Below are 63339 nucleotides of genomic sequence, written 5' to 3'. Positions count from 1 at the left end.
CCCAGAACTCAGGCCTTCAGGCTCGCAGCCAAGATCTGTGGGGTGGTAGAGGAGACATTCTGGCCACCTGGAGAGGGTGCTCACTTTGGTCACAGGGCTCTGCCCTGACTTCTTGCCGCTGCAGGAGAGCCACATCTATGGGGAGCCAGCTCCTGGTCCCAGCTCACAGGGCATCAGTGAGTGGTGTTGAGTGGGGCGGGGGTTGGGAAAGGCAAGGGAGAGCAGGGATGGCTCACTAGGCCTTTCTCCCATTAGCACTGGGCTACCTGGGTGTGCTGGGCACAGTGGCTGAGTCAGGCCTTCCTCATCTGACCTTTCCTGACCTGCCCCAGGTGGCCACCCAGGCCCTGCGACTGGGCTCAGGTTATTGCCACCACTGCTGACACAGTCATAGGTCCAGCGAGGAGCAAGGTTGAAGTCCTGTGGCAAGCTGAGCTGAGAGAGCTCCTGAGGCTAGGCCAGGTCTCACTCCCAGAATGGGTTGGTCACCTGATGGCCCACTGGGGAGCAGCAGTGGACACAGGAAGTGACTCAGCAAGGAGGGAGTGGCCCCAAGGGCTCTCTCCTGTGAGTGGACGCAGGCCCTCTAAGGAGATTGCACAGGCCTGAGGGTTGTGACTCGGCTGTCTGGAGCTTCCGAATGGAACCCACTGTTGGCGTGAGGGGAAACTTTATTTTTAAATGAAAGTGAACCCAGCTCTGCCACCAAGAAGGCTCAGGAGCAGTGACAGCCCACCAGCAATAAGCACATCCAGCCCCCAGATATTGGTTTCTAAATATCATTCTCTAATACTCCTCTCAGAGGAACCAGGGCTCCTTAGAAAAATGACTGACTTAGGGCTGAGGCAGAGAAAATCCCAGTTGAGGCTGGAGTACCTTGTCAGGCTAGAGGGTGAAAATAAACAGACAGTCATGTTAAACAGACACCAGAGCCAGCCCAAATGGGATCCCATTGGCTAAATGTAGAGCAGGTTGAGCGACAGAACATGTAACACATAATCAGATTATAACCCAGAGTATAAAATAAATAAACATGAGTCCATATTGATATCAATATGATTGAAGAGATAAAGAAGTTGGGGAGATGAGACAGATCTTCCTTATAGAAGAATTGCTGAAGGGCTCCCCTGCTCCAGTAAGTGGCATTTCATCCCCACCATTTTGAAACTGGACCGGACCTCCAGATACCCTTTCAAAGAAAAGTCTAGAAAGGGTTAAAAAAAAAAAAGAAGAAGAAAGAAATTTGACAGGAGAGATAAACCTGGCAAACTCTATTGTAACCAAGTTAACATCATCAGTGAAAAAACAAACACTCAGAGTTGCAGGAATAGGTTGCTTGGATTTAAGATCAGGTATCAGCAAACACATGAGGTGCTGGTGCCTCCGCTGCTAAGTGCTTGGCCTGTGTTTACTCGTTTCGGTCCAACAAGCCCCCAGGTGGGTGCCCTGGTTATCCTGTTTTACAGATTTGAACACTGAGCCACAGGGAGGTTAAGCAACTTCATGGATGACTAGGGCCGGGGTCCAGAGTCCAAACTCCCTTGGCCCAGAGCCAGTAAGATGGTTTCCACCTGCTGCCCTCAAATGCCAAGACGGGACATTCTTCCCTCTCTGCTGTGAGGGACACCTCACCAGATAAGGTTCCAGGGAAACTGGGGCCCATAACCTGCCCTCAATCCCCAGATGCCACAGTGCTGCCCTCCTTAGCACCTAGACGGGGCCCAGGGAGGGTGCAGCAGGTTTGCTGCCTTACTCCATCCCTCGGGGGACACCCCTGCCCCGTGCCAGGCTGGTCACTGGGACCACAGGCATGGAAACCTGGGACCCATCCTCACTGGGCTCTCAGTGGGGTGGGGGCAGGGGCAATACAGCAGGACCCAGGTTAAGAGGAGGAGGAACCCGGTGCTTCACGGGCCAGAGGAGCGCCTGGCCCAGCTGGAGTTCAGGCAGGCTTTCTGGAGGAGGAGGGTCCATCCAAGCTGCGATCAAGGTCAAGTGGGAGTCTACCAGGTGAGGGGGAGAAGAGGACCCAGAAGAGCCTCCCCTGCCCCCTGTATTCAGGCCTCTGTGGGTGTGCCAGAGTCCCCCCTGGGACCTGGAACCCCACTGGACCGGACAAGCCCCGCTCCAGCTCTGACACTCCTTGGCCCCTGGCTGTCCAACCATGAGCAACCCTGTGCCAGCCCCGCTCTCAACCCCCCGCAAGAGGAACCCTCTCTTCCATCTTAGTCGTCTCAGCCTGGGAGTGGGCCTGAGCTGCCCTGCTCCCTGGCGCTGAGCTGCAGGGCCTTGGAAGTCCTTTGATGCACCCAAAGCAGCCCTGAAGGAGGCAGAGGCAGCAATTACGGGGGGGGGCTGGGCTGCTCCCAGTCTGGATAGCAAGTCAAAACAGTATCACCAGGCACTCACCTTGGATTTCCTAATTAATTAGCAAATCCTAGAGCCACAGGCAATCCCTGCCCCTCCTCCCCACCCCACCTGCTCACCTCCAGCTGTGGCCCAGGGCCTAGGACATGGCCTGGCGCCCAAGATGCTGCTAGAACAGGGGTTGAAGGAACGTGTCCGTGAAGTCCTTGCTCTCAGCTGGGTCCTCGTGCCTTCACCCAGACTGTACTGGCTTCATCGCCCCCTTCCCGGAATAGTACCTGGCACCACCCAGTAGGTCCTCAATAAATGTTTGCTCAATAACTAATGAAGGGGAGAGGGGCCAGGCTCAGGGGAACGTGAGGGAGGCCTCATACGGAGCCAGGTTGTTCAGCACCCCAAGGCTTGGGTGGTGCCTCAGTGACGACTCCCCACCCTCTCTGGCTGACCAGGGCCACACAGGCCAGAAAGGAGAAGGGAGGGAGTGTTCTTGAGCCCCTGCTTTGTGCCAGTCAGCGTGCCAAGCCCGAGACCACCTGTTCTATTGAGGGATCGCAGTCACCAGGCAATGTGTAGATTCACCTCCATTTTAGAGATGGGGACACTGAGACTCAATTGGGTTATTATAATCAGACCAAGACCCCACAGCTAGGAAGCAACAGAGCAAAATACAAGACAAGGACCATCTCCTCCCACCATCTGCTGCTGGGGACTCCAGGAAGCCCGTTGGTAGGAAGAAAAGGATTGGGGTTCCACTGGGCACCCCCGCGGGCTTTGCTGTGGGCCCCTGACCTGGCCGTGGTGTCCCCGGGTCTCAGTGTGCCCAGTGACATGGAGAGACGGAGGACGCCCGTCCCGGCTGGGATAGAGGCTCCTGCCCGCGGAGACTTGCCCACACCCCACTCCTGGCCCTCTCTCCTCCGGGCAGCAGGCGTCTGTCCAGCCCCCGGGACTGCCTCTCCAATCCAAACCTTGCCAGCCTTTCTGCTGACAGAACAGACCCTGGGTTCTGGGAAGCTGTGGCTGCATCCCCCCTGCCGGGGGTGGGGGCCCCTTGGCTCCCTCTGGGCCTCAGCCCCATTTCAGCAGCCTCATCACATTCCCCAGCGGCCTCGGCAGCCTGGTGGACGGATGCAGTCTCCGCATTGGTCTGGCAGAGCCAGGCAGCTGCGTGGCCGGGTCCTCTCTGGGCACAGGGGCCTTTCCCCCAGGGCCAGGCAGATCAGTCCCAGCATCTGGGCTCAGGCAGCTGCACACACATCGGCCATGCCTGCTTCCCCCAAACTCTACACCCTCTCGGATGCCCCAAACCTGGTCTCAATTCTCTATCTGAGCCATCCCCTCCCCAAACCCGTGCCCCTTATTTCTGCCTGTGCTGAGTGTGCTTACCCAGCCAGACCCACCTCAAATTCCCATCCTGCAAGAGATCTCAGAAGCACCCCTGCTCCCTAATTGGGAGACCCATCCCCACTCTGCTGAGTCTCCACTTCTGTGTGTGGATGGCAGTGGGGATCACTGTGTCCCAACCCCCGGGTCCCTCGGAACCCACAGTCCCATCCTTCTTATTACTTTCTTCCAGAATGCCAGGAGCTGCAACTAGTCCCTGCCCCAGGGGTGGCTGCCCTGCCTACCCATTTGCCCAGAGCCTGGTTCTGGTCTGTTGTGTTGTGTTAGTCATGGCATGCCCCTTCTCCCAAGCTCACGCTCTGGCCTGTTTGGAAGACCATTTTCTGGTCACCCCACTGAAAAACCAAAGTCTGCTCCCACAGCTAGCCAGTGGCAGAATTAGGATTTGAACCCAGCAGCTTGGCCCTAGGCCCATTCTATACCTATTGCTTGTGGAGTGAATGAGCTGAGGCATCTCGCAGGCCTGCTCTGTGCCGCCCACGGCCTGGAGCTCTTCTCCACAACTTGGCACCACCCACTGCTTCCTCTCACCTGCACTCATGCACCTCAGTGTCAGCGGGGGGGGGGGGGGGGGGGGCCTTTTCAAGGTTCCCCAACCCCCTGCTGTGTTCCCATCCTGCACTTTGACTCTGCAGCTCCAGGTCACATGGTGCGAGGCTTACTGGCCACAGACTCCCACATCCCCCTGCAATCAGCTCCACAAGGGTAAGAAGACACCTGCTCTGTGGCTCCTGGGTCCCCAGACTTGACATGTGGGGATGCCCCCACATACATGATGAAGGAATCCATGAGTGGTGCCCGGTGGTAAGTGGGAGAATCTGCCCTGGGAGAGCGACCAATCGAAACATCAGGAATAACCAAGCGATAAGTGCTTTGGTGTGATGAGCCCAGGGGCTGTGGGATCCAGAGAAAGAACAATTTACTCTGTCTGGGGTGGATCAGGGAAGGCTTCCTGGAGGAGGTGGTGCAGACTCTGAGATTTTAAGGATGAGGCAGTAGGGGAAGCGTGAAGCTGAACCCAGCACGACCACAGTGGTGAGGGCAGCAAAGAGAGTCAAGGCTGCAGGGGTGGGCAGTGGTCTGAACCCAGAAGCTACTGTTGCCCCACTAAAGATGATGCTTTACCCGAAGGGCAGGCACCAGGGAGCAGCTCAGTGTTCTTAACCGGAGGACTCGGAGGAGGGGTGGAGAAAATCTCAACTTTCTCCCTCCCCCCCCCAATCATGCTGTTTCCTTATATAAAAAGGGAGGAATTGATTTATTGCCTGTCCCTTCTGGGACCACAGCCACTGCCCGCTCAGGAGTGAGGCACAGAGGACTCGCAGGTGTCCTGGCCTCAGTGCCCCTGACGCCCCATCCCAGCCTCTGTCTGGGAAGGTCCATTGTGGTGGCCTCTGACATCACGGCAGGGGGCAGCGTGATGTCACAGGGTCCCATTGTGGCCAAGGAGGGGGAGGTGTCCCCCACCAGAGGCCTGCTCCCCACCCCCACCCAATCCTATTAAGTACCGGCTGGGGACAAAGGAAGGCGCTTTGTCTAACCCTGTCTGAAGTGAGTCACAAGGCTGCGGAGGGAGGGGACAGCGAGAGGGTGTGCATTCCAGAGCCCGCTGCCTCTCCCCCCCCCCCACCAGGCCTCCAGCCCCAGCCGCTGTCCCCACCACCCGGCCTCCTCGCTGGGCTCCAGAGAACAGGAGACTGAGAGAAGGAGACTCTCACATCTGGGGCCAGAGCCTGTGATGAGGCAGCTGCAGGCAGAACCCTCCCTGGAACTCCAGACATTCAGCCCCTGAGATGAGGAAGGGAGCCCTGGGGGCCCAGGGTGCTGGAGGGGCAGCTCCGGCCTGGGAGAAAGAGAGTCAGCTTGAGTCAGAGACGGCCACAGTCATGGAGGATGGCCTGGGGGAGGCAGCTCAGGCACAGACAGGGACTGAGGCCTCCAAGCAGGCCGACTGGTCACCTGGTAGCATCCATGAGCACTTATTAAGCCCCTACTGAGAGCCACGCCATGGGTCACCTGATCCTTGAAACTCTGGATGGTGGTGGCCGCTGCCAACGTGCTCTGGACAGGCACTCGAAGAGGTAGAACTGCTTGGGGATAGTGAGTGTCCCCCACCTTCTCCCAGGTGTCCTCCGGTAAAAGGGGACAGGGCTCCCCAAGACTCAAGCTCCGGAGGTTGGAGGACCTGCTCGTAGCTCCTCTCGGCCCCAGCATGCCTGCCTCCCCTCGTGGGGCTCCCTGTCCCCTCTATAAAAGGGACTCATACCCTTCCCACAGGATTGTCTGGGTCAGTGAGGGAGAGTGATCCCAGAACGCTGCTCACCCCACGTCCACCTGCTGGTCACCTCATCCTGGCCCTACCACCCCAACCTCTCTCCTCCTAGGCTTCCAGTCCCCAGCCACGCCCCCCACCCCCCAAAGCTGGTATCTGCACCCTTTGAAGGTCCTGCCTGGCCCTCGGCTGGGAGGAGGATGTAGTTGACTGGGGACACTCAGGTGGGGGGGCAGCGTCTTCAGGAGAGGCCTTGGCATACCCCACCGCCCACCAAGTGGGTTTCTCTGTCCTTGGCAGAGTGCCCGGGCATGCAAAGAGGCCTGGGGCGGCTCAGTTTCGGGCAACAAAGCCCCCTTTCTCCCCAGCGTGAGGAATGCCTGGCACCCCCTCCCACCCTGCCCGATGCATATCTGTTACCCAACCCCAGAGCCCAGAGTTCACTCCATGGGGCCCAGTCTGGGCACCAGCTCTGCCCTCAGCCTGCAAGCCAGCCCTGGCCCTTTCTGGGGTGGGAGTGCCACCTCCTCCCTTGGCACTCCCTCCACCTTCACACACACACACACACTCACACACACACACACACACACACTCGCACGCGTGGTTGGAAGTAGAGAAAGGCCCACTGGCCAGGCAGCCCCTGTCTCCTTGCTCCTTGGCTGTTCCCGAGTCTTTGTGCTTGATGATATTTTATAAAATCTCCTAAGTGGGCAAAGCCAAAAGTCGCCACCCCACCCACATCAGCCCCTGTGTTTTGAATGGGTTCTGGCACATGAAACACCAGGGCCGGAGCCCTGACTGTGCAAGCTCCTCATTTTTACCAGGGAGCTGCAGAGGCCCAGAGAGGGCAGAGGTCTGCAGGCCGCAGAGCCTGGCAGGCCGGGACCAGAGGGGTGTCAGGACTGGCCAAGGCCCCGCGCCTGTCCAGTGGGATCATCTGCGGCCTGGCCAGGGCTGGAGGGGAACTGGCCTCCTAGGCGGTGGCCCCACTCTTTGGACGGTGAGAACACGGGACTTCTTGGCGAGCAGTGGCCCCGGGCTACCCAGCAAGGAGCAGGGTGAGGATTTGAGCTCTGGCCTGAGCCCCCACCATGGTGAGAGAGGCTGAGCCCCCAGGTTCCCACCCCAGGGGCCACTGCAGACCCCAGCGCAGAGCCAGGCCTCAGCTAGGGCAGGCCCAAGTGCCAAGCAGTGCTCAGCCCGGCTGCTGCCCTGGTCTTGACCTCAGGGCGGAATCTGCCCTCCAGTCACAGCCCTGACCAGACTGGCTGCCTCAGGAATGTGGGGGGAGAGGGGGAGAGAGGGGACACACAGATGGGGCCTGGGGTCCAGGGGTGGACAGAACAAAGAAGCCACGTGGGTGGACTCCTCCCACACCCCCTGACTGGACCACAGTTGACAGAGGGGGTCCCCAAGGGTGGCCCAGGCACGTGCCCCCCTCGTGCTGGGTGACCCTTGGGATGTAGCTGGCCATCTCTGGTTTCCTGGACTTCAGGCTGGACGGCAGGAGCCGGGGGCTTAAGGCAGAAGATTCTGAAGCTGGGACTTCTGGCAGAGGGGTAGAGAGAAGTGGGGGGCCAGCCCTGCGGTGGGCCCCTCTCCCTGCCTCCCCCCGCAGCCTCAGGAATCGCCTTAATTACAGCGTCAGCCTCTCGCAGCGCTTCCTGCCATAAACCCAGGAATCTAAATTAGAAGGCAGGAGGCTGGCTCCCCCTTCCCTCTGACCCCCCAAGTCTGCCGGGAAGTTTTCCTGGAGACAGGCGGCCAGTGGGGGTCTACTACTAACTGCAGAGGTGCCCAGGGCCCAGGCTGGGGGTGCCTGAGAGGCTTGGGCAGATGGGATGACCTGCAGAATCCCCATGCCTGTCACTGCCAGCTGCCAGCCGTTCGATCCTTCAGCTACCCTGTGAGCCAGAAGTCAGACTCCTTCACAAAGGAGGAAGCAGACACAAGGCCAAGGTTACCCAGGGTGTTGGTGACCAAGCCAGCAGGACCCTGGTGTCCAGCTCCAGGCCAGAGCTGGCAGCCTTGCAGCAGGCACTGGGGAGGGTGGGGCACAGTAGAGATGGCTGCTTCCTGGGGTTGTTGGGGTTCAAGGGCTGCTGTGGGGTTCAAGGGCTGCTGTGCAGAGACCAGCCAGGGGCCTTACCTTCTGCAAGTCTACCTGGGGCTGTCTCCTCCCCTGGAGCTTGGTCAGGGAGACCAAGTTGGGGCCGGGACCCTCCGATACAGAGTGAAACCCTGCCAGAAATCAGTGTGTGTGTGTGTGTGTGTGTGTGTGTATTTGTGGTGCGGTGGGAAGTGAGGTCATCTGGGCAGAAGGGAGCTGAGCTCGTCCAAACCACTGGAGCCACTGGGGGAGAGACAGACTGGGGAGGGAGAGGCGGGAGGCGGGGGGGGGGGTGTGGACGGAGAAGGGGAAAGAGACCACGCGAAGAGGATGACAGCAGAGGCCAGAGACAAAGAGTCAGGGACCAGGCGGGTAGGTACAGGCAGACGGACCGACAGACAGACAGGAAGATGGAGGTGACTGGCATGGTGGAGGGGAGACAAGACCCAAGAGAGGCCAAGAGGGAGGAGGAACTTGAGAAGTAGGGCGCAAGAGAGCAGAGATCGGGCAGCCCTGAAGGGAATGGAGCCTCAGCCTGAAAGGCTTCCCACTCACTCATGCCTCCCCCGAGCAGGGGACCCTGCCTGGTCTCTGCGCAGCAGCCCCTGAATCCCATTCCCATCAACATAAGGGAGGACCCTTATGTCTGTTTCTCATTCTGTGGGTCTGAGATGACCCAACCTTAAGGCAAATTTGGGGGCCCTGTAATGTGTGCCCCCAGGCGTGAGTCTCTGAAGGAGCCAAAGTGAGAGCCCAGGGGGTGACCCAGAGTGTCCAAGAGCCAGAGGTCAAGGAGGCGAGGCCGGGACAGACAGGAGGGCACTTCCAGTGGGGTAGCAGCTTGGAAGCTGAGGTCCTGGGGAGGCCTGTCAGGCCCACACCCTGGCAGGGTAAGGGGCCAAGGCCCACTTTCGCCAGCCAGGGCCCAGTCCTGCTTGGCATATCACCACCTCCCCTGAGTGGCTTTCAAGGACCCATAGGCCCTGCAGCCTGGCTGCCTCTCCCCCGGCCATGTTCTCCCGAACACCGGGTCTCCACTGTGGAGATATTGTCCCCCACAGGACATCTGGCAAAGTCTGGAGCTATTTTGGGTTGTCACACTAGAGGGGTGTGCTTCTGGATAGAGGCCGGGAATGCTGCTGAGCATCCTCAAAGGCACAGGCCAGCTCCCACAACAAAGAATCACCCAGCACCACCTTCCTTCTCTCCCCAGAGCATGCCAAGTCCATTCCTGCCTCAGGGCCTTTGCGCTTGCTGGTCGCCCAGCCTAGAATATACTTCCCCCAGATCATCTCACAGCCTCTACTTTCTCATCCTTCCAGAATCTGCTCAATATCCCCTCCTTAAGAGTAATTTTCCCTGAAACCCCACCCCTTCCCACACTCTCTATCGTAAACCTTTGATTATTTCCCTTCTAGCACTTATGCCCAAATCGGGATGATCTTGTTTATTATTCAAATCCTTATTATAGTTTGTCTCGGCTCCACTTGGCTGTGAGCTCAATGCAGGCTGGGGACTTTGGCTCTTGGCAGCACCCATGCTGAGCACTGGATGATAAGGCTGAGAGTTAACTTAGAAAACTTTGTTGTTTTTTGTTTTTAAATTTTTTTAAATAGGAATTATTCCTTTATTGGATTTTTTTTTTTTTTTTTGCATATAAGAACTGGGGTCTAGGCCAGAGGTACAGGGATGAGAGGATTCACCAGAGACAGGGTGGGGAGCAGAACAGGCAGATCTACGGAAATACACTGCTGAGGGGAGCGGCGGGCAAGACAGGAGAGGTCTGTCGCACCATGTGGGTTATGTCCCTGATCAGCGACCAAACTCAGGCTATAGGGGTGAGACTTAACCGCTAGGCCACCAGGGAGGCCCAATTTAGAATACTTGGTATATATTTCCTCATCTCAATCCTATGCAGTAGGAGCTGTTGTTATGCCCATTTCACAGGTAGGGAAACTGAGGCTCAGGGACCTCCAGTGACACAGCTACTCAGTGGAAGAGCTGGGATTTGAATCCAGTGGGCTGACCCTTAACTGTGTTTCCCTGCAGCTTCTCTGTAAAGGGGAACTGAGCACAGGTATGACTGTGACCCATAACCTGGCCCCAGCTCTCTCTCCCTGAGAAAGACTAGCACCACTGTACTTGGGGCTTCTGGCCACCGGCCACCCAGGTCCTGGGAGCTACTGTCAGGAGAGCTGTAAAGGGGAAGGTTAGGGCCTCCTCATCACACATCTCTGTTCAGCTCTGCAGAGAGACTGGCTCTTCTTGGGGACCCAGACATGGGAGTGGGGGGGACTCCTCAGTTGTCCCACCATAGTCCTTGCATAGGACCAGCATTCCACCCTGAGGCACTGCCGATCTTCCCTGGCACTCGTGGGTGCTGGGGAGGAGCCACGTGAGCCCCCTAGTAGGGTGGGGTGGGCTGAGCACCAGGGTGTGTGTCCAGGGCTGCGCTGAGCCCCCACGGAGCCCTCCCTTCCCCAGGCGCTGATCAAGAACCACAGCCAAGGAGGGGGCTGTCCAGTAGGGGCAGCAGGAAGTGCTCACCAGGAAGCTGAGGTGCCTGTCTCTGTTAGGAATGGGGAGAGGCACCTGGAAATCTGCCGAGAGCTGTTTGCAACACAGATTTTTGACTAGGAGGCCCCGTCCTATCCCAGTCTCCCCAAAACTTCTCTCCTGGTCCCTCTCTCTACATGTGATGAATCAACCATGTGTACCTGGACCTGAGATCTGCCAGGGAACTCTTTAATTTTCTCTCATTCATTCATTCATTCATTCACAGTGTGGTGGTTAGAGCTTGGGCTTGACCCCTGGTGGCCTAGGGATTAAGTCTCACTCCTCTTCATCACTTTTTTAATTTAATTTAATTTATTTTTATTTTATTTATTTATTTTTTTTATAGAGGCATGTTTTATTTATTTGTTTGCTTGTTTGTTTGTTTTGTTTATACATGCACTGGGTACAGTCAGAAGCGCGGGAGGGTGAGAGAATTCACCAGAGCCAGAGCGGGGAGCAGAGCAGGCAGAAGGACCGAAGCACACTGCTGAGGGGAGCAGCGAGCGGCAGGAGAGGTCTGCGCGCCATGTGGGACCCTCCTCGGGTGGCCGGGGAGCAGCCGGGGATGGAACCGGCGCCGCAGAGGCCGCGGGCAGCTTTGCAACCCAGCGCTCAACCGCTGCGCCACCAGGGAGGCCCATCCTCTTCATCACTTTTTATCTCTCTGATCCAGGGCAAGTCCTATCAGTGCTCTGAGCTCCCAGTTTTGCACAAGTAGAAAGGAGGAAGGTGAATAAGGGCTTGGGACAAGGTGGAGTGCTGATCAGAACACCCAGCTTGTATGACATGTTCAATCCTTGCAAATGTTTTTTTTTTACTTGACATGAAAACTTTCCTGAGGCCTCTAGGGACAATAGTAGCCCCCAGGCCACAAACGACCCAATTCTAAAGGCATCTGGAGGGAAATTTGTCAGGAAGCCAAGAGCCTCCACTCTCCTCTGTGCTGTGTGATGTGAGTAAGTTGCTGCCCCTTTCTGGTTTAATTGATCTCAGGGAATCGGGCCTGTGAAGACCACCTGGGTTTGAACCCTGACTCTGCCATTTACTGTGCCCTCAGGGAGGCTATCTCTCTCTGCCTCAGTTTCCACCTGTAACATGGAGCAATAGTATCTACCTACAGGGAAGCTGAGAGGAAAAGTGAACAGACACATAAAGCGCTTAGAGCACACAGTCAGTGCTCCACAGATGTTAGTCATTATCAGCTAACATCGCCAGGGTCTTTTTTTTCCAATTGTGATATAATTTATGTACCATAAAATCACCTTTTTATAACATGCACTTCAGCCTTTCTTTGTATATTCCCAAGGTTGTGCTGCTGGTGATCAACAGTCTAATTCCAGAGCATTTCATCACCCCCAAATGAAACCCTGGACCTATCAGTCCCTCTCCATTCCCCACTCCCACCCCACCCCTGGAAACCACTAATCTACCTTCTGTCTATATGGTTTTGCCTATACTGGACATTTCATATAAATGGAATATATAGTATTGTGTCACTAGCATAATGTTTGCAAGCTTCATTTGCAAGGTGCGTCAGGATATTATTCCTTTTATGGCTGAATAATATTCCTTTGTATGCACAACAGTGTTTGTTCATTGGTGTTTGGGTTGCTTCCACTTTGGAGCTATTATGAATAATGTCATGAAGGTTCAAGAATGTGTTTGTGTAAGCATGTGTTTTTCATTCTCTTAGGCACCTTCCTCAGTGAAATTGCTGGATCATGTGTTTATGATTTAACTTGTTTGTGTTAATTTTTAGTTTTATATGGAAACATCTTCTCATATATTTATGAGCCACTCGTGTCTCTTCTTTGGAGAAATGTCTATTCCAATTCCTTGCTTTTAAATTTGGTTGTCATTCTATTGTTGAACTGTAAGAGCTCATTATATAGTCTGGATACTAAGCCCTTATCAGAAAGTAGAATTACAAATATTTTTCCCATTCTGTGTGTTGTCTTCTCAAAGTGTCTTCTTCAAAGTGTCCTTTGAAGTCAAGTTTTTAACTATTTTTGTGTATGTGTGTAGAAGAACTGGGGTATAGGCCAGAGGTGTGGTGGTGAGAGGATTTCCCAGAGACAGAATAGAGAGTAAAACAGGTGGATCTACTGAAATACACTGCTGAGGGGAGCAGCGGGCAAGATAGGAGAAGTCTGCTGCACCATGTGGGTCAGCTCCTTGGCCGGGGATCGAACTCGGGCCATTGAAGTGATAACAGGAGATTACAGTCACATAATTTTTATTATAGTATGTTATTAGAATTGTTCCATTTTGTTATTGGTCATTATTGTTAACCTCTTACTGTATATCCAATTTATAAGTTGGGCCATTATAGATATGTATGTTATGAGAAGATATAACTTCTATAGGGTTCAGTACTTCAGGCATCCATTAGGGAGCTGGAAAGTAATCCTTGCATATAAGCGGCAACTACTTTATGGTGTGACGTAGAGGTATGACTTCATCCTTCTGCCTGTGAAAGTCCAGCTGTCCCCTCATTATTAGTTAAAAAGACTTTCCCCATTGAATGTTCTTGACATTTGATCAAAAATCAATTGAATGCAGTGTTTGGGGTTCTTTTCTGTACTCTCAATTCTAGTGCATTGATCTACATTTGCCTTTATGCTAATATCACACTCAAGATTATTTCTGTAGCTTTGAGATTACGAAGTATGAGTCCTCCAAATTTGATCTTTTTCAAGATTATTTTGGATATTCTGGTTTCCTTGCATTCCATATGAATGTTGGGATGAGTTTGTTCATGAGGGTCCTTGAATCTGTGATTCTAAGGCCAAAATTTTGGTAATTCCAGTATCTGAAGTCATTTCAGTCTATTTCTGTTGTCTTTTATTGTTGTTGAAATGTAATTGGCATTAAATATTGTGCAAGTGTAAGGTGTATAGCATACTGATTTGATACATTTACCTGTTGCAATATGATTACCACAATAGCTAGCTCAACTGTCTATCACATTATACATAATTATTATTTCTTTGTCTTTTCTTTTGTGCTGATCCTCACTCATGGTGTCTTGTTTCCTTGTGTATCTGGTTATCTTCGACTATGTTCTGCTCATTACATTTGAAAATAATTTGTGAAAATAATACGAGACCTAAGCTGATGACACCTCCTTGCAGTTAAGTTTGTTTGTTTTTACCAAACATCTGGAGACACAAGGTCATTTTAGTTCAAGTTCAAGACTTGAGGGCCTCCCTGGTGGGGCAAGGGGTTAAGCATCACACTATGAAGCAATCTGCAGCCTCTGCAGCATGAGTTCAATCCCCAGCCGGCCAGGGAGCAACTCACATGGCGCAGCAGACCTCTCCTGACTCGCCTGCTGTTCCCCTCAGCAGTGTACTTCAGTCAATCTGCCTGTTCTGTTCCCCACTCTGTCTCTGGTGAATCCTCTCACCCCACCCCCACCCCGCATCTCTGGTCTGTACCCCAGTTCTTGTATGCATAAATCTTTAAAAAAAAAACACAAGTTCAAGACTTGAGTTTCTCAAGTTACCAGATGTCTAGACTCAAGGCTTGATTTTCTTCTGGTTCACTCTTATTCTGAGGATGTCAGAATGTGGGGTATCAGGTTCTCCATCTTCTACAAAAGACTGGGCTTACCTGTTATACTTCCTTCTCTCCAGCGCCCCACAAAGCCATCAAAACCACAGTTAAGTTTCAAAGTTCCTTCTTCCAGATTAACAAATGCCCTTGGGACAACTGTGGCCTTCCACAGTAGGCTTCCTCTCTGGATTTATTTTTTCAAATAAGTTTTCATTGAAGTAATGTTGATTTATGATACCAATTTTTGTAGTTGTGTACAAATACAAAAGGTGTACACCATTATACTTTCACACCATACAATTTTTCACACATACTTCGACCACCATACAATTGACCCTCCTTACCTGTTTTACCCACCCAACCCCCTTCCTCTCTGGGAACCACCATTCTGTTCTCTGAATCTAAGAGATTCCATTTTGCTTTGTTTGTTCATTTGCTTTTGTTTCTTTATATTCCATATGAGTGACATCACATGGTATTTATCTTTCTCCATTTGATTTATTTCACTTAGCATGATATCCTCAAGTCCATCCATCTTGTAAATGGTAAGATTTCATTTTTCTTTTTAAGTGTTCCACTGTCTCTCTCTACACACACATACACACACACACACACACACACACACACACACCTTTATCCATTCATTCATCAACGGGAACCTAGGTGGTTTCCAAATCTTGACTATAAAAAAAATACTCCAGTGAACATAGAGGTGCCTATATCTTTTTTATTTAGTGGCTTTTTTTCCTTTGGATAAACACCCAAAATTGGAATTGTTGGGTAATATCCTCCCTGGATTCTTGCCTGGGAACACATCACCACATTGTTAATTGTTTGATGGCCTTAAGAAGATGATCTTTTTGAGTAAGATCTAGGGACTTAGATTGTCTTCAGCAGGAGGGTTGGTCCAAATGACCTATCCCTCTATTACTGGAGGTGGAAGGCCTTGCAAAATCGTAATTTCCCATAGGCATTTCCTTACTTCGGCTCTATCTGTGCCCAGGCCAGGATCTCTACTCATGTCAAGCATTCTTAATCACTAAGCCTGGCACAGAACTTTGGAACCAGAAGTTCTTCCAACTCAAGACTCCTTGGTCCCTAGAGGCATATCTCCATGGCCGCCTGTCCACACCATCAGACGTGTATGTGGCAGTCCATGGCAAGCATTGGGGCTTTGGCTGTGAACAACAGAGAGGTTGTCTCTCATCCTGGAGAGGGTGATAGACTGTTGGTTACAACCCAGTGAAATCAAGGTTGGGAGCGGGCACAGAGAGAAGCAGATCCAAACCTGGGGAGGCTTCCAAGAGGAAGTAATATTTAAGCTGAGGCTTGAAGGACATGTAGCAATTACCTGGCAAACAGGGACAGGGGAGGGAAGGGCGTTCCAGGCAGAGCAAAGCTTGCCTGTGAAGGGGCAGAGCTGAGCGGGTGGATGAGAATGGCGTGCTAGGGAGGAGGGAGCAAAGGGTGAGGCAGGGCGGCGGGTCTCATGCAGTTTCCCAAAGATGGGGCTGAGGGAGAGCAAATTCCCTTGACCTTCCATGCTAAACAATTCCTTGTAGGAAAAGAGGCTGTCCTTGGCTGACCTTGATCCCTCAGCTCAGCCTTCTTCCTCTCCTCCCGCCTGGGGCAGAATGGGCAATAGCCACATCCCCTTGTCGGAGAAGCAGGATTTAGAGCTGAATGAAGCTACAGAGACTGTCTTCCTCAACTGCCCCAACCCAGTTGTGGCCCCGAGGCCCTTCCTGCAGCACCTCTGGCTTGGACTCACCATCCTGTTTGGCTTGGATGGCCCCTGATCTAAGGAACCAGGAGGGACGGGGTGATGGGGTTTGGTGGCCTCGACTCTTGAAGCCTCAGGATCCCACATGACAGAACTCCCTTTGCAGCCAAGATTCTAGTGCTTAGGGATATACAGGACTCCCAGCCCCTCACCTGCTCCCCAGGTCACCCCAACATCATGGAAGGGGAAAGTGGGGTTAACCCTCAAGGAACCATTTGTTGAGACTAGAAGGGAATCTGTCTTGACCACTGAAGCATTTACAGCAAGGAGCTGGGTAGGGGCCTCCCTGGTGGCGCAAGGGGTTAAGTCTCAGCACTATGAAGCTATCCGCAGCCTCTGCAGCATGAGTTCGATCTCTGGCCAGGGAGCTGACCCACATGGCGCAGCAGACCTCCCCTGTCTCATGTGCTGCTCCCCTCAGCAGTGTGTTTCAGTCACCCCCACACCTCTGACCTGTACTCCAGTTCTCATACGCATAAATAAATCCTAAAAAAAAAAAAAAAAAAAGGCTATAAGTGATGTAAAAGAGCAGGGCTGCCTCATGGCTGTGCTCTGCTTGGCTCTGCCCACCTTTTGTCCAGCTGGGTAAACTAAGGCTCAGGTCCCATGGAAAATGAGTGGCAGAGGCAAGACTGAACCCAGTTCACCTGACTCCAGCCTTCCCCATGCAGGTGCCTGATGCCCAGCCACAGCCCAGGTGGCATGGAGACTCGCATTTGGGCTGGGCTGCAAGGGGGGCAGGTGCTTTGCGTTAACCAAGGAATGAGCCGGTCTCCAGCCCAAGAGCCTGAAACCTGGCCTCCTGGGAACAGGTGGAGATCAGGGCTGCTTCTCTCACCGTCATGCTCCATCAGAGGCTGACATTTTCCTGGCCTGTGGCTCTGCACCATCAACAGAATGGGCTGAACAAAACACATCTTGTTCAGCGGTTGTAAGCCGCAGCCAGAGACCACCAGGACACTCCGGAGCTGCTGCTGGGACTCGGAGAGCACACACCAGGGAGACGGTGGGGTAGCTCGGGGCGGGAGTCAGGAAGGACTTACGGGGTGTGGGCCAGGGGAGGTGCCTTTGGTGAGGGCTCCAGCGCATGGACCTGCCCTTGGGATTGGATGCCCACTTGTAACGGGGGGGGGGGGGGGGGGCGATGCTATGGCCGGGCAGCTTAGTCATCTTGATCTTGAAAGCAAGAAGGGCGGGGTGGGGGGGGTCGGGGGGAAGCTAATGCTGTGATTGGCAGGGAAGCAGCCGTCACTCATTTAGCCGGGGAGAGACATGTGGTCATTTTTGTGGCTTGGACAACGTTCAGTTTTCGTCTGTGTTCAGACACGATTCCCCAGGGTCCTGTTTTAGGCCTTGCTCTGTCACGGTTGTGCAGCGGCCCCGTCTGACTCTGGTGCCCTGTGAGAGGGCTCACGGTGAGCAGGACACCGCGTTCGCAGGGAGACCAGGCCAGCTCCCGTGTTTGGTGGTGGTGGTGATGGTGAGGGAACTGCTTTTCTCTTCCTCCATTTGAAAGGAAATAGCGCGGAGCCCTGGATAACTGACCCCATGCCATAGGTGCCGGAGAGGCAGGTGTCAGCACGCCCAGTCCGTGGGTCTCAAGGGTGCAAGAGGCTTCACGGTCAGCCCCGAGTTCACATCCTGACTCATGCTCCAGGACAAGCCACCCCCTTCTCAACTTCATCCTCTCCAGAAATACTTAGTAAGCACCTACTGCATACCAGTGCTTTAACTCTCCAGGACTCAGTTTACCCTCTGGGACTCAGTTTACCCCTGTAGCAAGTGGGAATGATAGTGGTACCAAAGATAGATCAGTGCCCATCTCCTAGGGCTGTGGTACGTTTCCACGCAAGCAGCATGGTCCATGTCATCTGTACTCCCCGGGGTCCCTGCCTCCCTCATGACCCTGACTGGGGGCAGGGGAGCCCTATGAGTGGGGAAGCAGGAATGGTTCATTCCAGGTTCAGCCTGCTTTGCAGAGTGAGTCCCCTGCCCCCCAGCCCAGGGACCTGAGACCCCAGCTGGTGCCCAACTGTTGAGGGTCTCTGTGAAGTGCAGGAGATTCGGCCCTTCCAGCTGCTCCCCGGGGCTGGACCACATGGCCAAGCAGGGCAGTGGCCCCAGGTCTTGGAACTGCCCTGCAGGCTGCCCAGCCCCAGCCCCTGCCCAGGCACCAGCTCTGTGGCAGGACACTGCCCACTCCTCAGCCCAGGTCTGACCACCTGCACGCTGCCTGCCTGTGCTCCCCTGGCCTCTAGGGCAGTGGTGCCCATGTAGTCACAGGGCCTGGGGAGGCAGGAGGAGCCAGGGCTGTGGGGGTGGAAGAGGCATGCACCGTCCTGCCTTCCCCAGGCGTGGGGGTGGGGGGGTGGTGACAGAGGAGGGCGTGAGACCGGCGCAGAGGGAAGTCTGTGTACCCGCCAGCGGTGGCAGGGGAGGGCCCATGATGTGGGCTCGAGTGGGGCTGTCAGCTCAGGGCTGTGCATGTGGTGTGCATATGTGTGCAGGCAAGACGAGTCGCAGGCTGGGTGCACACCCAAGGGTGCATGTGTGATGACCCCCACCTCGGGGGTGGGTCTCAGAAACAGCCTTGGGTGTAGGATTCAAGCTAGACGGGGTCCATACCCAGCTGAGGGAGTTTCTGGCTGTGTGACCTTGGCCAGGTTGCTTGCCCTCTCTGAACCTCATTCGCAAGCACCTCTTGAGCCCTTGCTGTGTGGCCAGCACTGGGGAGACAGAGTCCAAGGCCCCCTGGCCCCGCGCAGCTGCTGGATCACAGCAGGGCAGCAGTGCTCAGCTCCCAGTCACTCAGCTCCCAGTCACTCCCAGTGCTCAGCTCCCAGTCACTCAGCTCCCAGTCACTCCCAGTGCTCAGCTCCCAGTGTGGGGTCTAAACGCTCCGTGGAGGTTGCTTTCTTCCTTCTCCTGGAAACTGGGGCTGCACCCCCTCTTGCAAAGGACATAGCTCTCTGCTGAAGGGAACAGGGGTCAAGAGCACCCAGACTGTCCTTGTGGCAATGGCATCGGGGTGGGGTGGACGAGATGGGGGCCTCTGCATTCCAAGAGCCCTGGCGCCACCCGGCACCTGCCCAGGGAAGGGCTGTTGGCGGGGAGGAAGGCGTGGAGGACAAAGGACAGGGAGCTGTGGGCCCTTCACTCACCCCCACACCCCCACCTGATAGGGCAGCCGATATGGGATGGAAACTCCTCCGACAAGTTGGAACAACCTCCCCCCCACCCCCGGCTCCGGGGAGGGGGCTGGGGAATGGGCAGAGGAGGGAGCTGCCAACTTCCCACTGGGCTGTTGTTTACACCCAGGCGATGACTCGGCTCTTGGCTTCACCGCCTGCTCCCCTGGCCAGGTGTGATGGGAGCAGCGGGCTGGCTCCCGCCGGCTCCCATCAGGGTTCAGGGACCCGGCCCCGCAGGAGCTGGGCGTCGGGAGGGACAGCCACAGGCCCCGGCTTCATTCAGAACCAGATGCCTGACTTCTCCCTCTGCCTGATTTCTCTCCTGGGCCCTCAGCAAGTGCTGAGACTGAGGAGCTGCCATCTCTCTTCCAGGGGAGGCTGGTAGAGTTCCAGGGCACCCCCTGGGCCAGAAGGCCATGCCCTGGAGCAGGAACAGTGGCCTCCCTTGGCAAATCAGCAGGGCAGCTCAGTGGGGGTGGCTGCCATTTGTCAGTCAGTCCGGAAGGCTGGGCGAGGAAAGAGGCTGTTGCTGCGCTGGAAGGACTCAAGTTCACCTTAGACCCAGGAGGGAGGCTGGTTGGAAGGGGGCGCCTGCAGGGCTGCTGGCCGCCCAGGATACCTGCCTTTGCAAGGGTGGGGGGCCCGGCCAGGAGAGATGGAAGGAGGGGATGGGGTCCCTCTCCTTCACCCCGCCCCCACTGCCCAGCCATGACCACGGAGAGAACTCAGGCTTGGGAGCCCCTGGGCTGGGATTGTGGGGGACCATGGCTCATCCCTGCAGCCTCGGCGCCCCAGGCGTGCTGCCCTAGGCAGCCGGATGCACCAGGCCTTGTCTGTGCCTCCCTTCCGTGCGCGGCTCAGCTTCCTCCTCCCTTCCGCCCTCATTGTAGACGCATTTCATAGACCAGGGACCAAGTCTAGAGAAGGCCCAAGGGAGAAGCGGGAAGCTGGGAGATGCCCGTCCGCGGGACCCCTGTCTTGAATCAGAGAACAGAGGGCAAAGCCGAGGGCGACGGCCTGTGCACTCAGCAGCTGGCAGGAGCAGCGGTGGCTGAGCTTAGGGCTGCGGACTGGCCCATCGCTGGGGCTTCGGCCCTTCAAGAGCTGTCTCTTCCTTCCCAGCACAGAGAGCCACCCCCGGCTGCTCCGCCTGCCCGTGGGACACCTGCTGCCTCCCACCACCCTGCGCATGCTCTGGCCCCCTCCTGCCTGCTGCCTGTGGCAGGCACCCCCGCCAGGGGCATTTGGGGTATCCAGAGAGGGAGGAGGGAAGTTCTGTGTTCTGATTTGGTTCCAACAGGTTTTTGTTTTACGTTCAAAGAACAAGATGGGGGGATTTAACACCCCAGCCATGTGGGGTGCAACTGGGAGAGGAGGCGCTGGGAGCAGACCCCAGCCTGCCCAGCTTCCTCTCTGGCCTCCCAGCCTCAGCCTGGTCCCTCCCAGCAGCCTGGTCTGGCCTCCCTTGTCCCCTCTCTCCCCTTCCCTCCATGCCCAACCCTTCAGGCTGCTCCTCCGCCTACTGCCCAAGTCCACCTGTGATGGCTTCGGCACCCTCCCTGCGGTGACAGCTGTCCTAAATCACCTGGGCCTGCAGCCTCCGCCTCACACCTGGCTCCCCTCACCTGAGTCACCCTGCATCTAGAGGTGAGGGACACATTGAGTGTCCCCAAGGGCTTCCCTTGCTCCAAATCCCAGGGTGAACAGTGCGCAGGGGCCACCTGTAGGCCTTGGCCTTCTGACCCCACGGGCACTGTGCCCCTTGGGAGCCACGCAGCCCAGGTAGGCTGAACCCTCCGTGTGCCTGGTCTCCCACCCAAGCCCTGTAAACCTGAGCAGGTGGGCAGGTGGGCAGCCCATGCATATGGTCCCCAGGGGCCTCCATGCACACCCCTTGGTGCTGGCCCCTGTGCGCTGCTCCTGCCCCAGCAGCCTCCAGTCAGGGGCAGTGAACCCACCAGCTGCCCCTTGCAGGCAGCATTGGAGTATAGGTTCTGGCAGCCTCCTCCCAGCAGACCTGGGGAAAGCTTCGGCCCAGCCCACTTCTGTCTCTCCCAACAGGGAGGTCTCCACTCCCCCTGCCACAGGCCCTGCCCAGGCAGCCCCTGGCAGGTTGTTTTCCCAGTGCTGGGCCCGGCTCAGCCTCCAGGGCCTGCCGGTCACGTAGCCAAACTCGTTCCTCCTCTGTGGCTGCCCAGGCTGCTGAGCACAGCGGTTTCCTGCTGGGGAGAGCACAATGGAGCCCGCCCCAAGGGACCCACCCAGGGGAGGCGCCTGCCCAGCTGTCTCCAAGCGCTGTGTGACCCACGACAGGGCCCACGCCCTCTCTGAGCTTTGGTTTCCCTGGTGAGAAGTGAGGGGGTGAGACGAGGTCATGCCACGCTCCGACGGTGATAACAGAAAAACTTTCCTTGAGCGCTCGGGACGCAGCATCCCACACCTTCAGGGCCACCCGAACGGGCAGGCAGAGCAGCAAGGTCTCCCTTTTCCATCCCACTTCCCGGGTCTTCCCACCTGCTGCTCAGAGATCAGTCCTCCCCATGCCCCAGTCTCCCCTGTGACTCCCTCTTCCTCCCAGGAAGCACCCAGTCAGGCTAGGATGGAGAATTGGAAGGAAATGTCGGAAGGTACAAGTTCAACCGGAAGGTGCCTGGCCTGAGGTGGCCCAGGCCTGCCACCCCAGCTGGGAAAAGCAGATAGGGTGAGGGCTGATGATGCCAGGGGGCTGTGGACCTACCTGGGGGTGGGGGCGGGGGGACCAACCAGATTAAGATCACCAAGCAGTGGACCAGCCCCCAACCAGGGGCGTTTCCAAGGTTGGGAGAGGAAGGTCCCGCTGGGTTCTCCTACCTCTCCACCTGTCTCCCCCACCACGCCAGCACCTTCAGCACGGACAACCTCTTATTCATCTCCACATTTGGATCAGGTGCTCCCACCCAAAGCCTAGGACCCAGGGCATGATCAGGAACCAGATCTCTCAGTGGTGGGGAGACGGGAAGTAGCGACACTCTCTACAGTGACACCCCGGGGCGTACCCCAACAGCCCTTGCCTAGCTGGCACGGGTCAGGGTCTCCCAGGGGTGTCCCTGGAAAAGCAGAGCTCCAAGAGCAGGCACTCCTTGGGTGCTAAGGGGCTTCTGGGGGAGAACCCGGGACACAGGAGGGTCTGGGCCTCTTTGGGCAAGAGGACACTGTGGCCTCCTGGGGGGGGGGGGTGAGGGGAATGAATACTGTCCCCTGGGCCGCTTGCCGCTGAAACGCAGCCTCCTGGAGGCCCACCCTCCAGGATCGGGAGGCCCACCCTGCTCAGCCACAACCTCCATCCTGTCCTGTCCTGGAAGCTTCTCAACGATGCTGCTTTGAAGCTCAGCATCCCCAGAGGATCAGCCCCAGCACCCACCCTCCATCCTCCCGTCCCCCTCCCAGCATCGGGGAGAGCCCTGCCCCCCTTAGGTGGATGAGACAGGAATCCTGGCACTGGCCTCTCTGAGCCTCGGCTTCCCCATCTGCACAATGGCCTCCCAAATAGCCCCAAAGGACCAAAAGATGTACCCCGCATGGGCGAGGAAGCGAGAATCCTAGAATTTTTCTTTCTAGTTGGATTTTCTGTGGCCCCTATGCCCCCAGCACCTCTGACTCCCTGATTTCCTTCTCGCCACCTCCTTAGCTGCCTGGCCTGTAGATGCACCCCCAGCCTAGACAGGCCCTGCCCAGGAGCCCACCCAGCCCTCCTTGGTCCTCCCTAAACTGGCATGTACCCTCCCTTCCCAGCCAGATTGCCGGGCCTCGTCCCTCAGACCCCCGGCTGGAACTCCTCCATCAGCCCCCGGGGCTGGGGCTCCGTACCAGACTAGGGAACCAGAAACTGGGGGGCTCAGGAACCTGCACATCCAGACTGCCTCCCGCCTCCCACTGCCCAGTAGATTCTGATGCCACTATTCGACCTGCTGGCACGGGAAGACCTTACACCCTGGTGAGTCCTGAGGGCCCTTCTGTCAATTCCACCCTGACCTGGTTTCTGGGCCCCCCCCACCTTGGGTGGGAAAAACACTTCCCTGGAGTGTTGATTCTGCCCCCCGCCCACCCCGCCCACTCCGCCCACTCCCTGGGCTGGGAAGGCAGGCGTGGGCTGGGCAGGGCTGGGCAGGGCTGGGCAGGGCAGGGCAGGGGACACCATCTGGGCTGTGTTTGCTTTTGGGGTTTTCCTCTTCGACTTGTTTTCTAAATCAAATGTCTGAGTGATTGTGGGGACAGATCCAGGCCCAGTTCCTCACAGGGTCAATGTTGTGGGGCTATAACAGAAGATAATGAGGGGCACTTATGTTTTTCCCAGAACTAGGTTGTTTGGGGAATCCTTGAAGCCCTGGGGTGCAGGAGCTCTTTCCCCACCTTCCAGAGGAGGAAACTGAGGTTCAGAGAGGCCCAGGGAGTGCCCAAGGGTGTACACAGAGCTGAGGAGGGGGCCGAGGGGGGAGACTCAGGTGAGAGTCCCCCTGAGCCCTCCCTCGCCTCACTGAACCCTCACCCCAAGTTCTTGCTTCTCTCCCCCAAATCTCTCAGGCTATGCCTCTCCATCTTCTCTTTCTTCCCAAGTGGCCTCTTCCTCAGCCCTGTCCTTACCATCACCCCGACCCACCCTGCCTGTGTAGGTGAGCCCAACGCTGGAGGCTGCGGCTGCCAGTGCCCCAACCAGCATGCCAGCCGTGGCTCTCAGGCTGCAGCAACAATGCTTAAGGAGCTTGTGCAGCGTGGGGCCCCGCTCTGGAGGCATCACCCCGGATGAGCTCACTGAGTCCTCCCTGCAGGATGAGAGGCAGAGAAGGGAAGCAGCCTGCCTGTAGGCGGCAGTCAGGATGGAGCCCAGGCACCCCCTGTCGCCCTCCTGGCCAGCCAGCCCAGACCTCCCACCCACGCTCCAGGTTGGACTTGTGCGCCCCATTTCCCACGGACGCCCAGCGAGGGGGTCACTGCGCCTGCCTCGTCCCCAGCCCCCAAATTCCCATCTCTGTGTTAAGGCCTGTTAGAGCCAGCCCTCCACCCTTTAGACTGGGGGCGTTTGGGTCCTGCTCTGTCACCACCTTGTCCCCACACCCGGCAGGGGGGCTAAGCGCACAGTGGGGCCGCAGCTCCAGGAGCCACGATTCCAGCCCGGGATCCGGCTTTGCTTCCGCACAGCGCCCTCTGCTGGTCAGGCCAAGCACTGCCCTAGGGCCTCCCCACGGCTGCGGTGTCTGGTCCCCATCACCCTAATAACCCCCTGGATTTACAGAGCTCCTTTCTTCCATCGAGCTCAAAGCACTTTCCCATCTGTGATCTCCCTGGCCTGGGACCAGCCGCAGGAGTGTGGGAGGGCTCAGCATTTCTCTCCCCATTTTACAGACAAACCAAGGTCCTGCAGAGGGCTGGGGCGAGCCCTGGCGTGCTGCTGGCAGGCCAGGAAAAAGCTCACAGATCTGTTTCTCCAACTCTCTGTGTTACGGATGAAAAAACTGAGACCCAGAGGGGAAGAGACTTGCCCCAATGAGTCCCGGGCTAGAACCCCCAGTGTCCTAAATACCATTCGGGGCTTTCCCACGACTTCAAGACCTTGCCTGCAGCTCTGCGGGCCTTGCTCAAGTCATTAAACTTAATGAACCTCTGTTGTCCCATTTGGAAAAGGAACAGTGCTTCTCCCTCTGCCAGCCCCCCAGGAGCCTCGGAGATGTGGACGTGGGAGTGCTCGGGACCAGCTGTGAAGGCTGAGGCCAGGTGAGCTCAGGTGATGGGAGAACCAGGGAGCACAATGGCTCAAACTGCAGGTTTCAGCAGAACCCTCACTCCTGCTTGGTGCAAACACAAGCCCAGGGGAGCTTCCACTCCATGGCTGCGACAGGCCAGGGTGTCATCTATGCTGCCCTTGCTGACCGGGGCAGGGTGGCAGGGTGGGAGGTCAGAAGAAATGGTGACTCATCTGGGGCTCCCTGGTGGCACAAGGGGTTAAGTATCTCAGCACTATGAAGCTATCCGCAGCGGCTGCAACGTGAGTTCGATCCCCGGCCAGGGAGCTACCCACATGGCGAGCAGACCTCTCCTGTCTTGTGGCTGCTCGCCTCAGCTCTTGTATGCATAAATAAATACAATAAATCTTTAAAAAAAAAAAAAAAGAAAAGAAAATGGTGACTCATCTCATCCTGAGTCTCAATTCCTGTCCCTGTTATACTCCTCCTGGCACTTCTCACAATTTATATATTTATTTAGACTTGTGAATGTGCTCTCTCTGCCAGACTCTGAGCCAGGAGTTGCAAGGGGTCAGATAGTAAATATCTTCAACATTGAAGGCCGTAGGCCATTTCTGTTGCAACCACACAACTCTGCCATTGGGAGGTGAAGCAGCCATATATGATAGGTAAGTAAATGAGCATGGATATTTTCAATAAAACTTTATTTATAAAGATTGGTCAAGGGCCAGATTTGGCCCACAGGATCATAATTTGCTGACATCTACTCTAATCTCCAAGAGCTGGGACTTGTCTAATTATCTTAAACTGTGTCCCACTGTGTGGGCAGACAGCACACTGCAGGCACTGAGCCTGGAACAGGGAAGACCTCTGTGGGTGAGACCCACAAGTGTCATGTGGGCTGATCAAGGGGGAGAGAGCACTCTTTGTGCAAATATCCAGAGACAGGAATGGAGGGGATGCTACCATCACCCCAGCATCACCCAGAGGTTAAGACATGGTTGCCCCAGTGTGCCTGAGCTTGGACCCACCTTCTAGAGATGGAGGGAAAATTAAAAAGAACGGGACGGAAAAGGGTCTTGCCACAGCAACTGGCACAAGGGAAGGTGTCAGCTGCTGGGATTATTACTGTTGCCATTATTAATCCAAACACCTGAATCTGCCCCCCACCATCCCAGACAATTGGCCCCACCTGGGGATGGGCCTAGGATGACCACAAGAATGCCTGTCCCTAGAGAAGCTATCCCAATGCCGGGGACACCATACCAGCTGGTACTCATGAGCCAGGAGGACATTTCTCCAGGGCAGGGGCCAGTGACTCCCCAGTGTCCCCAGTGCCTGACATGGTAGTGGTGTCCCCGCCATCAGACAGGAGGCGTACCTGTCTCTATCCCTGTACCCCAACTAAGCCAACTGGTTGCCTGGAGGGGATTCTGACCTGTCACCCCATTCCTGCTGGGAGCCCCCAATCTTTAGCCTGTGGTGAGAGTGGGCACATTCTGAGGTCAGGCTCTGGCGCTCTTTCTCAGGCTTCCCATATAGGCCCCACACCGCGATCCCCGGGACCCTGAGTCAGGACCAGCACCCGCAGCCTCCAGGCGGAGCAGGAGTCTTCACTAGACCTGCTTGGCCCATCGCCGGCCCTGTTTCCTTTCCTGGCTGTCAGTCTCTCCATTTGTATGATGGGGGGGGGGGGTCAGTAGGACCAGGTAGCCTAACCTCAGGACAGTTTTGGCCAATAGAGACCTTGTGAATATAGGAGGACACAGCCTCACAGGTGCAGCTTAGCCGGAAGACAACACCTTTGGCCAGGAAAAAGGTGTCACGTGCTGGGGCAGACAGCCCAGGTCAGAGCACAGAGCCTGGTGGCCAGAACATGAGCAGGGTTTCATTGCCCTCCCTGCCAGCTGGGCACCTTCATGCAGGGCACACGACGTACACCCCTGAGCCATGGCCGGGTCTGAGTTGCCAGAGTGGTCTTTTCTGGGTCAGCTGGCCCAGGAAGAGGGACAGGAGAGCAGGAGAGAACGCTGCTGTCTCGCGCTGCCCCCTGGTGGCCACCTTCTGCATGACATGCACCGCTCCAGAGACGCCGCTGATCCGGTGCCCAGCCTGGGTCCTCACAGGGGCGCCTCCTCCCTACTTGCAGACACCCTCAGACCCAGGAGGTGGGGTAAGAGCCACCAAAGCCAAGAAAAGTATCCTTTCATGAAGTAGCTATGGTGGACCAGACCTGGGCCAGGCATTTTAGAGACGAACTCAGACACCTGTCTGGTGTATCCCAGGACCTCAAGTCCTGGCCCTGGTACCCCCAGGTGGGACTGGGGCACCTGCTGACATAGGACACTGGGATGGAAGCTTCTTCCAGGCCTAGAACCGCACCCAAGAGTGACTGGAAGGAAGCGGAGCTCACAGATGAGGAAAGAGAGGATGGGACTTTCCGGGCGCCCCGGACGCCCACCCAGGTAGCTGGCTCCTGGCCCCTCCTTCCCCACCCTCTGCGCCCCAGTCTCTGGGACATCGCCTCCTCCTGGGAATAAGTCTTCCCACCTCCAGCCCACTGCCCGTGCCGTGCTCTCTGCCAAGCCCAGTCCCACTTATCTTCAGCTGTGGACTGTCTTTGTCACTTCCCCTGGACACTCCCTCAGAGAACAGTCTGCCCCTCAGGCTGACCTCAGACTCTACCCACTCTCCACCCCAGGACCAGATCAAGTCCTTCTCTGCACCCCTGGCAGCTCCTCACATCCCACAGGGCTGTGACCCCTAATCTACCTGGGTGACTATTGGAGTCACGCCCAACGCCCACCCCCCCCAAGATGGCGCACCCTCCCGAGCGAGCAAGGACCATGCCTGTCACATTCATGCTGTGGCCTCAGCACCCCACAGGCCTTACACCCTGGTGAGTCCTGAGGGCCCTTCTGTCAATTCCACCCTGACCTGGTTTCTGGGCCCCCCCACCTTGGGTGGGAAAAACACTTCCCTGGAGTGTTGATTCTGCCCCCCCCCCCACCCCGCCCACCCCGCCCACTCCCTGGGCTGGGAAGGCAGGCGTTGCTCAGAGTAAGTGCTCAGTCGGCGTTTGCTGGATGAATGAAAGTGTGGCTCTGTCAATCCAGGCACAGCCACACTCCAGATGTGTGACCTTGGACCAGTCTCCCTTCCCTGCATTCAGTCAGCAAATGATCCTTTGTACTGGACACAGGAGTCAAACCAGGTCTGTCTGGCTTCCAGTTCTCCTTCTGCTCACCCAGTTCTACTTGCCCCAGAAAAACAACACTGTAGAAATTTTTGACGCCTGGAGCCAGGCAAGCCCAGTCTGAAGTCCTGTGCTCTGCCGCCGATGCCCTGGTGTCACTGCGGCCAGTGCCCTGGCTCCACCCACTGTGCACATCTCTGCGTGCTCATGTCCACTCCACCTTCTTGTTTGTTTGGGGTTTTTTTTGGAAATAATTATTCCTTTAGGGGCCTCCCTGGTGGAGCAGGTGTTAAAGTCTCAGCGCTATGAAGCTACTGCCAGCCACTGCGGCATGAGTTTGATCCCCGGCCAGAGAGCTGACCCACATGGCACAGCAGACCTCTCCTGTCTCACTCGCTGCTCCCCTCAGCAGTGTATCTCAGTGGATCCGCCTGTTCTGCTCCCCACTCTGTCTCTGGTGAATCCTCTCACCCTCTGCACCTCTGGCTTACACCCCAGTTCTTGTATGCATAAATATATAAAAATAAATCTTTTTTAAAAAAGAATTATTCTTGTATCATAAGAATGATACAAGATCATAAGAATGTGGGGGTTTTTTGCATAGAAGAACTGGGGTGTAGCCAGAGGTGTGGTGAGTGAGAGGATTCACCAGAGACAGAGTGGGGAGCAGAACAGGCAGATCTACTGAGATACACTGCTGAGGGCAGCAGCGAGTGAGACCGGAGAGGTCTGTTGTGCCATGTGGGTAGCTCCCTGGCTGGGGATCGAACTCAGGCCACTTGGCTGCGGGAGGGCCATCATAGTGGTAGGGCTGAGACTTAACCCCTAAGCCAACAGGGAGACCCATGTCCACTCCATTTTCAATCCCCCCCGCTGCAGGGTCGCCATCATGCCCACCACCACTTGGCTGGCATTGGAGGGGGGGGGCTGGCACCACAGTCTACCTGGACCTGAGTTATATCCGCACATGGCTCCCCCACTCCATCCCCAGCCCCCAGGACATCCAGGCAGACACTGGGTCTGATCTGTTGCTGTCACAGCTCCTGCTGATGAATCTTCCTCTGCCTGCAGCTTCTGCTCGCCACGCTCCAGTGTCCAGCCCAGGGCTGGATACTGGGGCCGGTGAATGTCCGTTGCTGAACAAGTGAGCAGACCTCAGGAGTGGGGGTGGGGACTCCACCTGCATCCCCACAATTATGACTGGGGAATGGGGTGAAGGGTGTGAGGGGCGTGAGCTGGGCACTCTCACCCTGGAGCCCCACACCCACTGGGGTTCCCCCCTCTCCCTCATGGATGGGTGGGGGTAGGAGGGCACTGGGGGACGTGATAGGGTACCTGGGCTGTGGGCTGAGCTGGGTGAGGAAGGACAGCCTGCCCCGGGAAGGATAGCTGCACATCTTGGAGCTGCCTGAGAGCCTGGGGCCAGTGGCTTCAGCAGAATTCCAAGGACAGTGAAGGTGAATGTGGGTGTGCAAGGGGGAGCTGCCCATCCTTATATGGCCCAGTGTCAGACTAGTGCCAGGGCTGGGCTGACAGGCAGGAGGCCTGGGTTCTGATGCCCACTATGCCATCAATTTTCTGTGTGACCTTGGGCAAGCCCCTGACCCTCTCTGAGTGTCTCTGTTCAAGAAGAGGATTAAGTCCATGCAGAGGTGATCAGCAATAACACCCCCAGTTCCAGGGTAGCCAGAACCACCTCCACTTACCCTGGCCATATCCCATAATGGGTGAGTAAGGGACCCTGGCTGGAACCACTGCCCAACCCCTTCCATCTGTCCCTGTCTGAGGCTGAAGGGGGCACAGCGGGATCCCCAGGCTACACTGTTCTCTGCAGGGGCCCCTCCCTGTGCCCTCTGCCCCCGGAGCTGCCGGGCAGCCAGCCGGGAGCATCTCAGCTGTGGCGAGCGGCCTGAGTCAGGGTGAGTCAGTGCTCCCACCAAGGTAGATCCAATCACTCCACCACTGGAAGAGGCAAGGTCACAGGCCGGGCCACCGAGGATGACACCCCAGAGCATGGCCACAGGCAAACCCAGCTTCCCTTCCCCACACAAGGCAGGCACGCACCTGGCACAGCACCAGGCACTAGGGCATTATGGGGATAGGGCAGCTGGTCCCTCTGAGAGATCCTTTCCCAGGCCAGATTTGGGGACAGAGCAGCAGGTGTGCTGAAGGCAGAGCATGGGGTTTCCAAACCCCAAGGACTGGACACAGCACCAGCTCCAGGACAGGCACAAATGCCCTGGCATTGCTGGCGCATAGTAGGTACTTCACCTGCATCTACCAAATGCATGCTCTTCAGGCTTCCCTTGCATGTAGGGAAGTGAGTGAGATAATGCATCGTACCTGTGTTCACCATCGCTTTTATTCTTAGTCCTAAGTTAAGCACCTACTATGTGCCAGTTATTTTGCGTGTGTTATCTACAAATCCTGACAGCAATCCCATGAGGTGAGATTTTTTTCACCCTCCGTTGACAGATAGAAAAACAGGCTCAGAGAAGTGAAACAACTTGCTCAAGGTCACACAGCTTGTGTGAGCTGAGCCCCTTCACAGCAGGTCTGCCCACACCAAGGGCCACTCTCCACTCAGACTTTACTGCAGAGAAGGCACGGGGGTTCCAGCCCTGGCAGTCCCACAGGGCCCAGATCCTGCCCTCTGGGGGCCTCCAGCTCCACCCACCCGGGGCCATCACCGTGAACCTGGCTTCCTCACCTGTAAAAGCCACACAGTGTCACCCGCCCTGTGCACAGGTGCCAGGATGGAGTGAGGCCAAGGTGAAAGCAGGTGCTTACCACACTGAAGAGCTGTCTCTGTGTGTGTGTGTGTGAGAGAGAGAGAGAGAGAGAGAGACTGTAAATGCAAGTGTGCATAAATATGCTTGCATATGACTGTGAGTGTGTGGGTGGGTGTGACTGTGTGTAAATGCGAGTGTGCATAAATATGTATACAAATGGCTGTTAGGTGAGTGTGTGCCAGTGCCTGTGTGTCCACGGCATGGGCCAGGGGTATTAGCACGTGTGAGTGTGCCTGGTGTGCAAGTGTAGGTGTGGGAGGTAGGTTAGAGTTCCAGGCTCCATTAGAGGGATCCCCGGCTGAAAAAAGGCCCTTTCCTCCCCCAGGGGGGGCAGTCTCGCCCCCAGAAGGTGCTGCGGGACACCCGCCAGCTCTCCCCACTCCCTACCTCACCCGGGCCAGGGTCCCCAAGTAAGAAGCTGCCCCACAGCGAAGCGGCCTCAGGCCAGGCCCCCACGGGCCTCCGTTTCTGCCTCTGCAAAATGGGCCCGCGGAGCCCCGCGCCCCAGGAGTCTCTGCTGCGGTGACCCCGCGTCTGCGCGTCCTCCGCGCGCGCCCCTCGCCCCACGACGCCGGCCCCAGCGCCGCGGAGTCTCCCGCCCGCCGCCCCCGTCCCTGACCTTCAGGCCAGTCGCCAGGGGCGCGGGCGGCCGGCGGTCAGCGGGTCCCGGCTCTCCCGCCCCCCGCGGGCCCCCCCATCCCCCCCGGCCCTCCCGACGCCCCCCCCACCCCCCGCGGAGCCGCCGCAACAGGTGCCGGCGCGTGGGCGGCGCGGCCGGGGCGGGGCGGGGCGGGGGCGGGGCGGGGCCCCTCGCGCTCCCGCGGCTCCGGCTCGGGGCGCGCGGTCCCCCGGGTCCCCCCGCCCGCCGTGCTCCCCGCGGCTGGCAGGAGCCGGAGCCGGAGCCGAGCGGGAGCCGGAGCCGGAGCAGGAGCGGGCGCGGCGCGGGAGGCGGCGGCGCGAGGCGAGCCCGGCGCGGCGGGGCGGGGACGGCGCGGGGCGCGAGGACGCGGGGCCGACCCGGCGGGAGCAGCGGCCGAGCGGCGCCCCCGACCCCTGCCCGCCGGCCCCCCGCGCCCCGCGAGCCCGGGCCGGCGGAGACATGAGCGCCCCGCGGCCCGACGCACCCCGGGCGCAGCGGCCCGGCCCCGCGGCCCCGTGATGGGCTCCTGCGTGTCGCGAGGTGAGGGCGCCGCGGCCGGGGGGGGGCGGGGGGGAGCCCCGCGCCGAGGGCGCGCGTGTGTCCTAGGGGTGGGGTGCGCTGCGGTGGGGGTGGGGGCGACCCCCCTTCCTGGCCCAGCCGCACCCCCACGCCACCGCCGCAGAGTCCCAGGGGCCGCGGCGCCCTGAGGGGACTGGACAAGGGAGCCAGCCGGGGATGGGGGGCCGGGAGGTCACCCCCTCGGGGGCCAGCCTGGAGCCACACCCAGGCAGGTGGCCGGAGGCTGGGTCGCGGGACAGCCACACGCCCCCGGCAGTGTGCCTGGCGGGGGAGCCGGCTTCTGGGTGTCCCTGGCTTCCCTGGGAGGACTTGGGGAGCTCAGGGAGAGCAAGCTGACTCGCCTTCCCACACACCCCCAAACACAGGCCTTGCTAACTCAACGCCCTGACCCCCCCTTCTCTCTCCTTATCCCATGACACTGTCTCCAGAGTCCCTGAACCCCATTGGCAGGAGGGGGTCCTTGGGGGTGAACAGGTTATAAGGAAGGATCTCTGTCCCCCACCCACACCCCTAACTCCTCATCCCCACCCCCAATTGGTCAGGGGACAGCAAGGGACAGACACAGCTCGTGTTCCCAGTAACCCCTGGCCTTTGTCTCTGGGCTTTAAAAGCGTCCCCGACCCACTCTTGTGCTGTCCTCCGGTGTCCCAGTGCCATGGTCTCCCCAGGGTGGTATTGGGGGGAGCTAGAGTGAGTTGCCTTGGGTGGGGGTGCCGGGGATGTCTCACACAGAGCCTGGGGGATGGGCACGTTGGTCTCTGGAACCCTCCGCCAGCTTCCTTAACAGGCTGCTGAGAAACATTTAGAAGGCTGTGAGTTAGGCCATCCCCCCAGCCAGGCTCGCCCCCAGCAGGACCAGGGAGCTGGGGTGGTGTGGGGGTAACTGGGCCGTTGGGTCGGCTCTACAGGCTACAGCCAAACCCACTAACTAACCACTGGGCCCTGGGGAGTCACCACCCAACCCATCACCCCTTATGGCTTACGCAGTTGTGGGGGGGTGAACAGGCCTCAGGGAGGGCAGGGTGGGCCCTGGAGGGGACCTTTTCCTGGGGGAACTTGCAGGAGCCCAGCCCCTTCTCTGTCTCTAAGGACTCGCTCACCAGTCCACGTGGGACATTCAGGTAAGTGGCTCAGGATGTTTCCGGAGGGGGCCAGCTCAGGCTGTGTGAGGTTCGCTCACTTATTCATTCACTAGCTGGTGCTAACGTGACACCCACGGTGTGCCAGACACTGTACATGCTGGGCAACCAGTGGAGATGACCCCTGCATGGCACCTGCTTTGGGAGGCCCCCACCAGAGAGATGTGTAGTTTTTTTTTTTTTTTAAATTTATTTATGCATACAAGAGCTGGGGTACAGGCCAGAGGTGTGGGGGGGTGGTGAGAGGATTCACCAGAGACAGAGTGGGGAACAGAACAGGCAATACACTGCTAAGGGGAGCAGCGGGCGAGACAGGAGAGGTCTGCTGCGCCATGTGGGTTGCTCCCTGGCCAGCCAGGGATCGAACTCGTGCAGCAGAGGCTGCGAATTGCTTCAGAGTGCGGTGCTTAACCCCTTGTGCCACCAGGGAGGCCCCAAGGGACATGTAGTTCTAAAAGCGAGGTGTGTTTTGGATTCTTTAGGAGTGACAACTCCCCTGTGTGTTTCTAGAAGCCCAGAAAGGGTGTGTGTGGGGGATCTGGGATCTGGTGTTTCCTTGGCGACTGTGTCTCTGCCCCATCACCAGGCTCTCCATGCGGGGCACTCGGGAACTGGCTGTGAGCTGCAGACCCACTGTATGGAGTCTGGGGAGGAAGGGGTGCTTGCGGAGGTCACAGGGGGTGGTGTGAGGACTAAGGCTCCCAACGCCCCGTCCCAGCCCAGGAGAGGATGACCATGGCTCCTGACCAATCCTCAGAGTGGAGGTCAGTCGCCCTTCTAATTGTCACTGATGCCCTCTGAGTGCTCACAGCATAGTCCTTCCTGCTTGCACACAATTAGCTAGCTTGGGGTGTGTGCTGTTCAAGTCCCCGTTTTACAGATGGAGAAACTGAGCAGAGGAGTTGACTGACTTGCCCAGGGCCACAGAGCTAAGAAACAGAGGTAGGATTTGAACCCAGCACACTGACCCCAGAGCCTGGGCCCTGGGCCTCTGCACCACCCAGCCAGCCCTCAGCTCTGGTGCCTCCTGGCCTGCTCCTCCAGCGGCAGCTTCTGAGCCGCACCTGGCCCCCAGCCTGCACGAATTGCTAATTAGAGCCCCCTGTTTCCAAGGGGGGATTCCCCGGATCCAGTACATAGCCTGAAGCCAGGCCCTGGGTTGGAGCCTCAGGCCGATGCCCACACTGTACACACAGGTGAGGTCACCCTAGCTTAACCCCAAACCTCAGGTACAGCCACCCATCCCAGCAGCCAGCTTCTCCGTGCCTGGCATGACAGGCGACTGTGCAAAACTGCTCTATCACCCACTAACCCTGTGACCTCAGTATTCTAACCTCAGTGTTCTTGTCTCTAAAATGGGGTAACGCCAGTATGGATGTCTGGGGCTGCTGGGGAGAGGTGGGGTTACATGACCTAATCGGTGTTGAGTACTCAGACCACTACCTGGTGCGTAGTGAGTGTTTGAAAGTGTAACAGCTGACTGTTGTGGTTATCCAGACCCTCTTGCCTGGGGAAGAGGAAGCTCTAGAGGCTCCCATCCTGCCTCACGAGAAAAGAGGCAGCACTTGAGGTGCTGAGGACAAGGGGAAACGTTTGGCAACAGATTCAGGCAACAAATGCCATTTCCAGGAGCTGTTTTGTGTTCATTGTCTATTCCTAAGTTATCTTTGCCGGGTGCTTATCCAGAGCCAGGCTGAGCCTTTACTCTCCTGACCTAGTTAGTCCTCATTCAACCCTGGGAGGGGGGCCTGGGGCTCAGAGGTGGGAGGAGTCTTCCCCGAGGTCACACAGCCAGGACAGAGCAGGATGTGAGTCTAGGTCTGTGCGAGCCCCAGGTCTGTGCGAGCCCCAGGTCTGTGCGAGCCTCAGGTCTGTGCGAGCCCCACTCCTGAGCGGGCAGCCCTGCCCTCGCTTCCTTCTGTCCCCCACACGGAGAGAGAGCGTGGCCAGTGCTTTCAAAAAGGAACCTTCTAGAATAACGCCAGGGGCTCGTACCTGATTGGGGCTTTGTCCTGCCACTACGGATAGTCTGTATGGAGCAGGGGGAGTTGGTGGCAGTACCCCCTGCTCTCTCCTCGGGAGTCTCTCAGTGTCCACCCCATACCCCTGGCACCAGAACCTCTCTGCCTGAGCCCTCCTACCCAGCCCTCTCTCCCAGACCACCTGCCCAGCCCTCTGGCCCCAGCCCGGGGGTCTCCTGTGCACCAGACATGGGGGCAGTCATGAGAGCCAAAGTTGGAGACTGAGAATTATATTCTGGAAGGTCAGACTTCTGATTGCATCTGGGAGAAGGCACAACCCTACAGGGACAGAGTAGAGCCGCCTGCCCAGAGCCTGCTGGGCCTGCCCACCGCCACCCCAGTGCAGTAATCAATGACCCTGGTGAGCAGAGACTCACTCCGGGCACTACGAGAAGGCTGTGGAAGGAGTCCATGGGCCTGGCCCTTCAGGAATTGTCTGAGGAAGGAGACACACCCTCACCCTCCAAGTGAGGAATGGAGGGCGTGGGGCGGGACATGTCTACACAGCATGCACAAGTGGCCTGAGGGCCCTGGGTTTGAGCCCCATCCCTGTCACTTGCTAGCTGGTGACCTTGAGAAGTGATGGAACCTCTCTGAGCCCCAGTTGCCCCATCTGTGTCTAACAGTATCTGTTTGCAGACTTGTAAGGATTCAATGAGAGAAAATAGATGAAAAGGCCAGGGACAACACCTGACACATAGTAGGTATTCAATAAAAAGTGGCAGCAAATCACTGCAGGTGATGCTTTGCTCATTAGGGCTGCTGAGGCAAACCTGGGCAGGCTTCCTGGAGGAGGTGAGTCTAGATCAGGGTATTCAAAAAGGTTGGGCAACAGACTGGCTGAGGAAGCAGAAAGGAGCTGAGGAAGGTCCGGGAGAGGAACCTGTTATCTCCTTTTGTCCTTGGTTGGGACTGGGAAGGGACCTCTGGGCAATTCTCAGCCTGCCCACTCACTGATGAAGCCAGCACTATGGCCCTGGGGGCCTATAAACAAATGTCCTGGGGAGCAAGGAGCTCTGTGTCCACTCGGGCCAGGCCTCTGCCAAGCTCAGAGGGACAGTCTGCTGCCGTGACAGTGACTCCCCAGGTGGTGAGGCTGAGGACTCCCCCTCTGCGGGCCCCCAGGGCCAGCTCCAGGCCTGGGCACAGGACCAGAGGAGTGATGACCGAGATTTGTCCCCTGGTGCAGAAAGAGGACCTGAGGTCTGGGAGGGGAGAGGGAGGGCGCAGCCATTGTGAAGTGCTGGCTGTGGCAGGTGCCCGTCCTCATGGTGGCCCCGTCCAGACAGTTGAGCGGGCAGCTGAGCGAGCGAGGGGTGCCAGCATCCTCATTTCACACATGAGAGCCCTGAGGCCCACAGGCCTGGAGCCGGCAGGGCAGAGCTCGGGTTTACACCCACGGTGGGAATTTGCCCGCTGTGTTATCTTCGAGCCAAGGACAGAGCCGGCGCCCGGCAGCCTGGAGGGAGGGCTGCCTCTCACTGCGGGGGGGGGGCAGGGTCCTGGGAAGCTCAGAGGGAAGCCCGAGAGGGTCCAGAGACCGGTGTTGACGGGGCTGTGGGCCAGGCTGCTCCTTGTTACTGTGTGGTTTTAAGAGGAGGCTCACCCTCCCTGAGCTACTGGGAAAGAGCAGGGTTAATTGTGGTCTCGCCCTGCCCCCCTGGGGTGCAGAGCCCCAGGAGACACTCTGGGGGGAGAGTGCAACCACAATGACGAATGGATTGGGACCTGGAGCCCCAAAGGACAGCTAAAGGGGCTGGAGGACTCAAGGAGTGGCACAGGAGTGGTTCTGCTGCAGACTCGCCAAGGAGCAAGCAGAGAAAACTAGCGTGGGTGCATTGCAGCAAGAGGGCTTCTGGTTAGACATCAGGAGGAACTGTCGGGGTGGTTGGATACTAAAGCAAACTGAGGTGCTGGCGCAGGTAGCATACTTTTAAGCAGCAGAGAAGCTCTGGTTGAAGGCAGCGGGATGGAGGAGACACCTGGGTGACACCCCTCTCCTTGAAGGACCAAGATGGCCCCTCCTGGTTGTCACGGCAACCGCAGGCCTGTCACTTCTGGGTCCAAGGGATGTGGGGGAGGTGCAAGTCTGAGAAGGGGGCACAGACCTTGAGATCAGAGGAATAGTTAGTGGCCTGGGAAAGGAAGGGGTTACCTCCACAGCTCCCTGGGGAGAGAGTGGTGCCTGGAGGATTTAGGGGTCCCCTCAGACTGTCCCCCAGTCTCCACCCTACATGAAACGCTGTGTTTTTCCAGTTGCCGGTGGTGACATGGCCACTGGTCCCAGCTGGGCGAAGAGCAGCCTGTGATTTCACCCTGGGCTGGTTCATTACCTGACGTCTCCATGGCAACCAGCCTGTGACATCACGGGGCCAAAGTCCTCAGGGGGAGAAGGCAGCTTTGGTGGTGGGGGGCAGGGAGGCTGGGGACTGGGATCCAGGAGTCCTCCCAAGGCCACAGCCATCTGGACGAATGACCTTGTTCAAGTCACGTCTCCTCCGGCCGTCCCGTCACCTTCCAGCTTCCCCCCTGCTGCTCCCCGTCCTCCTGGCCTGGGGTGAAGGACTCCAAAACAGCTTTGCAGGATGGCCAGGGACCCTGGAAATATTCTAGCACCCCTCAAAGTTCCCCTCTTGGTGGACCCCGACTCGTACACGATGGAGCCTTGCCAGTGGTGACTTTCCAACTTTTTTGACTGGAACTCAGAGGAAGACATGTGTTTTGCATCATGGTATTGGGGAATCATGACACTCGTATGGCACACAGAAAATTCCTACCGTGCCTTTGTGTCTGCAATTTATTTTTTTTTAAAGATTTATTTAATTATGCACTCAAGAGCTGAGGTGCAGGCCAGAGGTGCAGGGGGTGAGAGGATTCACCAGAGACAGAGTGGGGAACAGAACAGGCAGACTGACTGAAATACACTGCTGAGGGGAGCAGGGGGCGAGACAGGAGAGGTCTGCTGCTACCATGTGGGTAGCTCCCTGGCTGGAGATCAAACTTGTGCTTCAGAGGCTGCGGACAGCTTCATAGGTTGCGCCTTAACCCCTCACGCCACCAGGGAGACCCTGTGTCTGCAATTTAAACAGAAGCTTTATGAAATGATCCTTAACCTGACTGCTTTGGGCACTGATAGTTTCCGGTCTCTTCTATTTAGTTTATATATATATATATATATATATATATATGTGTGTGTGTGTGTGTGTGTGTGTGTGTGTGTGTGTGTGTGTGTATATATATGTATATATATGTGTGTATAAATTTTAACCTAGTACATGGCTGGTATGACCCAGTGAATGCAACCCCAGTGTATTCTTTGAACAATCTGAGGGGCCCTTGCGTGTGTGGTGACGCTGAAGCCCAGAGAGACGGGACCACCTGGGGCCGCACAGCAGGAGTCAGGATAGAGAGTGAAGCGCGTTGATCCCAGATGTCCTGCGGCTCTTCACTCCTGGGTCACTCAGCTCTGAATTCAGGGTACGGGGGTGTCTACCCTGGCTCCGCCCGCCTTTTTTCCAGTCCCAGCTTCAGACCAGCTCTCAGACCTCCCAGAACTGCCCGCCCCTAACAGATCCTGGGCAGATCCTGGCATCATCCATCCAGATGCTAAGTCCAGGCCATTTTGGATGAAAACTTCACTTCACACCCGAAGGGCTCTCCCCTCCCCCCTCCAGCCTGAGACCACAGCCTGCTCTTTCCCAGCCTGACCTCCTCCCCGGGTCCCTTCTCTGACACCTGGAGTCTGACGTGATGCACTGCAGGAAACACGGCTGAGACCTCTGCATTTATCTGTCACTCTCGGGTCCACTGGCCCACAGCCGAGGCCTCGGGGTGCAGGCCCCCAAAGATGCACTCCTGTATCCTGCAGCCAGCCCCGCATGAGCACCCGCTGTGCACCAGGCTCCCTGGCAGACAGACCTGGCGAAGGAGGAAACACCCAGAGAGCCTGGTGAGGGGAGAGCAAAGAGGGTGAAGCGCAGGACAGGTCTGGGTGACAGGAAAGGCACCAGGGGTGGGTGGGGGGAGGGCTTGCTGGAGTAGAGTCCTGAATGGACGAGGGTGTGAACCCCGCAGCAGCTCCGGGAGGAAAGAGCTCCAGGCACAGGCCAGGAATGGCTGTGCAAAGGCCCTGAGGCAGAAGCGCACAGGGCGCGTCTAAGGATCAGCAGGAGAGCAAGGGTGCGGCTGGAGTGAGCAACAGGGAGAGGAGGAGAAGCGAATTCCTGTGTGAGTTCTCGGGGAGCTGTGGGGGGTTGTCCCCCCTGCAGAGCACCTGTGGTGGGAGAGCTGACCTAACTTGACCTCTTCCATTCCCTCCTCCCTTTTCTACCCTCCAGCCTCTCAGGGCTGGCGTCTCCTTGTCTGCCAGCAGCCCTCTTGGGGGGGTACCGGCAAGACTCAAAATTGGCTCCTTCTTCCTCAGTGTCCCCACTTGACCCCTTGGCCCGAGCCTTGCCATGTGGGGGTGAGAGGAGGGGGTTGCTCCCTGGCTGGCTGGGGATCAAACTTGTGCAGCAGTGGCGGCCAATAGCTTGATAATGCTGTCTTTAACCCCTATGCCACTGGGAAGGCCCGCAGCTAATACTTTTGAATGAATCCAAGAGTAAATAAATGCACTAATCAAATGATTGATTAGGGTGTTCCCAGATAAGGCTGGGGGTGGCCAGGACCTCTTCGATTCTGCCCAAGATCTCAGCCTGGCAATTCCAGCTGTTCAGTTCCATGTGTTGATTCCCTCAGCAACTACCATGTGAGGTGATGGGCACGAGGGTGCACCCAGTGTGCCTGCTAAGTGCCTGGCAGTGTCCTGGGCTCTGAGACAGAGCACTGGGCAGCGCCACTGTGGTCTCTCTCCTCGAAGTGTTCCCATTCTCAGTGGAGGGAGGGATTGGATGTTTAAATTAGCAAAAACATAGGCAGGTGATAGCTGCTTGAGAGGAAGCTGATGGTGATGGGAGGGACGGGTGACCGGCGTGGGCACAGGGAGGGCTACATCGAATGGAGTGGTCAAGGAAGGCCTCTGTGAGGAGGTGACCTTGAGTGGAGACCTGAATGATGAGCTGCAGAAAGTGTTCCAGGCAGAGGGAGCAGAAGGGACAATGAACAAGCTTGGCCATTCAGGGACAGCCAGGAGGCCAGCTTGGCCAGGACAGTGAGCGAGGCAGAGGCTGGGGACTGAGGGTGGGAGTCGGTGAGCTGGCATGAAGGACCCCAAGGCCAAAGCAGGGGCTGGCTCTTCAAAGGGCAGGAGAAGGGACTTGTGAGGCTTTTAAGCAAAGACAGTCTGACCTGGAAGGTAAAGTCTCGGAGCTGCTGGGTGCATCGTGGACCTCGGGCTCGAGGCTTGGCAAGGATGCAGGAGAGGTCCTATGTGGGCAGCAGTGGGGACGAGAGGGATACATCTGGGGTGGAGGTTTGAGAGAGGCGGCAGGATTTGCTGGATGGCTGGAAGGAACTGGGGGACTCCCAGGCAGCTCCTGGATTTTTAATACCAACCCTCCAGCTCGGGGAGGCCTGCAGCACATCTAAAGTTGGGGAAGTGGAGGAGGAGGCACCCAGCTGAGGCACCTGTTGAGCATTCACATAGGGAGCTGGAAATTCAGCACTGCAGGTGCAAATGTGGGCACCTGTGGGCGAGATCCCCTGGGGAGAGATGGTGGGAGCAGGCCTGGGAGCAGCTGGGGGCAGATGGATAAGGAAGGAGAAGCCCCAAGGGGATGGGAAGCAACCAGTGAGGTGGCAGGGGAGCCAGGAGATGGGAGTGACCAAGAGGGATAGGAGGGCGGGGTGGGGCCTCCGGGTAGGCTGAGAGGCCTGAAAGGTGGGCCTGGAGAAGACTCTGCACTTGGCCACAGGGAGGCTTCTGGCCACTTGCCAAGGGCTGTCTAATGAAGGGCTGCTGGGAACGGGAGACAGGAAGCAGAGGTCGGCACAGCGTCTCCCTGTCTGGCCATGAAGGGGCAGAGGGATGGGTGAGGGCCTGCAGGGAAGTGGGAGGTGGGGGTGGCCCAGCGGTGAGGCAGAGTCCTTGAGAGAAGAGGCTTCACAGCTGCCCCAGTGCAGGCCAAGGTGGGGAGAGAAATGGACCCTTCTCGGCAGAGCTCTCTGGCTGCAGCAAGAGGGAAAGCAGGTGGTGTGGACAAAGATGCAGGAAGGGCCGTGATTCATGGTGGGAAGAATAGCAAAATGCTTTTCAGAGGCTTCCAGAGGAACATGGAAGGGCCCCAGCTGCATCCTGTGTGAGCCAACAGGCCAGCACCCCCTCCAGCGACATAGCCTGCTCGTCTAAGCGCAGGGGCGGAGGGTGGAGCGCCCAGGGCATCTGCAAAGGCGGGCCTGCTGGGGTGCCAGGCATCTTAGCTGGGTCAGGAGAGAAGCAAAAACTTGGGGAGTTAATGGGACGTAGGAGACTTGGTTCAGAGGCCTCCATGTGGTCAAAAAATGTGGAGCGTGGGTCCTGGAATTAGTGAAAATGGAGTAACCAGCAGACGGGCAACTCATTCCCGCTGAGGAGGCCAGGCGGGAGGCGGTCTGGCCAGATGCTGCCCCGTGAGCCTGGGTCTGCTTCCTTCAAAGGGCCCTGGGTGGGCATCGCGATGGACGCCCGGAGGAGGCCCGCCTCTCGGAGCGGCTGGAAGAGAGCGCTGGGCCTTCCTGAGTCCGTCCTGTCATCCTTATTTCCAGATCTGTTCACAAGTGCCCACAAAGACTGCCCCATGCCGCAGGGCACAGGCCCCCTCAGCCCAGACTTGCCCGCCGGCCACCCAGCCATGGTTGCTCCAGATCACGTCACTAGCAAGGTAAGTGTTCCCCCTGCAGGCCCACCTCACCCCTGCCAGGGCCCTGGCCTCCGAGCTGTCCCCAGCCCCGGGCACCACCACCACCACCCCCCACCCCCCCCTTACCCCCCCGCGTGGCTCAGAAACCTCTCCAGTGCCCTTCCCTCCCTCCCTGGACTACTTCCTGTGGGACAGGGCCCAGAAGGTTCGGTCGGTCGGTCGTCAGCTGGAGGAAGGTCTGACTTAGACATCTAAGCCCTCGACCTGGCTTCTTCAGAAAACAGAGCCCACCCGGAGGGTCTTCCCGCTCAAATTAACAGCCTTGCAGATAACCATTACCAGCTGGGACTCCTTTAGCTGCCTCTGGAGAGCAAAAGGACTAGAATTCTCAGTCCAGGTGGATTAGGAAGAGCTTGTAGGGGCGGAGGGCCGCGGGCCAGATGGGTGCATCATTGCCACGCTCACCCCAGAAGTTGTGGCTTGAGTCTACCAGCTGATGTAATTATCTCGCGTGGGATGTGTACGTGATCTGTACTGTGTGCATGTGTGTGCATGTGTGTGTGTCCGTGGGCACACGCTGTACCTAGCTGTTGTGCCAGGCACTATGTCATGTCACTTCTATACCACCATGACCGGGAGGTAGATGTTGTCACCGTCTACAGGAGAAGGAGCTGGTTAGGCTGCCAGCCCAAGAACAACCAGGTGGAAGTGGTAGTCACAGCTCCAGCCCTGCCCAGACTGCCCCCCACCACGCTGCCCCTCCCAATAGAGCCACCATTGCCCCCAGCTGCTATGGCTGCATGCCAAGGGGTCAGGGCCCGGCCAGTGAGTGGCAGACCCCGCCTTCATGGACCCCTGCTCCCCCACCCCAGCCCCGGGTTCCCGAGCTCTGCCATCTGCCTCTTTCTCCTCTTATTTTAGGACAAACAGATGGATTTCTGTTGGGATCCTTGGCAGGTCAGTGCACCTGCCTGTCCCCCAGCCCAGCCAACCCCAGATGACCCCACGGCCTTGTCTGCTGTGTGCAGCCTGGGCACACGTCTTGCTGCCCCCGGGGAGGAGGAATCGGTCCTGTGGGAGGTGGCATGAGCCTGGGGAGCGTGAGGAGGGGTGGAGGGACGCGGCAGACCCTGCTCCTCCCCTCCTGCAGCGGTGCTTCCAGACCACCAACGGCTACCTGTCAGACTCCAGGTCCTGCTCCAGCAACTACAACGTGGCAGCCCTGGCCACCTCGTCCCTCGTGGGTAGGCCCCAGCTGCCTTCTCCTGCCCTGGGGGTCCGCGGGGTCCACCTTAGCCACCAGCCTCTGGGAGGGCCAGCTGAGGGTAACTGGAAGGGGTGCAGCCTTTGAGCTCAGCAACTCCTCAGCACCAGGCTGCCGTGGGCTCCATTGCTGGGTTCTGCGGAGAGCTGAAGGGGTGGCCCCAGACAGCAAATGAAACCTGCCACTCTGCCCTCTTGGGTGGGGTTCCTGGGAACCCGAGCTGGGAACTGTGAGGGTGATGTATTGAGGGGTTATTTTCAAGGGCAACCTCTAGGAATGGGGTGCAGGATGGAGCAGGGGACGGAGCCAGGCAAAGACAGGCATGTGGAACAACTGTGGCTTTCTCAGCCCGAGCCTGCAGGGTGCTCTACACCGTAGAATTTGCACTCTTGGAGGCCAGGGGCTGATTCCGCCATCCTGGGCCAGCCCGAGGGAGGCCTCTGCGCCCCCCAGGCAACTTCTGCGGGAGGGGAGGCGGCTCACTCTCGCTAAAGGCAGGTCTCCAGAGCAAGGTGGACATGTGGGCACTTGGGAATGGCCATGCAGGCTGGGAAAGCATCTTCCAGGTCCTTCTCAGCTACCAGCCTCTGCTCACAGTTCTGGTGCATGTACCTCGTCCCTCCTCAGGAGGCCCCCCACCCTTTGCCTGTGCCCTTTCCTGCTTCCAAAGGCCCTTCCCTCCAGCCACCACTGGAGCCAGCTCCTCCAAAAGCCCTGTCTGAGGGCCCACAGGTCCCACAGGGGAGGGGCTCTCCCCACCTCACCTCTGCTGTTCCTGTTCCTTATACTAGCTTTGTTGGTAGATATGTCGTCTTTAAAAATATATATTATTTTTGTTTATTTATTTATACATTCAAGAACTGAGGCAGAGGCCAGAGGTGCAGTGGTGAGAGGATTCACCAGAGATAGAGTGGGGAGTAGAACAGGCAGATTGATTGAAGTACACTGCTGAGGGGAGCAGCGGGCGAGTCAAGAGAGGTCTGCTGCGCCATGGGGGTAGCTCCCTGGCTGGGGATCAAACTCATGCTGCAGTGGCTGCCCCTGTGCCACCAGGGAGTCCCCAGATACATCATCTTGCTTAAATATTATTGTGACTGGGCCTCCCTGGTGGCACAGGGGTTAAAGACACAGTACTATCAAACTATTGCCAGCCACTGCAGCACAAGTTTGATCCCCAGCCAGGGAGACACCCACATGGTGCAGCAGACCTCTCCTGTCTCCCCACTGCTCCCTTCAGCAGTGTATTTCAGTAGATCTGCCTGTTCTGCTTCCCACTCTGTCTCTGGTGAATCATCTCACCCCCCGCACCTCTGGCCTACACCTCAGTTCTTGTATGCATAAATAAATCAATCTTTAAAAATAATAACAATAAAAATAAATAAATACTGCTGTGACTCACATCGTGGCTTTAGGGACCCCAGTGCCTCCCGGCACTGTCTCCCCAGCCTTGGTTAAAGGAGATGCTGAGTCATCCTTGACACTGTCACCTTCCATATTCAGCTGGTCCACTCCTTACAACCCATCCGCCCAGCTCCGTCCTATCTCCTGCTGCATCCCTCCAGTGACCCCAGTGGCTCCTGTATCCACCCTTGAGTTAGAATGTCCTTCCCAAATGACAGATCTGCCCTGTCCCTCTCCTGCTCATTACCCTGCTGTGGCTCCCCATTGCTCTGAGGGAATGTCAGAGCCCCTAGCCTGACCCTCTCAGCCCATAATCTGGACCCTGAAACGCTCCCCAGCCTCTCCCACCACCCAGTCCTGGTGCTACCCCCACCTCGCCCCAGTGTTCTGGACTCACCCCAGGCCCTTCACTGCCTTCATCCTCCCTGAAACCACCTCCATCTGCCCAAGCTGACCTGCGCTGAAGCCCTCCTCTAGGCCACCTGGACACCGTCCCTCCCTGCTGCACCCACAGGTCTCACTGCAGCAGAGCTGGCCCAGGGGAAGCTCTCTGGGGACTTGCTAATTAAAGGGGGGGGTGGATCCTTGAATGATCTCCTTGGGCAGAAGATCTGACCCCAAAGGAAATGAGGGTGCAACAGGTCTCGCAAAGAAGCAACAAGAGGTGACTTGGGAGCAGGATGCAAGAAGAACAGCTGGAGAGCACCAAAGTGAGGGGTGCCCAAGGGCTTGGGGGTGGGGAGTGGGCGCAGGCATTGACCAGACCTGAGGAGTTGGGCAGGCACAGGGCACAGGAGGGTGTGGGGCTTGAGGACACAAGCACTGGATGGGTACAGGCCACGGGATGGGCCTAAGGTGTTGGGGGGAGCGCAAGCCAGGCCTTGTCAGGGAGTCACCCAGCTGCCCTCCACGCCCCCAGGGGTGGTGCAGAGCATCAAGGACCACATCACCAAGCCCACAGCCATGGCTCGCGGCCGCGTGGCCCACCTCATTGAGTGGAAGGGCTGGAGTGCACAGCGGTCGGGCTGGGAGCTGTCCCCCGTGGATGACGAGCATTACTGCTGCCTCCCAGATGAGCTGCGTGAGGCCCGCTTTGCTGCAGGTCAGTATTGGGGTGAGGGCGGGGGGCTCAGGGCCAAGGATTGGCTGGGGCTCTCTCTGGTCCTTGGGGGACCCAGAATCACCACTTCAGGGGTATGGTCTGGGCAAAGAAGATAGTAATATGGGTTGGGGGGGCATGGGGTGGGCACCCGTGACCCCAGGGACCTGATTGGGCAGTCCCGAGAACCTACTAACCCCACAGATTATCTGGCCAGATCCCCACTCTGAACCCCAGTCTCACTGTGCCCACAGGGGTGGCTGAGCAGTTTGCCATCACGGAGGCCACACTGAGTGCCTGGTCATCGCTGGATGATGAGGACCTCTACCCCGAGAACAGCCCCCAGGACATGATCCAGCTGCAGGGTACAGCTCTGTGGGTGCCAGGGCTGGGTGGGTATAGCTGGGTGTCTGCTCTGCCCCCAGGGGACTGCAGACAAGCCCCCCTTCCCTCAGATCAGCCTCAGTTCCTCATCTGTGATATGGGGCTGTGACCCTTATCCTGCCCGTGCCCCCAGGAGTGCCCAAGCATAAGGGCGCGCACACTCAGGCGCTGGGTAGTGTGGATCATGTAGTTATCGTACCAGGTTTTACATGCGTGGTTCCACACACATCCTTGCAACAGCTCCAGGAAGTAGATCCTGTTATCTCCATTTGACAAGTAAGGGAAACTGAGGCACTGAGAAACTGGCCTCAGATGGCCCCTAGAGGCGTGACAGCCAGGTTCTGAACCTAACCCCAAGCACCCCTGGGAGGCCCAGGTTCCATGAGGGGCTTCGAGGAGCCCAGCTCCTGGGTGATGCCGCATCCCCGTGTCTCCATCAGTCCTCCCTCTGACCCTGTCACGGAGGGTGTGATGGGAAGTCTGCACGCTCCAGCACTCACCAGGTGCTCCTTCCACACCCGAGACCCCTGGGAGAAACTGGGGCACAAAAAGGTTTGCTGATTTGCCCAAAGTCACACAGCTCAGGAGTGACAGCAGCATTTGGAGGCAGGTCTCCTGCCCTGACCCTCCCTGGCACCCCGGGAAAGGAGCAGCTTAGGGCTCCATCACTCAGTGTCCCCCTTGGTTTTCCAGACCTGGAGAGCATCTACCTTCAGGACAGCCTTCTGAGCCGCCCCTCGCAGGATGATAGCCTTCTGGCCTTCTCCTCCCCCGGCCTCTCCCCCGACTGGCCCTCAGCCGAGGAGCCCTCCATCACAGCGGCCGGACCCCAGCCCTCCAGTCTCCAACAGCAGCATCGGAGGCGGCTGCCAGGGGCCCCGGGGCCTGAGGGTGGGGCCCACCTGCAGGGCTCGCTCCCCTCGGTGGACAGCGGCTCCCTCTTGGAGGAGGAGGACGAGGTGTTCTATAACTGAGGGGGCTGTGCCCCAAGCCGCAGACACCATGACTTCACCTGGTGGGCAGCCCAGGTGTTCCCGGGCCCGGCATCCCTGGGCAGGCGGGTGAGGGCGGCAGGACGGGCCGGCACTCCTGTGGACCATCTGTGCCTCCTTCTGTACCTGGCTCAGGTGGGCACCTCCCCCTGCAGGCCCCTGCCCTCAGGGAGCTCGAGGGCTCTGCAGACACCAGGGCTGGTCACCTGGAGGAGGTGACGGCCAGACCCCCAGGCAGACAAGCACGGAAGGGCCTGAGAGATCCCCTGGGATTGGGGCCTGGGGACCCTGCCTTGACCCCTGGCTCAGCCCCTCGCCCCTCCCTCTGTGCTTCTGCCCCCCCATCAGAGGTGGGGTAGCCTCTTCTGGTAGCTAAGTATCTGCTCCTCAGCTGTCATCACACAGAGACCTGTCTCCTTGAAGGGTCTGTCTGCCCCTTGCTCTCTGAATCCTGGGGGCCCAGCTCCCCTTCTCTGCACCCCCCCCATCTCCCCGAAGGTTCTCTAAAGACATTAAATTGGTGGATTCACCCTGGATGAACTTGGCCTGGTCTCTGCAGGGGAAGGTGTATTCTTGGGCCCCTGGGGGTGAAGGCTACGGGGACTTAGGGAAGGGGCCTACCCCCCAATACACATGCATCTGGTCAACCTGCTGCTGCCCAGCTAGGAGTGTCCCCATGAAGGATGCCCGAAACGGTGGACTCCCACCTCTCTGCTCTGTTCAGCTGGGACGCTGGGGCTGGGCTGTAGGTAACTGGTCAGTGGGTCCTGCTTATGCGTGAGGACAAGCAGACCCGGCTGGGGCCTCGCCTTGCCTGGCACCTCCATGCCAGGAACGCCGGCCAAGGGGAGCAGGAGCCCAGGGACCCAGGCCTGCAATGCTCCTGTGACCACCGGGCGGCGCACGGACGAGGAACCAACCCAGGCTCCTGGGACTGGAGACCGGCTTTATTTTTCCCAGCAGCCTCTGGCTGGGAGTCTGACAGCCTCCGGGGGTGTCGTGGCCGCCGGCATACCCGTCTCTTCAGTTGCGAATTTGATGAACTCTCCTGAGCGCCGCTGTTGTCCACTGAGTTCTGCCCAGGTAGGATGTGTCTTCCGAGGCTGTGGCACGTGTGCCAGCGAGGAGGGGACGGGGCGGCAAGGCGCTCTACAGTGCTGGGTCAGAGCTGCCCGCCTCGCCAAGAAGTGGAGGAGCCGGAGGGAAGGGGTGTGTTGTGCTGGGGGACAGAGGCAGGATGCACCCACTTTCACTTTGGGGCCGGTGGGTTTGTCAGGTTGGAAATGGCTTTCTTCAACTAGAACAGAGAAGGAGGGTTTTGGGAGAGGAAAGATGTAGGGAAGGCTGAGAGGAGGGGTTCCAGTTTTGTTTGACTCCCCTAAGGGTTGGTGCTGGGGTGAATGTGAGAGCCAGCGCTTCCCCATAGCACAGGGGGTTGGCAGGGTTGGCCACTGGCCACAAAACCAGGTAGTTGGATCCATTAACCACTGGTTAGAAAGTGGGGCTCATCAGAATCTCATAATCCCGCCCCCCAGATTTGGATGGGAGGGTATTGGTGGCCCCCCACCTCCCCAGCTTGCTCAAGCGTGGCTCCACCCTGGGGACCCAGGTACCTCCACCCAAGACACGAAGCCCACAGCTCGGCCCCGAGACGTGACGAAGACAGACTGAAGGTTCAACAGCTCGAAGAGATTGTGTGCCTGGAGGAAGGGCAGCTAGGAAGTTCTGGGGGGCAGGTGGAGCTCCCCCTGTCCTCCAGCTTCAATTTCTTCCTAGCCTGGGGGCTTTGGACAGAGCAGAGGTGAACCTGGCCAGGTGTGCGGTGTGACGGGAGGAAGACGAGACCTGAACCCGCAGTGTCTGGTGTGACCACCAGGGGTCGCCAGAGTCCACACAAAGGCCCTTCGAGCTGGCGAAAAGGCTCTTAGCAGGCAGCACCGGCCAAGTCTCCAACCCATTTCTGCGCCTGCCTAGACTCCCTGTGCCAGGCTCTGCGCTTGCAAGGGAAGTTGATCAGCATTCAAAGTAATTAAGTAATTTGCCCAAGATCTCACAGGGAGAATGTGGTGAATCTGAAATTGAAACCCGTGTTTGCCTTCTTGCAAAGACAGACCTAGAGTCTCGCTCCACGCAGAGGCTTCTGCCTCCTAAGACTTCCCACTCCTCAAGTTTCTGCACCCTCCCAACAGCCTGGGAGCGAGGCTGCTCTGCCCATTCCGCAGATGAGGAGGCAGGTCCAGGAGGAGCAGCGAGGAAGAGAGCATGCGGAGAGGCTGGGTTCCCCTTCTGCCCCAGGGTCGTCTTCCCACATGCCCAAATTCTATTACCTGGTGCAGGGAGGTCTCCGGGGACAGCTGCAGGGTCACTGGCTGTGTGATGCAGCCGCCAGCCAAGAGGTCCTGGAGACACCGCTGGGAATGGGAGGAGTATGAGTATAGGCCAGTCTCCCCTGCCAAACAACTCCCCGCCTTCACAACCCTACTGACCCCCTCCGCCTCCCAAACCCTTACACAAGTTCCCACCTGACGTCCTGGAGCCCAGGAGGGTGGTTCAGCCTGGAGAGCCTGCACCAGCTGGGCCCTGCTCACGACACCCACCAGGATCTGAGACTCTGGACAGATGGAGAGGGAGAGCAAGAGGGCTGCATTATAAAGAAGGAATTTCTATTTACTGAGCACCTACTATGTGCAAGAACTGTCCTCTCAGGAACCTTCAGCAGGCTCTGGGCAGGAACTGTTCTCATCAACCATTTTTACAAAAGAGGAAATAGGCACAGAGAGGTTAATTGTCTGGCCTGAGGTAACTCAGCTTCTGACACGGAAGGATGGCAGCTGAGTGCTATGAGTAAGGGTGTCAGGATGCCTGCAGGGAACCTGCCCTCCCTGAGCTTCTCCATGCAGTAGAGCCTCACGTCCAGAGCAGGTTTGGGACACCTGCGTGAAGGGGCAGTGGATCACCCCATGTTCTGAAGTCTTACTGGGCTGGGGGCTTGACAAGCCTCACTCAGTGTATCCTAAAATTTGCAGGGATTCCATTTCTTTTTTTTTTTTAAAGATTTATTTATTTTTATACAAGAGCTGGGGTACAGGCCAGAGGCGCAGGAGGGTGAGAGGATTCACCAGAGACAGCGGGGAACAGAACAGGCAGAAGGACCAAAATACGCTACTGAGCAGAGCAGCGGGCGAGTCAGGAGAGGTCTGCCACGCCATGTGGGTAGCTCCCAGGCCGGCCAGGGATCAAACCCGCACTGCAGAGGCTGCAGACAGCTTCACAGCACTGCGCTCAACCCACTGTGCCACCGGGGAGGCCCCAGGGATTCCATTTCGAGAGAACAGATAGCCTGCTGTCTTATGCTTCTTGTCCAGTAAAATAAAAGCTTTACAACTAGACATAGATAATCAAACAATGAAAGCTATTTCTCTGGTGAGCAGAGGGGGGCCCATGTCTGGGAACTCTGCTCACTGTTACTCTAAGGGAAGAGAGAGTTGGTCTTTGAGGTCAATTCAGTCTTTGTTCCCAGGTGTTACGCCTTTCATGGGCTCATGCATATGCAAATATTTTCAAATCTTGTACTGGGGCGTGTTCCGTGGGATAAAGTTAAAGGTGACCCAATTTGCGTGGGGAGAAGAGCCTGGCGTGTGGGATGAGACCCTCTCAATCAATCGATATTACAATCAATACTATGCTGACTCCTGTTTTCCAGGTGAGGAAACCACAGGTCGTAGAGCTTAAGCGGTCTACCCAGGCTCTGCTGCTCATAAATGGCTTTATGACTCTGGGTATGTGGGTATGTGGGTGACTTGTACGGTTGCGTAGGTTGTTCACTGCACCAGATTCCTGCCTAAAGAACAGGGGAACCCAAATCCAGATGTGCTGTATTTGTCAAGTGTATATACTTTGTCTCATTTGCAGAGGGGGACATACAATCTAGAGTGACCTCAAGGGGCCATGGCTCCCAGCTGCCCCCCCCCCAGTTTATCTTTCTCATTCATATTGTACGTTCATTTTTTTAAAAGATGTTTTTCTCATGGCATCAGGAAGGAGACTTGGCCTTCTGGGACACTCTAGTTTTGACCCCATCATCCTATCCTCACTCCACAAGCACACCAGGCCTGGGTGCTAGAATTCCAGGGGTGTCTTATAAGCATCCTCTCCTCTCTCATATGAACATGTCAGTTCTCCGAAGCTAGGGAGCTTGCTTTCTCCATTTACCAGTGGGAAGACTGGAGCTCGGGGTGGTGAAGTGATTTGCCCAAGGTCACACAGGGGCAGAGCCTGGATTCAGATCAAGCAGCCAGACAGGCCCACTGTCCTGCTTACCCCTTCCTGGGCCTGACCCTCCAGGCTCTAAGAGGAAAGCAGAGGCTGTGTCCCCTCCCGTTCATGCTATCCCCTCCTTCCTGCTGGACACCTGTGCTCTCCACCACGGGGTACTCCGCTGTGTCTGTGGAGGTCAGGACCTTGACCACCTCCTCCAGGGGCGTGTCCTTGGCCAGCGTGGTGATGGTGACGGTCATGAAGTGCTCCACAAGCACGCTCTGAGAGCTGGGGGCAGAGGGATGCCCTGTCAGGAGCTAGAGTTGGGGGGGTACCCAGGCCCCAGGACAGGGGACCACTTGGGGGGGCACAGATTGAGACATTCCTAGAATGAATAGCTCCTAGAACCCCAAAGGCAGAATAACCCTGGAGACCAGCCCCCTGTGGCCCAGCCCTGGATCCCAGCCCCTAACCCGCTTTCTCCCTCAGACCAGCTCCACTTTGCTCTGTTTTAGCCAGAAGCCTTCCCCGGAGAGCTTCATTTGAAAAAAAAAAAAAAATTGTGGCAAAAAAAAAAAAAAATAATAAAGTCTGGAAGTTTGCAGGCCACTGGAGTAACCACCCCCATTTTACAGGTGGGGAAACTGAGGTTTGGGCCAGCAGCACCACTCACTTGATGCTTCGGCCCCGGACCCAAGGCAGGTACGGCAGCTTCTTGACGATGATGGTGCCGTCATAGAAGGAAGGCTGGCAGCTCTGGGCGATGGCGTTGGCCGCCAGCACCGCCATCAGCACCGGCAGAGCGTGCACAATCTGGCCGGTCAGCTCGAAGGCCAGCAGCGCCGTGGAGATGGTGTGGGTCACGGCCCCTGAGAAGGCCGCGGCCCCTGCACAGGGCAGAGCCGGACAGGGCGACTCAGGCCAGGGCCAAGGCACAGGGGACGGCAGGGTGGGAACATCCAGGGCCACCTGCCGGCCACTGTTGGAAGTGCCCCAAGGGCACTGGGGCTCAAGGCTGGGAGGGACCCCAGTGGGGGGAGCTCAGTGACCACCCCATGCCCTGCAAAGCCTCTGGCTGAATCTCCAGGTCAAGCCCAGCCCCATGATGTCTGCCGTCTCCACGGGTCTGACCACTTACCTGCCAGAGCGTACCCCCCAGGCATGATAGGGTTGGTGACCCCATCGGCCACGATGCCCTCAGGGAAAGCTAAGGCAAGGGCCTCCCCCAGGAGGCGCCCGGTGGCAGCTCCTAGTCACAGACTTCGGGTGAGGAGGGGGTGCTAGGCTGACCCGGCCCCCACGGCCCCGCATCTTAGGAGATGTATGTGGGTAACTCAGGAGGGGGAGGAGGCAGACTCCACCCCACTGCCCCGAGCCTCTCAGCCCCTCAAGGTCCCAGACTCACCAAAGATGAATATGGGCATGAAGTACCCAGCAGGCATGGGGATGGTGGTGGCCAGAATCAGCATCCAGAACTAGGGGGGCAGGAACCCCGAGGTTAGCAGCAACAGGCAGCAAGAGTGTGCAAGGGAGGATGGGCCAGGGACAGGTGAGTTCCGAGGGGAAGAGATGCCAGGTGCTGGCGCCTGGAGGCGGTGGGGGAGGGGGGAGCTGAAGGGGAAGGAGCCAACCCTGAACCAGTGCGGGGATGCCTGGCACAGGCCAGGGCGCTCCTGCCTTGCTCCATCAACCCTTTGAGGCAGGCACCATCACCACCCCGCTTTAAAGATGAGGACAGCAGGAGCCAGAGAGGGAAGCCATTTGCCCAGGACCAGGGCGGGCGGAGGCAGATCCAGGAGTCTGGGTGGAGGCTCCAGGAGGTGGGGCGGCACCTGCATCACCCCCACCCCCGGTTGGTCTGGGCTCTGTGCACACCCCCATACGCACCTTCATAACCAGGAAGAAGGCGAGGGTCCCAAAGATGGTGAACCGCGGGTGGTACCACTCGAACCACAGGTTCTGGGGGTCAGGCTCAGCCGGCCAGGGGGGTGAGGCGTTCCGGGTCATCAGCGCCCACGAGTTGTTGTCAAACAGGGTGTCCAGATGCTCCTTCATGGACAGCTGCGGGGGTGCAGGGCCAGGGTGGTGCATGAGGGGTCAGGCAGCCCTCCCGTACCCCCCGCCACCAGCCCTGGAGGGGGGCCTCGGGAAGGGCTCTGCACGTCCCCGGCTGCAGTTTCTGTAAAAACAACACCCCTCAGAGGTGCTGTGGGGGTGAATGAGGTGGCACAAAGTGGACAACCAATGGGGCTCCCCACTCAACCCCCAGCTCAGCACCCCTTACCCGAGAGGCCATGAAGCGGCCCACGCCCGGGGGGTAGGTGATGGAGGCCAGGATCACGGCAGCCAGGGTGGAGTACAGGGGCTTGCTGCGGAAAGGGGGGGGGGTTTCCAGCCAGGGCTTCCTTCCCTTCCTCCCACCCCACGGAGGGGGGACACCCCAACAGGGCCTGCCCTCTGGAAGCTGACACTGAGGCTGAGTGGGAGGAGGGAGGAGAGCCAGGCCCCTCTAGGGAGAAAACCCCATGGGGTCAGCCCCACAAGCTCTTGGGACAGAGGCTGGCAAGGGAGGGGCCCCCCACCATCCACGCTGGCCAGGGAAAGCCAAACTCAGGGGACAGCGGTGGGGGAGGGGAAGCAGAGAAGGCGTGGGGAGGAGAGAGGCTTGTGAAGGGGCTTGGGGTGAGTGGGGGCTCAGGGAAGTCAGTGAGGACATGGACTCAAAGACAGGGTTACACGGAGCCTGGGAAGCCCAGGAAGGCGGGCAATGACAGTGGGAACCTGGACAGGGGGTGTCAGTGAGGGAGGGAGTAGGGGTGTGCACGAGGGACCTTTGGAGAGCTCAGTGGGGGTTATCATGGGTGGGGCTTTCTGCATATAGGGAGTTGTAGGCTCAGGAGGCTGAGTCCTGGGGGGCTCCCTGAGAGCCCCCACACCCAGGCCGGCGCCCACCTGGTGGCCAGCAGCTTGGAGGTGAGCCGATTGGTCTTGACGAACACAAGGAAGTTTCGCTGACAGAAGAGGTAGGCACAGCTCAGGACCCCGCAGATGGCCCTGGGGAGGGGGGGGCAGGGAGGTGAATCCAGGGCCCCTCCCCACTACTGCCGCGGCAATTCAGGCCTGGGCAAGGCTCTCAAGGGGTACAGGCACCCACTCACCCCAGGGCCACGAAAAAGAAGATCTCGGGCAGGTCGAAGGGGACATCCACCCGGAAGCTGGTCTTGAAGAGGGAGGTGATGGTCTCTGGGGAAGGAGGGGTGGGTGAGAGCCTGAGAAGCAGCAGGCAGGGGTGCAGGTGACACCAGGTCTGCCCCCACCCCTGCTAGTGCTCAAGGCGGTCCTCCTGGCCCCTGCCTCCCTGCCCAGCTTGGCCCCCTTCTGTCCTCAGGGCCCCCCAACCTTCATGCCCATAAGCTCATCCCTTCCATCGGCGAAGAAGGGGGGGAAGGAAGAACAAGAGGGGCGGGGGGGGGGGCAGGCTCGTGGGGGGTCACCCTGCTCGCTGTTGAAGACCGCCAGCAGGCGGAACATGAAGGCCCCGCAGGTGGCAGCGAAGAAGCCTCTCCAGTAGTCCCAGACCGAGAAATGGGAAGACATGACCTCGATGCTGAACAGGACGCCTGGGGGCGACGCTGAGCTTAGGGAGACCCACACCAGCACCTCCACCCTCCCGGGGCCGCACCCCTCCGCCACAGCCCACTGGGGTGGGGACTGATGACCCCCGTGTTACAGAGGAGCAAGTCGGGCTCGGAGGGATGACCCCTCGCCCAGGGTCACGCAGGGGCAGCTGGATTGCACCCCCGAGTCTGTCTAATGTCACCCTGAAAGCCCGCCCACGTCCTGGGGTGCGCTCTCTGCGAGGCCGCAGCAAGGACCAAGACCAGAATCAGCCAGCAAGCCTTCTCCCGGCCCTGGGTGGCGGGGACCCTCCAGGGGCGCTGGGCAGCCCGGGGTGGGGGGTGGGGGTGTGTGGGCTGGGGGGGCTCACCGCTGAAGGGCGCCGCGAAGACTGTGGCCACGCCCACCGCCGCCCCGGCCACCAGCATCTCGTTCTGCTTGCTCCTGTTCTGGGGGATCCGGTCCGGGCTCAGGGTCAGCCCTGCAGGCCCCCCTCTCTCATTCCCCTAAGGGAACCCCTCCCCCCCCTGAGCCCTCACCTCGGTCTCCCCGATGGTCTTGATGCGCAGGCGGCCCAGGTAGGCAGCGATCATCACTGAGAGGTGCACGAAGGGGCCCTGCCAGGGGAGGTGTGGGGAGGTGTGGGCAGGTGTGGGCAGAGGGCGCAGGCCTCAAGGGCTGGGGGAAGATTAGGGCCCTTGTTCTTCCCCACAGCCCCTCTCTGGGGGTGGGGAGACAAAGGGAACCTCATCCAGGCACAGTATGGCAGGGCCCCCCTTCTTCCACTCTCCCAGGCCTCTGGTTACAGTCGGGAGACCTCACCTGCCTCTTCCCAAGACTGAGGCCCCCCAAAACAGACTGGCCTGAATCCCCTCTGACCCAGCTTGGGCGGGGTGATGAGAAAAGGCCGAGCGGCGGGTCGTACCACTTTGCCCAGGAAGATGGTGCTGCCGCAGGCCAGGGTGCAGGTGAGGCCCACCACCTTGGCCCCGAAGTTCTTGATATCCAGGTAGTCCTCCAGGACCACGCCCGACAAGATGGTCTTCAGCTCGGGGATTCCAGAACCTTGGCAGGGGGCAGGCAGGGGGCGTAAGGAGGGACAATCTCTGGGTTCAACGCCACTTTTTTTTTTTTTTACACTTTAAAAGGACAGATTTATTAGCAAAAAGAGAAAGAAGAGACACCTGCATAGACCAGGTGGGCAGAGAAAAGGTTTGTGAAAACAAATGCCTGCGTAGTCACAGGTGGCAGGAACCTAGCCTAACCCCCTCCCAGCTCTCTGAAGCCCTATCTCCGTCTGCAGATGAGGAAGCTGAAGGCCAGAGCTGAGTCCCCTCTCAGAGTTATTGTGCCGAGAGCAAGGAGGGAGAAGGAACAGGGGTGGCAGGGAGAGGTGGGCATAGAAGAGCACTGGGGGGCACTCCGTGCAGGTGAGTACACTGAGGCTCAGAGAGAGGCAGGAAGCTGCCCAGGGTCACACAGCAAAGCAGGAGCAGAGACAGGACCAGACCCAACACCCTCCCCACCCCTGCTGCTCCATGTGTGTCCATGTTCTTCCAGCTGAGCCCCCCCCAGGGCAGGAGGGGGAAGCCGGGATAGAAGCAGACTACCCCAGACACACCCCTGAGTGCCCCTCTGCCTGCAGGGAGCTGGGGGGCAGAGCTGAGAGGCCTGGGGGAGACGTGCGCCTCCATGAGCCCCTCACTGGGAACCAGCTCTGCAGGCCAGCCTGCCCTCAGTGCTCCATCACGGCCAGCGAGCACTCGGGGAGGAGCAGCGCCAACAATGGCCCAGGAGTCAAGGTTGGGCCTCCTTGCTTGACTTTGGGGCAGAGACATGACTCTCCCAGCTTGGCTTCTCCAGCGTGAAGTGGGGCTCCTGTTTGCAGCACCCCCATCAGAAACCCAAGGATGTGAAGGCTTTGGCCGGTGGCCCACGGGCAGATGGCGTGGTGACGGGGCTCACCTCCAGAGAAGGGCGTGATGCTCTGGGAGAAGCCGGAGGAGAAGGAGACCAGGGCCACGGGGTACACAGTCCAGGAGAGGTACCGGAGCAGGTGACTGTCCCCAATCTCCCGGTACAGCCACTTGTGTGCTAGGGACAGCGGAGAGTCAGACACCCACCCACAGCGCAGCAGCCCTCGGGTGCCCCCAGTGACCAGGAAGTGGCGGCTGGGACAGCGGAGGCCCAGGGTCACCAGTGAGTGGCAGATGCGTGAAGAGTCAGGACAAGGCCCTGGTTTTGCCCCCCCCTCACTGTGTGACCTTGGGCAAGTGACTCAACCTCTCTGAGCCTCTGTGTCCCCAAAATGGGTGAGTGATGGTGCCTCCCTCACAGGGTCGCTCAGATAACATCTGGCTCATAACAGGCCTTCAGATGGCACCTGAGTCGGTCTCCCAGAGGAGGAAGGGTCTCAGACTTTCCTGCCCCGGGGCCCCTCTTCCAGGGAGACCTCAGGGTGGAGAGTTTCCCCTCAGTTACTGAGCTGAGAGCAAGGAGGGAGAAGGAACAGAAGCAGCAGGCAGAGGTGGGCATAGAAGGGCACTTGGGGGCACTCCGTGCAGGTGAGTACACTGAGGCTCAGAGAGAGGCAGGAAGCTGCCCAGGGTCACTCAGCAAAGCAGAAGCAGAGCCAGGACCAGACCCAGCACCCTCCCCACCCCTGCTGCACCTGGCTGCCCATCTGGCATCCCCAAGGGTGTGCTCGGAAGCCCTGGGCCCAGAGCAGGTGTGCATGCTGGGGGTGGGGGGGTGTGGGGGTTACCTCGAACCACACGTCCCACAGCAAAGCTCATGGTGTAGCTGATCAGGGCCATGAGCACCCCAAGGATCATCAGGAAGTACCAGTCCTCGCCCACAAGGAATAGCTTCTGCTTCAGCCACTCCAGGCCAGCTGGGGCAGGGCAGGAGGTCACCGGAGATGAGGGGTGGGGGCGTGGACAACCCCTTCCCCGGAGGCCGCTCAGGCACAGGGCAGGGAGGGCAGGGGCCAGGTGGGGCTGGGACAGGTGCTGGAGTCCAGGGTAGCCCGGAGGGGGCTTGGCCTCACTGGAGGGGCAGAGCAGGGTGGGGGCAAGTGCAGGTGGCAGCGACCCTCCCCTCTCCCCACCCCCAGCTCGTGCTGGGGTATTTATGGGAGCAGGAGGCATAACTTCGAGAGCAAGAGGGTCTAGCGATACCCCTGTGCTTTCCCAGGCCCTGGCGGCTGCCCTGAGGACTCCACTGGTGTCAGGCCAGAGATAACCCCTGGGTCCCCAGAAAGGCCGGGGAAACTGACCCTTGCTGACTGTGGGTACCAGCCCTTCGGGCTGCTCTTACCCTCTGAGGTCCCTGCCTTTTCTACCCCCAAGTAAGGGGACAGTCCAGGTCTCAAAGTGGACACTTGAGTGTCCCTGGCCAGTCCATCCCCTGCAGCTTACCCGGCCCAGCGCCAGGAGAGGTGCCAAGTCCACATTTGCTCGGCCAGTCTGTGTCCCCTGCAGGTCCTCACTGACTCAGGCCAGTGTGGCCGGGGGATGGGCTGCGCTCTCAACAGGCAGAGCAGACCTCTAGCAGCCTGACCGTGGGCAGACAGATGGACAGACAGATCCCTTCTCTCCCTGCCACCCCGAGGGCCCCAGGCAGTGACTTCAGAAGCAAATGCCTGGAGGAGGGCTGCTCTTGGACTTCAAGGTGGGGCTGGGGGAGGCTTGGGCAGGGGTGATGACCTGTGGGCTTTTCCATGGGGAGGGGGCGGGGACCCAGCTCTCACCTCGGATCCTACGGCGGAGGCGGGGACACGGGCCCCACAACTCCTGGAGAGTCACGGGGTTCCCTGAGGAGCCCTCACGCAGCCCTACCAGCTCCTCCATGGGGTCCCTGATGGAGCAGACAGACAGACAGACCTCAGTGAGCTGCTCTAAGACGCCTACCCGGCCACCGGCCCTTCCAGAACTGCTCCTTGCTGGGTGGGAAGGAAAGGTGGTGGTGTGTGTGTGCGCGTGCATGCCTGTGATCGTCAGGAGGGGCTGTGGGGCTGGCGTGCCCTCCTGAGGGTGTCCGCGAGGGTGTGCGTGTGTGTGTTCATGTGCAGGGCCGGCACCCGGCTCCCGAGCTGTGCCCGCCGTATCCAGCAGCAGGGACAAGGTGATGGCGGGGCCCCCTCCCCTCCTGCGGCCCCTGCTCCTGCCTCTTCCTGGACACTTGGGGGGCCTGCTGCTGGGAGCAGCCCCTCAAGTGCCTCACTGTGGGACCCCGAGAGTGGTTCTGACACCCCTGTCCACCCCTGAGATCCCTACCTCTCAACGCAGGCCACAGAAGCAGGAAAAACCCCAGGCAAGGAGAGCCCCTGAGGGTGGCAGGGAGGTGCTAAGCGCCTGGCCGGCCCATCCCCTGCGGTTCACCCCCTCCCGGCAGCTTCCATCCAGGAGCTGCCCTGCCCGGCACCCGCAGCTACTCACCTCTGTGGTCCGGCCTGCTGTGGCCCCAGCTGCCCTCCTGCAACAGAGGTTGCTTTGCCCACAGCTCAGGTGCACCTGCACAGGTGTGTGCTCCACCAATCAGCATGCAGGCTCCCCTCCCCCACCCGGCCCTGCGAGGCTTGCCATGGCCATTAAGAATGTCCTTGACAAACCAACTGAAACTGCCCAGGCTGACTGAGCCCTGCGGGCCAGAGCAACCAAGTGGGGCCCAGAGGAAGGGGCTCCTCCCCACCCACCAGAGCCACATAAAGGAGGTGCCCCCCCAAGCTGGGGGCCCTGGGGCGTGGGAAGAACCTGGCTCCAGCCTAGTGTCCAGCCCCTCCAGTTTCAGAAAATTGCCACACCAGCTCCACCACCCATAGCGCAGTGGTCTTGGGGGGGGCCTTCGGGTAAATGCCACAGACTTTGTCCCACCCCAGCAGAGGGTACAGGTGTGTGGGCGCTGGGGACATGGTGAGGGAGCACGCACATGTTACCTGCCACCTGTGCGTGCGCTGGCGCTTTACATCGTGAGCCCAGCACCCTGTGAGTCGGGGCCAGCATCACCCTTTCTCAGATGATAAGTGGAGGAGCAGAGAGGTGGAGTCACTCAGCTAAGGTCACCCAGCAGAAGCTGATCCCAAACCGAGACCTTCCCTCTACCTGGAGCAACTTCCTGCTTCTCCGACTTAACCAGTTAGGGCAGGAATTTCAGCACAAAGCAGAGGATTTGTGTCTGATGTCACTTTTGGAAGATTTGGGACAACTGCCCACCTCCCCTTCCCAAAGACCCCCCTCTGGGGACTCCCAGCCACCCTCTGCCCCTAGATGCAGGGTGTGTGTGTGTGGGTGTGTGTGTAAGTGTTGGGGGGTGCTCACTGCTCTAACTGAGCCCACGTCACCCTGGCCGCCCCCCCCCCCCATCGACTGTGTACAGTAACTAGATAAGTGGCTGCCCTGTTGACACCCCAAATGCCAGTCTCTGGCCCGGGGCAGCTGCTGCCACAACCCTGCAGCTGGCACCGCAGGTCCACACCCTCGGCCCAGCCTGCAAGCACCGGGACACAGGACAGGGCAGCAAGGGGGTCTTGGTGCCCACATCCAGTCCCTCCCAAAGCCTCGGCCCCACATGCCAGTCCCCAACTCCTCCTCCCTCATCCGCACAGCGAGGCTCAAAGACCAGCAGGTCCTTCACCCTGAGCCTGGCCGCTCCTCCTCTGCCCAGCAAGGGGAGCCTGAGAGCCCTGGGCAGGGGCCTGTGTCTGCCTCATTCATCACAAGACTCCAGAGTCTAGGACAGTGACCAGCACGTGCCAGGGGCCCACTGAGTCCCTGCTGAGCGAGGAGGGTTTCCCAGGCAGGCTGTGTGGGGAGCAGATGAGAACAGATTCTTAGTCCAATCAGAACCTTGGAGGGAAAGGGAAGAGTCTGTTTTGGCTGGAATTTCTCCCGTGTGAGTGGGAGGCGCTGGCAGTTTGGGGTGCAAGGCACTGGGTCACCTCCGAAGCTCCTCTATCCCTATGATCGGTAGGGCGAGGCATGCCAGAGACAGGGGAATGGCCTTGATGACTTTTTGAGGTCCCTCCTGGCCAGTGGAGCCAGTGGATGCCGTCGGTGTTTGTGTGGGTGACGGCTCAGGGGTGGGGGGAGGGGAAAAGGAAGAGAGGCAGGGAGGAGGGACAAGGTCTCACATCCAGCAGCGGTGACTCAGGCCCTCTGCACCATGACAGCGTGTCTGCATTTAGCCACTGGCTCCTGTTTCCCTGGCGGGCGACAGGCTCTGGGCCCCCCACCCCACCCCCACTCTGTCCCTCTCGCCTCATTGCTGGTAACCTCCTGGCAGCTCTAGTGGAACCCCTCGGCCAGGCAGGTGACGGCCAGACAGGACCCTCTGTTGGAATGACAGACCTCTTGCTCCAGCCACTGCCCTGGCCCTCACTTGCCCCCACATGCCTTATGTCGCCCCCCTTCCATGGCTCACCAGCACCAGTAATTACCCCTATAATGAAGCACCCCAAGGATGAAGCTCTGTGAGAGGCCGACAAAAGACAAGTAGTCCCCACCTTCAAAAGGCCCCACAGTAGTGGAGGAACTGCCAGTCTGATGGCGAAGTGGGTGCAGGCAGAGAAGTCACAGACACGGGAGACCATGTCATGCAGCCAGCTGCTGGGGTGAGCATGTGGGCTGGGGCCCCTGGGTGGGCTGCAGCACTCAGGGACCTCCCTGGGGAGGAGGCCCCTCAGCTGATCTGGGGAGGAGGCAGAGGCCCCATAGGGCAAAGACAACCGCAGTGGGACTGTCCTCCCCAGGGGGCCTCCCTGCTCGCGCCCAGTGCTCGTGGTCAGTCCCGGCTCTGCCAAGACCCGGATGGCAGAGAGGGGCTGCTCGGGCCTTGGCCAGCCTGTGTCCACCCACGTATGTTGGTCACTGGAGAGTCAGACAGGGTGGGGCTGGCACCCTGGCCCTGCCACTAGCCCAGCTGCAAGTCCCTCCTTGAGGCTCCGTTTCCCTGTCCATGAAACGGGAATAACACCCCCTTCCAGGTGCGGGGGGTGGTACAAAGAGGACGCTGCCATGCTCACTGCCAGGAACCAGTGCCCAGAGACCTCCCAGGGCTAGAATAATTGTCTCCTGGAATCCCCTCTGCCTCCAGCTGAGAACATGCCCCTGCCGTCCCCAGCATCTCCTGCAGCTGGAGGTCAAGAGGACAGTTCCCAAAACATAACCTTCTAGAACTTGAAGGACAATTACCAAATTATCTCCCCTCCTTCCCTGAGTCAGGCCCAACCCCCAGCCCTGCCTCAGGCGGCCCCTGAATGTTCTGAGTCAGGGATGGGGAGGGCCAGCCTGAGTGAGGTCCCGTGGGAGCTGGCAGGGGGACAGCTGCACTTTCTACACCGCCCCCCAGGAGCCGTCTCAGTCTTTCCTAAGAGAAAGCTGTAAACACTGTGCCCCAAGGGAACGAGCCCTTGTGTCCCTCCTGGGCCCAGCAGGTGGGTGGTCCACCCACCCCTGACCTGTCCTGGCAATTCTGGTCCTGCCCAACGCCAGGGGCTTGAGATCCTGATCACCCACGACCCAGATCCTCATAGAAAGGGCTAGAACTGAGGGGCAGGGAGGCCTGGAACCAAAGCAAACCCTGTCCTCAGGGAGCTTATGATCTGACAGGGGAGGCACAGGCCGTAGAGATCCCCGGGGGCCAGGGGAGACAGAGACACAAACACCAGACAGGAGGCCTCAGGGTGGGCACTGAGGTCTGAGGCAAGCCCCCCATGGCTCCCCCCCACACACACACCCTGGAGCGCAAGCCCTGTGGCTGGAGTTATCAGCCTGGAATGCAGCGGTGAGCTCAGCCCTCACCGGCCTGCGTGTGTGGGGCTGTCAGCAGGGCCGTCTCACTGGAGAAGATTTCCAGCCCCCTCTGGGCCACGGAGAGGCCTAAATTTAGCTGGTAGACAAGGGGCTGGCCCTGAGCCCAGGGGCTGTCGGGCCTTATAAAGCGCCGGTAGTCAGGGCCCGGCAAGCTCCCTCAGAGGCCTGCCGCCTGCACCCCTCCTGTCCTCCCTGCTTGCCTGGCCAGGGCCCGGCCGCCCGCCCGTGGATGAGCCACAGGACCTCCTCCACCTTCAGAGCGGAGAGAAGCTTCCACTCCTCCTCTTCGTCCTCCTCCTCCTCGTCCTCCCTGGCCTCCCGTGCCCTCCCGGCCCAGGACGCACCCATGGAGAAGGCCTTGAGCATGTTTTCTGAGGACTTTGGCAGCTTCATGCGGCCTCACTCAGAG

General features: G+C 58.6%; 3 protein-coding genes across 10 annotated transcripts in view; 2 read left to right on the top strand and 1 right to left on the bottom strand.

Annotated features, from left to right (window-relative positions):
• Positions 1 to 32104: 32104 nt before the first annotated feature.
• On the top strand, positions 32105 to 47330 carry FAM131C (family with sequence similarity 131 member C; the record flags this gene model as incomplete). The annotated part of the gene is made up of 7 exons (XM_084243850.1): positions 32105 to 32126; positions 42010 to 42125; positions 43026 to 43061; positions 43255 to 43348; positions 45689 to 45871; positions 46123 to 46233; positions 46946 to 47330. 7 exons carry the CDS (start codon positions 32105 to 32107, stop codon positions 47224 to 47226), a joined length of 843 nt encoding a protein of 280 aa, XP_084099976.1. The 3' UTR covers positions 47227 to 47330.
• Positions 47331 to 48493: 1163 nt separating this feature from the next.
• Positions 48494 to 58970, bottom strand: CLCNKA (chloride voltage-gated channel Ka; the record flags this gene model as incomplete). Of its 3 annotated transcripts, none has more annotated exons than XM_084243001.1 (19): positions 48494 to 48541; positions 48858 to 48944; positions 49572 to 49655; positions 49767 to 49855; positions 51656 to 51789; positions 52175 to 52388; positions 52640 to 52750; positions 52907 to 52976; positions 53389 to 53562; positions 53786 to 53870; positions 54454 to 54555; positions 54660 to 54744; positions 54996 to 55121; positions 55490 to 55568; positions 55659 to 55736; positions 56045 to 56184; positions 57085 to 57213; positions 57884 to 58012; positions 58871 to 58970. In XM_084243001.1, 19 exons carry the CDS (start codon positions 58968 to 58970, stop codon positions 48494 to 48496), a joined length of 2064 nt encoding a protein of 687 aa, XP_084099127.1. The 3 variants fall into 3 exon arrangements, with proteins under 3 accessions (XP_084099127.1, XP_084099128.1, XP_084099129.1); XM_084243002.1 differs by having other exon boundaries at positions 49572 to 49652; XM_084243003.1 differs by lacking the exon at positions 57085 to 57213.
• A 4189-nt stretch (positions 58971 to 63159) lies between these two features.
• HSPB7 (heat shock protein family B (small) member 7) overlaps positions 63160 to 63339 on the top strand; it is a gene marked incomplete at its 5' end in the record, with an annotated part of 2798 nt that continues 2618 nt past the window's right edge. For all 6 annotated transcript variants that reach the window (XM_084242584.1, XM_084242585.1, XM_084242581.1 and 3 more), the window contains one exon: positions 63160 to 63339. This exon is cut by the window's right edge. In XM_084242584.1, coding sequence (XP_084098710.1) covers positions 63160 to 63339 — 180 coding nt within the window.

This window comes from Talpa europaea (assembly GCF_964194135.1).
Source record: "Talpa europaea genome assembly, chromosome: 9".
NCBI lineage: Eukaryota > Metazoa > Chordata > Mammalia > Eulipotyphla > Talpidae > Talpa > Talpa europaea.
The sequence above is the reverse complement of the archived record's forward strand: the minus strand, read 5'-3'. Positions and strand labels throughout refer to the sequence as shown.